General features: G+C 36.5%; 6 protein-coding genes and 2 long non-coding RNA genes across 13 annotated transcripts; 3 read left to right on the top strand and 5 right to left on the bottom strand.

Annotated features, from left to right (window-relative positions):
• Positions 1-20,252: 20,252 nt before the first annotated feature.
• LOC147492803 (uncharacterized) lies at positions 20,253-21,722 on the bottom strand. Its single transcript, XM_086566878.1, has 2 exons — positions 21,131-21,722; positions 20,253-21,007 (listed from the first exon to the last, which is right to left on the bottom strand). The coding sequence occupies exons 1-2, from the start codon at positions 21,680-21,682 to the stop codon at positions 20,720-20,722; spliced, it is 840 nt and encodes a 279-aa protein (XP_086423004.1). The 5' UTR covers positions 21,683-21,722; the 3' UTR covers positions 20,253-20,719.
• Positions 21,723-25,325: 3,603 nt separating this feature from the next.
• Positions 25,326-26,477, top strand: LOC147492802 (zinc finger BED domain-containing protein RICESLEEPER 2-like). Its single transcript, XM_086567647.1, has one exon. The coding sequence runs from the start codon at positions 25,326-25,328 to the stop codon at positions 26,475-26,477; it is 1,152 nt and encodes a 383-aa protein (XP_086423773.1).
• A 37-nt stretch (positions 26,478-26,514) lies between these two features.
• On the top strand, positions 26,515-27,084 carry LOC147492801 (uncharacterized). Its single transcript, XR_015197476.1, has 3 exons — positions 26,515-26,590; positions 26,655-26,725; positions 26,886-27,084. It is a non-coding gene; the product is annotated as an uncharacterized LOC147492801 (long non-coding RNA).
• Positions 27,085-27,627: 543 nt separating this feature from the next.
• On the top strand, positions 27,628-39,084 carry LOC147492800 (serine/threonine protein phosphatase 2A 55 kDa regulatory subunit B beta isoform-like). Of its 6 annotated transcripts, XM_086564028.1 has the most exons (16): positions 27,630-28,200; positions 28,338-28,441; positions 28,523-28,618; positions 28,707-28,826; positions 30,560-30,706; positions 32,088-32,179; positions 33,927-34,045; positions 34,513-34,636; positions 34,770-34,893; positions 35,861-35,929; positions 36,018-36,109; positions 36,181-36,262; positions 36,351-36,418; positions 36,890-37,111; positions 38,781-38,856; positions 39,024-39,084. In XM_086564028.1, exons 1-12 carry the CDS (start codon positions 28,086-28,088, stop codon positions 36,224-36,226), a joined length of 1,248 nt encoding a protein of 415 aa, XP_086420154.1. In that variant the 5' UTR covers positions 27,630-28,085; the 3' UTR covers positions 36,227-36,262; positions 36,351-36,418; positions 36,890-37,111; positions 38,781-38,856; positions 39,024-39,084. The 6 variants fall into 6 exon arrangements, with proteins under 6 accessions (XP_086420149.1, XP_086420154.1, XP_086420150.1 ...); XM_086564023.1 differs by lacking the exons at positions 38,781-38,856; positions 39,024-39,084 and adding an exon at positions 37,495-37,936 and having other exon boundaries at positions 27,628-28,200; positions 36,197-36,262; XM_086564024.1 differs by having other exon boundaries at positions 36,197-36,262; positions 38,781-39,084.
• Positions 39,085-47,991: 8,907 nt separating this feature from the next.
• LOC147492799 (uncharacterized) lies at positions 47,992-49,419 on the bottom strand. The gene is made up of 2 exons (XM_086567646.1): positions 48,865-49,419; positions 47,992-48,771 (listed from the first exon to the last, which is right to left on the bottom strand). The coding sequence occupies exons 1-2, from the start codon at positions 49,417-49,419 to the stop codon at positions 47,992-47,994; spliced, it is 1,335 nt and encodes a 444-aa protein (XP_086423772.1).
• Positions 49,420-51,240: 1,821 nt separating this feature from the next.
• LOC147492798 (uncharacterized) lies at positions 51,241-52,530 on the bottom strand. Its single transcript, XM_086569147.1, has 3 exons — positions 52,413-52,530; positions 51,547-51,674; positions 51,241-51,411 (listed from the first exon to the last, which is right to left on the bottom strand). The coding sequence occupies exons 1-3, from the start codon at positions 52,474-52,476 to the stop codon at positions 51,355-51,357; spliced, it is 249 nt and encodes an 82-aa protein (XP_086425273.1). The 5' UTR covers positions 52,477-52,530; the 3' UTR covers positions 51,241-51,354.
• Positions 52,531-54,594: 2,064 nt separating this feature from the next.
• Positions 54,595-54,910, bottom strand: LOC147492797 (uncharacterized). Its single transcript, XR_015199272.1, has 3 exons — positions 54,872-54,910; positions 54,721-54,795; positions 54,595-54,653 (listed from the first exon to the last, which is right to left on the bottom strand). It is a non-coding gene; the product is annotated as an uncharacterized LOC147492797 (long non-coding RNA).
• A 985-nt stretch (positions 54,911-55,895) lies between these two features.
• Positions 55,896-58,557, bottom strand: LOC147492796 (F-box protein At5g49610-like). The gene is made up of 2 exons (XM_086568990.1): positions 58,373-58,557; positions 55,896-57,569 (listed from the first exon to the last, which is right to left on the bottom strand). The coding sequence occupies exon 2, from the start codon at positions 57,533-57,535 to the stop codon at positions 56,216-56,218; it is 1,320 nt and encodes a 439-aa protein (XP_086425116.1). The 5' UTR covers positions 57,536-57,569; positions 58,373-58,557; the 3' UTR covers positions 55,896-56,215.
• Positions 58,558-71,571: the final 13,014 nt, after the last annotated feature.

The raw sequence follows: 71,571 nt of genomic DNA, 5'->3' as shown, positions 1-71,571 counted from the left end.
TTTTGGTCTATATGCAATAAAAGCTTGACTAAGATTTTCAAATAAAACAAGCGGAATCTTTCAGGAGTGATGCATAAGCCAGTGCTAAGCTGGTGCCCACGAAAAAAAAAGTAACTCCATACTCAAGAAAACTATGATCTAGTTATAGTGCTATGGAAAAATCGGCGGTTTAACAATTACAACTAAAAAGAAAGAGAAAACTTTACCGAGCCCTCAGATATATCAATACCAACGTAATATCCAACCTTTGCCTTGTCCCATTTTATCAAGTCACCTCCCTGGAGAAATGGAAGTGGATATTGAACTTTTTTTTTAATCAAGAAAAGGTATATTTCATTTCAAAAAAGGAATAAATGATAGTATGATACAATCCATAGTTGATTAGAAGTTTCCTCAATAGGCCGCTAATGGATTTTTTTTAATAATCTTTAAAGAGATAAATTTGATTAGATCAAAGAAAGTAATTTGATAATGTACAATCCAAAGCAGAAAAAAAAAAAAAAATGTTGATAATGTACAGCTCAAAGCAATACTCCAAAACAAAACAAAACAAAACAACCAAAAAACAAACCACAAACACCCCTACTCCCCTAGACAAGAATCTCTATACATAATAGCCTCCCATCTAGGCATCTACCCACAGAGTACCCAAACTTGGGTCTACAAAGACTTCACTGCAATAACAAAGAAGCCCTTTTCTGGCTAATGGAAACTTCTACCAACCGAAACCGACAATACACTAATATCCACCATCTCTCCCATAAGAGCATCCCAATTGCATATGCAGTCTTGAAAGTTCATCCTACTAAATTTCAATAATCCCCTAGACGAATCAAATAACACCTCCTTAATCACAATGAAGATATTATTTATATCCTTTGACTTGTTCTCCTAAATACTCCAGTTGTGCTCCTTCAAAAGAACCCACACCATAGCCTTGCGTAGATGATCCGTCAACCACTTTGTCATCGTCGATAAAAGACCAACGATTATATCACTTCTTAAAACACTCTTAGCCAAAATGCAACTGATTAGTATTTGATCCTCATCCTCCCCCACATTGTTACACAATGAACACATTTTATAGTCCCATACAATTCTTCTTACTAGAAGCCAATACATTGTCTAAAAAGGGAATGAAAGACTACTTGAGATTAGAAACAACCACGTCGCAGTATTAAGAGGTTAAATATATATACCTTCCCACAAGCAAGCCTTCACTTGCAAAACGCTGAATCAAAACACTTTTTATCTGTTTAAAGTATAAATAAACAAATAAAATAAACTACAATGCATTACCTAGATGAAGGAGGACCAGCTCCAAATTTGTCAACGTGCCCTCGTTTCATTGTTACTTGGAAAGCGGTTTTGTCAAGGAAGAAAGATTCTGAAATATAAGGGCCCATCTCAATATAAATGGGCTTTGTTTACAAAATCAGCCTGCTGAATGGGCTTCGAGCGTCGCGCCGCAGAAGATTAACGTGAAAATTAAGCATACACGGGGTGACGGGGTACCAGCATGTGAGTTTTTTTTTTTTCGATAATGGGCTAGCCGCTAGAATGTGAGTTGTGAGACCAGGTTACTTTTTGATTAGCGAAAAAGAAATAGAGGCCATGTTTACTTTCAAAAGAAATTACCATGAACCAAACCATTCAACTTTTAGCCTTCTTATTGGTTGCTTCACAATATGACGGATTCTTTTTTATAGAATTTAATGAAGTTTGTAATTATGGTGGTGCTTGTTTAAAAGGAAAATTTGAAACAAAATATATTGAAAAATAATACATTTATTGTGTAATTTTTTTTTTATATCAATTAAATAAATATTTATGAGAAACAAAAAATCTAGAAAATGATGTGATGTATGTGTGTCGACGAGTTGGTAGGTATTTCTAAGATAAACATCCAATATATAAAAAACAAAATCAAGATATGGAGGTAGGCTGTAGCCTGTAGGTGTTTCTAACATAAAAAATCCTATATAGAAAAAAAATAAAAAAATAAATAAAAAATAGAGATGGTTTGTTGAGACTCTGGGTAGGTTGGCAAATTGGCTATGTGAATTGAAATTTATTCTCATTTCAGGCCGGCTATGAGGTTTGGTGGCCCTAGGCACTCTTGCCTCCTCAAAATTGGCCCTTTTTCTTAGAAAACATAAAAAAATGGCTTACCGTGACTTTGTTCTTTTGTTTCACTAAAGGACTTTCAGCAGTTGGGCTTATGAACTAAATGGGCCTAACCAGACTTAAAAAAATAATAATAACATGGACATGGGTAGTGGGTAGTGGGTTTCGATCAGGGTATGTAGCCCATTGGGGGCTCTACATATTAGCAATAAGTGGGGGTCCTATCTATGCTGCCTACCCCTCAAAGCCAGTCCTAGTTAGTTTTGGATATAGATTCCTTTATACTCGCGTAGTAATTTTGCACAAGAACTAGAGTTACGCTAAGAAATGATTCAAATTTATGTTATCGCTCAGTGTTTGATTAGACTCAATAGATTGATTTGTGAATCATTTTGAACACGGGTTAGCAAATTGCATCGATGGACTTGTTGTTAGTTGAATGGTCGTAGTTATGCCTAGCCAATTCAATCTCAAGGATAACAATTAATTTATATATTCACTTGCCAATTCGCTTTTCTTGGGTGGATGTATTGATCTTCTGATTTATTGATTTATATATATTTAGTATGTTTCAACTTTCCAAGTGTATTTGTCAAATAATCGTAGTATGTTTCTTGACTTTCTTCGTCAACCTTTCATGATTCCAAATTCAAAAGTTGTATGAAACATTTCCTAACAAATTATATGTAGTGTCTTTACTCTCTAGTACAAAAACCTTTATAAAACATCTGGAAATATTATATTATTTACAACACATTAAACAATACTATTGATAAGCACCAAAAACTATGTTATAAACCCCGTAGAGACACTACATAATGGTTGATTATATATTTAATAAATGTAAATTAATTGTATTTTTGTGTTTTCTCAAGTTTCATCAGTTAACGACAAAATTCTAGCAAAACTTGCGTTTTAGCATGAAAACGATATACGAAATAGTGTTTGAACCTGAAGTCTTATCTCTCATCCCATTTGAAGCTAAAAAAAAGGCTAGAGTAAACAAGTAAAGCATATGTACTCAACACATATAATTTTTAGGTCAAATCAAGACAACGGTGCAAAAAAGCCGTAAAACTTTTGACGATCATATTTTCTGATTCTGAACTCCGAAACTATCAAAATGATCAGTACAACGAGCTCTACACAAAGACGTGAAGTTATAAAATTACCTGAGCCCATATGGACCCACCATTGGTCAAAATATGTGGGCCCATCACTTATTTGGTTTCTTTATTATTTGAGCACTAGCTAAGAGAGACAAAGGCAAGTGGAGCACTAAATGTATTAAGTGGAGCATTAATTTGAGCACTAAGGGAATGGAGAGAGCACTCATTCTATTTATTGTATTGATATTTAGTTTTTAAAAAATGTAAAAATAATAATATAATGTTTTAGTTTTTAGAATAGCTTATAACTCATCAATGGAGTCCTCTCAAAAGGAATGAACTTCTTCTTCTCAACCTGTTCTTCACTAGTTGCTTTAGAATCTATTGTAATTAGTTCATAGATCTTAGGATCATGAGCTAAAACCTTCCATTTGTGGAAGGTTGATGAAGCTCATATGAGGAATCTGACTCTATTTCTACTTTTTGGTCATTTGCTCAGGGCATTCAAGTCTGATCTTACATCTTATCGCAAAATGGTAGCAACCACCCAAATTTGAGGACCTGGATTCCAAATCCAGTAGCGGGGCACGACTACTTTAGTAGCTCCCACGACTCTTTTGTAAGATCAGACTCCCATCTTTGAACAACATGTGTAAGGTTAAACTAGGAGTTTGAAGGTACTCTCGGAGATGAGGTATTTGTTCAACTCCTTATGATAACAGGATGTTCTCAGAGATTACTTCATCATGTTAGGGATCACGACTCGAAACTCACATTTGATTTGTCTATAAATCAAATGAGAGATTAGAGATGAAAGACAAGTTGTAAGCAATGTAGGAGTAACCTACATGAGTATATTTAACTCTCCACAATTCTCTTTCTCTCTCATTTGGATCTCAATATATATATAAGATCCAAATAGAGAGAGAAAGAGAATTGTGGAGAGTTAAATATACTCATGTAGGTTACTCCTACATTGCTTACAACTTGTCATCTTCTATGATATTTTAACTAGCATATTAATAATTAAGCTTGGTAATTTAGTCCAAACGAAATCCTTCTCTCATTTAAGTTCTCTCTTGAGTAATATAACAAAGGTGTGAACAAGTGCTCTAGTGTTTAGGCATGCATGGGACGATTCCCTTACTCGAACTAAATTTTAACATGAATCGAGAGTAAATTAAGAACTTGACTTAAGTGTGAGTTAGAGTAACACCAAATTTACACTTATCAACTATCACGGCTAGAATAATAATTAGTCTCAGTTTGCACACTGTAGTGATTTTGGAAGCTTCATTAACTATTATGTTATATACCAAGGAGATGTTCATAGGTTGTGAATCTACATAGTAAAATACAATAAAATAACCAAACCAAGAAAAATAATGAGATGATAATGCTTCGGCTAACATAAACTGATCCAAGCACATGAGACACACCTCTTGATCATAGGCCAATTCTGTCCTTGATACAACATAGGTGACGGGAAGATCGACACCCTCAATTAGCTTTCTAATTTTTCTGACCCAGTTCCGAAGTCTAGATCATAGATAGTCACAAATTTAGAATTCGGCATAAATTCGGTAAGAGTCAAAATGTGAAATTTGTACAAAATTGATAAAATATTATAGAAAAAATCGGGAAAGCCATAAATAATTCAAGTATAAAATATTATGAAATGTGTGATTGTGGATCATGTTACAATTATTTTGAGCATATATTGAATCCAATATTTGGAAATGTATTTGCAACGTCTTGTTATTTCTTACAATGTCCTATAAATATTTGCAAGTTTGAATATAAATTTTTTAAATACATGTATATAAAGCTATCCATCATCGTATAAATTGGGTAAAATCGTTAAAAATCGATAAACATCAATAATTTGGAGACTTTTAACGTTTTTACTATTTATTCGTTTTAAAAATCGATAACTAGTCGATTCGGAGACTTGCTCTTTACGTTTTATTGAAAAAATCGGATATTTTGTGACTATTCTTGAGAAACCTTTACCACGACGACATTCTGAGAGAACCTAAACCACAATCACTATTATGAGCAATGCAATGATTATCCACGATGTTTTCTAATGGGGGCTTTCTTCTGGAACAACTTCATAACGTAAATGAATTTTTTGAAATAGTTGAACTATTGATGAATTTCTCAGTCTATTATTTTAAAAACAAACTTCTTAGACAAACTAGATCTCCCCACTTAAATACATGTAAAAAGGTGAGTATAAATGAACATCAAACTTTGATATTCTCATACGTATCGTAAAGTAGAGGAAAACGGAAAACACGTAGATATTTACAGTAGAGGAAAACGGAAAACACGTAGATATTTACTGAAATTGAACTAGATTTTAAGGCGTCCAAACTTACAGGGTCATAGTCGGGCCAACCTACTTGTTTGTGAGCTAGGTCATAAACTATCCTACAGTCTTGTTTCTCAGTATAAGCTCTACAAAAGACATACATGTAACTTTAATTAACTTTGTTATCTTCAAAAAATAATAATAATAAACAAGTAAATCTACAATCTTAGTGTTGTAATAAATTTAATGTTCAGAATTGTATATTCAACCACATGAATCATGAAAAGGATTGAATATGATTTAGGAGGTGCAAACTATACTGAATGACTTGCATAGTGCGTGAATCAATGGCCAATGCAATCTTGAAATGAGAACAAGAAATTGACTAAGTTTCCATTCGTTTTTTTTATACAGGATTTTTATGTTAGAAACACCTACCAACTCCTTGACACACATACATTTCATAATTTTATAGATTTTTGTTTTGTTTTTTTTTTTTTTTTTTCAATAGATTTTTTAAAAAAAATTACGGTTCAAACAAGCACCGTACCACCGTATAATTAAATCTACAATCTTCTCTCCTTTATCATGAACATAATTGGATATCCGCTTCAGATTCGGGTTCGAATTCGGATAGAAATATTTGAAAATTTTGGATTTGGATTCGGATACTATCAAATAATTCGGATACGGATACGGATATAGCCATATCCGACCCAACCTGACCAGTCGCCTGCCCTAGTTGAGACAGTACCATAAAGGTCCAACCATTCTTGACACTATATCCACTACAAGAGAGGAGTCAGAGTTAACTTGAACTCTCTTGATATTGTGTTGTAAGCTAGCATCCTTCCAATCCAGCTTTAATGGCCTTCAATTATTGTACACGAATGGACATGCTTTTGTCATATCCACTATAAGCAAAAATTACTTTCCCTTCAGAATCCCTAGCATTTCCACCAAAACCATTGTTATGAGCACTCACTGACCCATCAATATTTACTTTAACAATACCCAGTTCTGGCTTGAGCCATTGACATGTAATAGAGGTCTTGATCTTGAAATTGGCATCAATCCCCAATCTGTGTAGCAAAACTCTTAAACTGATGCAGTCAGGGACTTCTTTAGCCATTATAAGCATATAGTTTTTCGTATCATCAAGAATCCTCACCATAACAAGTTGATGAGGTATGTTCTTACCCTTGAAAATTCTGGAATTTCTCTTTTGCCATATAGCACTGATAGTTGCACAAATATATATATATACTCTCTTTACCTCAGATTTAAAAGAGTTACTACTACAAGTTCGAAGTGTATGAAGCCACTCGTTATTAGAGTTAGCAATGTGGATGCCCATTCCCAGCTATGATTTCACTCCTTTCCATACTGAACTTGTGTACGGACAGAAGGAAAAATCAAAATGCATTAAGTGCATGTTTTCATTTTAATGTTTTTTAATAGTGAAAAAAGTCAAAGTTTTTTCCAATTTGTGTAGTTTACAAAAGCAACAAGTTGAGTTATTAAAACCTTGATTGGTGGAGAATGCCCTTGCTCACAAGTTTAATCATGTTATTCTTTTAGTTCGATCACCAACTGATTTGATAGTAATTGTCAAGTTTTCTTGGTTCATAAAAAAATAAATGAGCGAGTGCTTAGGAATAACCATCTTACCCCAAACTAGCTTAGACCATACAAAACCTTACGTTTGATTTGCTTAAGAGAAGTGTAAGCAGACCTAGCAATGAAATTCCCACTCTGAGTAAGAGTCCAAACAACTTTATCTTTTGCAAGCAAATTGTGGACATTGGTTTTCAAAATATTTGCTTTGAGTTCACACTCATAGATCATGAACATTGAACAAGGTTGTTCCATGTGCCATTAATGAGTAACTCATGACTCTAGCTTCTTCATGTAAAGGCAACATATTTCTTACTTCAGTATAAAAAAAGAGGGTGGTGTTTGAACGCCATGGATCGTGCCAAATAAATGTATCTCGATCTACCATTAGCAATTAGATGTCTAGTATACTTCATAACAATCTCCCTCTGCTTCATATATTATTCCCCTCCAAACTCATGAGCAATCCCTTGGTTGCTTCGTTGTCCAAAATGCCTATCTTTTATGCTATGAGTCCAAACCCATTTGGACCACAAAGTATCCTCCTTTGAGGCCACCTCGAATACTAATCCACAGTAGGTAACACTATTCCACACTTTGATATCAGTAATATTAAGCCCTCCCTTCTCATTTGTGTATCTAAGAACTTCATGGCTTGTTTTGTAAACTTTTCTTTGTAGTGAAGGACCAGACCACAAGAATCTACTGCACAATTTACTAGTAGACTCCAACACAATATTTGGAAGCACAAACACTCTAGACCAATATGTATGAAATAAGTTTAAAACTGATTAGATAAGTTGTAGTTTTCCCGCATGAGATAAACATTTGTTCTTCCAGTTAGAGATTCTACCTGCTATTTTTTCAATGAGTGGAAAACAGTCTTTAATCCTCAGTCGAGATGCAAATAGAGGCAACCCCACATATCTGATAGGTGGTTGAACAACTGAAACCTCAGGTATGTTGGTTAATCTTCGAGTCTCATCTATACACAGTCTACCAAAGAGCATAATAGACTTGTTAGAATTGATGCATAGTCCAGTTGCTTGAGATCGAGAAGAGATCTAGAGCCTCCTTGATAGTCAGAATAGAAGCATCATCTCTTTCAACAAAGATAAACATGTCATCAGCAAAGCTTAGATGAGTGATACCCATCTTCTTACATTTTGGGTGTGGCATAATCGAACGATTGCTGAGACCATGTTGTAAGAGACCTCCTAGTATCTCCATGACGAGAACAAAGAGATAAAAAAAAAGGGATTACCCTATTTAAGTCATCTGCTTCCTTTGAAGTGACCTTGAGGGCTTCCATTGATAAGAATAGAAAATTATGGGGAGTTGAAGCACATAACACACCAATCAATGAATATTTGAGGGAATTGAAACCTTTGTAGCACCATTGTGACAGCCTCCCAACTCATAGTGTAATAAGCCTCCTTAATATAGCACCTCAGAGAAACAAAGGCTCTAGAGTAACTCCTTAAAAGCTCATTAGTCATGAGTAGATTGTCTTGGATGTCTCTTGCTTCCAGGTATAAAGGCAAATTGGTTGTCACCAACCAGTTTTGAGATATTAGGCAACCTGTTGGTTAGTACTTTTGGAATGCACTTATATGCCACATTACAACAAGCTATAGGCCTAAACTCCTCAACTTTTGTAAGATTAGAGATTTTAGGAACTAGACATAAAAACATAGAATTAATGCTTCTATGGATTTGTGAGGTAGAAAAAGCATATCTAACTGCATATGTAAAGTCCACACTTACAGTGTTCCAATTATGCTTGAAGAAAAAAAACATTGTAGTCATCAAGGCCTGGAGTTATGTTGAGTTAAGATAGAATCACCTGTAACTGTATGAAAATCAGCACAAAGAAGTACTTAAATGTTCAATCGAACAATCTTCTTTTCTGTTATACTTTGGTAAGATGGGATACCTGTTAAAAAAATACAAAGATATGCAAAACTTCATTTGTTAATAATGAGTCACCTAAAATGAAAAAGTAAAAGGGAAAACAAATTATACTTGCCACAGTTTGACTTCGTTTCTCCGTATATCTTGAGTAATGTTTGTGTTCACCTAAGTACACTAAAAAGTTTGTTTAAAAAACCATCGCAATGGTTTCTAGTCTGCATAATACTCATCGCAATCGTTTTAATATCAAGTATCAATCGTGATTAGTACTATACCTTCAGATTTGAGTGTTTACTTTGACCATTAATTTTAATTTTTCAAATCTCATTAATAAGTGTAGCATATGCCAAAAAATGTAGCTCATCTCCTAAAGGTGCAAGTAAACTATCTATTTTTTCCTTTTTGAGATGTCGGGCTGAGTTTCCTAATCTCACCAAATCTTCCAATTTATCGGGCGTACATATCATCGACTTCAACAACCTTTTCAAACAAACTTTACTAAATGATTTAACAAATCTCAAACCAAATGAGATCATCATTTTAATGATTTGATTAATTTCTCAGCTTTAATGGAAATTTTAAAGGAGCAATGAGCATGAGAGAGGAGTCTACTAGCTAGCAAGATATATGTACGGAGATAATGATAAGTTGTTAAGTCGGTAAAATACTATCTTTAGAAAAAAAAAAATATAATTTGTTTGTACGTCATTAAAATATTTTTTCACAAAAAAGGAAAAATAAAACTAAATAAACAACTTGAAAACATACTTATCCATAATTTCTCTAACAAGGTAGTGTTAAAATTGAAATTGATATGATAATGCCCAATTTGTTACAAATCGAAAGTCGTGTGCTTCAGGCAGACAAACAATGTAGGAAGGGGTTTAAGATGCTTGCCTACAATCTTGAATCAGGTTTCTATCATTATCTTGATTGAGGTTGTCAATAGTACTGTGTTGTTGGTTCTTCTACACTTAGCACCTTCTCACATTCATTTGTTATATATTATTTAAACCATAGGCTTATAGGAAAATTGGGCATCTAATTCAAAACCAAATGGCTATGAGTGGAGATCCTCATCTTACTTTTTTAAAGAAAACGGGGGGCTCTACAGTAAAATTCATCACGTCATTAATTTTTCTTTCCTATTTTGCCCCTTGCCAAATGCTAGTATTACAGTTCATGTCATTTTTGTTTTATTTTTATTCGTCTTTTTTGAAGTGGTCAAATTGTACTTTCACGTCCATAAATTATGGGTAATCTTAAATACACTCTCCATTTCTAAGAGGGCACTCTCCAACCCAAAATTTGTTATTACATTTGTGTCACAACTTAAAACCCATGTTTTCTAAGAGGGCACTCCCCATAAAAAATAGTGGTAACCTCCTATTGCCCTTAACTAACTAATTTGCACTATGCAACTCTATACACTATCAAAATACACCCTCCTTCTCCAATTATCTACATCCAATTCAATTTTCTTTGACTCAACTCAACTCAATTTTTCTCTACTTTTCAACTCTCAATACCTCTATATTTTAACTCTCAAATGGAGTATATATCATTATCCAACTCTCAAATGAATGATTTATCACAATACAAATACCCACATCTCAATGTCAAATAAATTGAAGATTATATGATGTTAGAAGAATCAATTGAACATGAAAAAATAAATAAATTGGAGATTAATGTAATTGAAACTAAATGAATTACGATAGTTTGAATCTTAGATTTCAAAATAAATTTTGTGTAATCTTGATGTATGTGCTATTTTGATGAACGGTAACACATTGTCGTAAAATACCATAAACCACGGTAACGGGTTGCTGAAATATAACCATAAATTACAGTGTCGAGTTACCATTTACCAAGTAAAGAAATAACAAATAGACACCGAAAATTCTTAAACCATTTTAGTATATTTTAATTTATTTGTAGTTGTTTTAGGTGATAACTTAGTTCCAACAAGTAGAAAATATTTAGGTTATAATTTTTTATTTTCGAATTGTTAGCAATTGTACATGTCTATAGGGTTTAGGGTTTGAATAAATATAGTTCTAACTAGACTTTGAATCTAACATCTAAATTTTTACCAACAAATTAAAATTGGATTATATAATATAATTTAAACCCATTCTCCAATCTATAATAAAATGTTTAGGTTATAATTTTTTATTTCAGAATTGATAGCAACTATACTTATGTCTAGGGTTTAGGGTTTGAATTAGTACAGTTCTAACTAGGAGTGCAAGTGGATATCCAAATATTTGAATCTGATTCGAATTCGTATTCGAAAAATTTGATATTATCTGAAAATTTCGGATATCGGATTCGGATTCGGATAATTTTCTATGTCCGAATTGGTTTCAGCTATGGATTCGGATACTGCCATATCTGCATCCAAAAATATCCGATCCGATTTAAAAAATTAGTAGTTATTATATATAATTTAATTTATTTATTTATTATTGTATAAAATATTATATAAAATCATAAACTAATAATATAAAAACTATAATAACAAAATAATAATAATAAATGACAAATATATATATTTACAATAGTTTTTATAGTGGTAAAATGAATTATTCAAAACAAATAAAATTTTAATTAATATTAATTTTCGGATCGGATATTATCCGATATCCTATTCAGATATCCAAAATTGGATTCGAATAATTTTTTTAATATCCATCGGATTCGGATACAGACATATTCGAATCCGAACCTATCCGTTTACACCCCTAGTTCTAACTACACTTTGAATCTAATATCTAAATTTTTACCAACATATTAAAATTAGATTAGACGATATAATTATTTAAATTAGCCTGTTTTCCAATCTATAATAAAACGTTTGGGTTGTAATTTTTTATTTCAGAATTAGTAGCAACTTTACTTATGTTTAGGATTTAAGGTTTGAAACAGTACTGTTCTAACTAGACTTTATTTGAACTGATTTAACATCTAAATTTTTATCAACAAATTAAAGTTTGATTAAATGATATAATTCAAACCCATTTTAAAAAAAAAACCAATACAGTTCTAACTATATTTTGAATCTAGTATCTAACATCTAGTACATTTGGAAGTTAATATTCATTATCTAATCTAACACCTATTTTATTTTATATATATATATATATATATATATATATATATATATATATTATATATATATATATATATATATATATATATATATATATATTATTTTTTTAATTTGTAATGATATTAAAATTTGAGATTCCTCGATATTCCCAATTTAGGGTTTAAGTTTAGGGAGTTAGACATTCGATATTTCAATATTTCAATATCTCGACATCCGAAATTGAGTTTTCATTTCGACCAATTATTTCAATATTTCAAAACAATTTTGATATTTCAACCAGTTATTCAATAATTCAATACTATTTCAATATTTTGCTCAATTGTTTTTATGAAATTTCGAAATCAATTTATTCTCTTTTTAGGTTGATTTGAATTTCCCTCTCAAAATCAAACTCAAAACTCATTTTCAACTTTTTGGCTTCCCCCTCAAATTTAAACCCAAATTTTAACCCTTTTTTCTACTCTCTTTCTTTCCCCACCCTCAAACCTACTTCTCTTTAAACACTTCTTCTCCATTTCTAATATATAAACATACAAAAACTCAAAACTATGGAAGGTGGTGAGCATGAAAACTCACCCAATCCACACACTTGCAAGGTAATTTGTTTGACTTATCTTCTCCACTTCAATTATTTTCTTTAAGTTGGGTATATGTCTAACTATTTTCTTTTTGTTGAATTTAAGTCTAATTTAAGCACATTGAATGCTTATATTGGAATTGGAAGTGGAAGTTAACAACATATGTCATGGGATTGGGACAAAAGTTATTGTGAAAGGGAAGGGGAAAAAAAAGGAATCGTAGAATGTAGAATGTTGTAATCTTCTCAATCTTATGTTAATTTTGGTAACTGGTTACTACTTTATAAATACAATTTTTAACAACTGAACACCAAAAGTTTGAGCAATTTGCAGCAACTAGATACCATTTATCAAATTAGTAACTAGATACAGAAATTGAGTTTTAATTTCGGTAATTAGTTACAGCTTTATAAATACAATTTTCAGCAACTAAACACCAACATTGTGAGCAAGTTTCAGCAACTAGATACCATTTATCAAATTAGGATACCGAAATTGAGTTTTACAAATACAATTTTCAGCCACTAAACACCAAAATTTTGAGCAACTAGATACCATTTATCAATATTTCAATTTAGGGTTAGACATCTCGATATTTCAATATTTCAATTATTTTGATATCTCGACATCCGAAATTGAGTTTTCATTTCGATCAATTATTACAATATTTCAAAACAATTTTGATATTTCGACCAATTATTCAATAATTCAATACTATTTCAATATTTTTTCCTATTGTTTTTATGAAATTTCGAAATCAATTTATTCTCTTTTTAGGTTGATTTGAATTTCACTCTCAAAATCAAACTCAAAACTCATTTTCAACTATTTTGCTTCTCTCTCAAATTCAAACTGAAATTCAAACCCAAATTTTAGCCATTTTTCTACTCTCTTTCTTTTCCCACCCTCAAATCTACTTCTCTTTAAACACTTCTTCTCCATTCATAATATAGAAACTTACAAAAACTCAAAACTATGGGAGGTGGTGAGCATGAAAACTCACCCAATCCACACACTTGCAAGGTAATTTGTTTGACTTATCTTCTCCACTTCAATTGTTTTCTTTAAGTTGGGTATATGTCTAACTATTTTCTTTTTGTTGAATTTAAGTCTAATTTCAGCACATTGAAAGCTTACATTGGAATTGGAAGTGGAAGTTGACAACATATGTCATGGATTTGGGACAAAAGTTATTGTGAAAGAGAAGGGGAAAAAAGAGGAATCGTAGAATGTAGAATGTTGTAATCTTCTCAATCTTATGTTAATTTTGGTAACTCGTTACTACTTTATAAATACAATTTTAAGCAACTGAACACCAAAAGTTTGAGCAATTTTCAACAACTAGATACCATTTATTAAATTAGTAACTGGATACCGAAATTGAGTTTTAATTTCGGTAACTGGTTACCGCTTTATAAATACAATTTTTAGCAACTGAACACCAACATTTTGAGCAAGTTTCAGCAACTAGATATCATTTATTAAATTAAGGATACAAAAATTGAGTTTTACAAATACAATTTTCAGCCACTAAACCCCAAAATTTTGAGCAATTTTCAGCAACTAAATACCATTTATCAATATTTCAATTTAGGGTTTAGGGTTAAACATCTCGATATTTCAATATTTCACCCAATTATTTCAACATAAATTCAATATTCTACCCAATTATTTCAATAAAAATTCAATATTTCGCCATATTGTTCTTAACTAATATACACTATCAAAATACACAACCTTAAAATACAACTACACACCATCAAAATACACACCCTAATTAAATACAACTATACTCTCCTCCTTCTCCAATCATTTACATCCATACTCTTAACTCAAATCAACTTTCATTTACTTCTCAACTCTCAATATCTTCACCTCTTACCTCATCTCAAATGGAAGATCCATCATTACCCAACTCTCATATGGGTGATTCATCACAATATAACAACACATATCTTAATGTTGAAGAAATTGATGACTATATATATAGTATTAGAAAAACCATTTGAACATGTAGAAAATGGTATTGAAGATGTAATTGAAATGGATGATGAATATGACACAATGAGTGGAGTAGAAATTCCAACGAGTGCTCGACGTTCTCAACCAACAAGACCTTCAAACCCTAAGGTAATAACAATGTAATCTTTTAACATTTGTTTTTTTATTTTTGTCACGGTATCTTAGTACCGAAGTTTATAATTTGAATGTTGGCGGGAAATTTGTATGCAATTAAAAAAAAAAGTAGGTGGGGCATTGAAGAAAGGCATTGAACAAACTCATTATACGGCAATGAGATACCGTTTGTCAAAACCATTTTCGGTATCGCGTTGCTACATATTGTAGCATTATTCGGTATCACGTTGCTATGTTTCTGATTGTTTCCTGATGTTCCTTTGTCGTTTGTATAGATTCACTTTGTAGCATTTATAATAAACAAGTTCATTTAATATTAACATTTTTTTTTTCATTATAGGATATTTCACAACTTGTGGTGGATGTGACATGCAAATTTACTACAGAAGAGGTATGAGTTTACGGTTGGCTTAAACTTTGAATTTTGACGAAGAAGTATTGATTGGATTTAATGACCTATTTACATGTGTCACAGATCTTCAGTAGTTGAAAAGATATGATAAGTTGGGCACAATGTAGAGGAAAAGAAATAGGAAATGTTGTGATTATTAAAAGTTCACATCAAGCAACCAGAAATAGAGTACCAAGGGTGATCTTAGTTTGCGAGTGTGGTGGAAGCTATCGGTCCCATAAGAAGGCAGAAGAAGCAAAGAAGACTCTAAGAAAGACCGGAACAAAAAAAATGGATGCCCTTTTGTATTAAAAGGAGAATTTCAACGAAGAACTTCCGATAGTTGGAAAATCATTGTTGTTTGTGGTATTCACAATCATACCTTGTCGAAGACTCTAGTGGGCCATTCTTATGCTAGTCGACTTACCAAGGAAGAATTCAATTATTTGTCTGAGCTTAGTAAAAATGGTGTAAAGCCTAAGGAGGTAATAACTTCCATCCAGTATAAGTTTCCAAACAACTACTCACATGTGCAACAAATCTACAATGCAAGATTGATTGATATGAGGGGCAGAACACAAATTCAAAAGTTGTTTGAGGTACTACAAGAAGAAAAATACTTGAGAGAGGTAAGATATGACAAAAACACTAACGAGATAAAGAAATTGTTCTGGGCTCATCCGGACACAACTCGATTAGCTATGTTGTTTCTAAGAGTGTTTATGATGGATGCTACATATAAAACCAACATGTATCATTGGCCGTTTCTACAAATTGTGGGAGTGACTTCTACATGGAAGTCATTTACGGTGTGTCAAGTGTTGATGCAAGCTGAAAAGGAGGTAGATTTTACATGGGCAGAAGTTTCGCGACTTACTTGGTGGCGAGACCCCGTCAATGATAGTGACAGATAGAGATTTAGCAATGATGAAAGCAGCTGACATAGTGTTTCCAAACTCATATAAGCATTTGTGTAGATGACACATTTCCACCTGTGTGTTTGCAAAATGCAACGATTTGATTCCAGATCAGAAGACGATAAATCAGGTCGAAATCAAGTGGGCTTGGCCGGTAGCATCACACACGAAGGAAGATTTTGTCAATAGATATGCCTCATTAGAGAAATATTTGAGGGCTCGGTCATTCCACTCTCTAGTTTCTTATTTCCGTGACACTTGGTTGCATTATAAAAACGATTTGTAGGCTATTGTATAGACCAACACCTGCATTTTGGTAGTACGACTACCAGTAGAGTTAAAGGCTCTCATGCTCAACTAAAGAGGTCTCTGGGAAAGTCATGCACCCATGATTTTCTAGGTATGTGGTCCTTGATCCACCCACAGCTAAATATCCAAATGACAGAAATCAGAGCTTCATTTGAGAGAAGTTTGATACAAACTAAGCACGAGCACTGGATTCCATTGTTTAGTGAGCCCAGAAACCTAGTTTCAATGAAGGCATTGGATTTGATTTTTAAAGAGATGGAGAACCACATGGAAGATGTTCGAATGGATGAGAGTAAGTGCCTACATCTATTACATACCACCCACGGATTGCCATGTGCACATGAACTCATTGCACTTGATAGAGAACAACGAAGTATTCCTTTGAGAGCAATTGATGGCTTCTGGAAAATTTTATCCGATTCTCCTAATACATCATTTGGTGTTGGTCCCGATTATAGACTTGTCGTGGATATTTTTAAAAAGGTTTAGAAAATCTTCAGAAGACCAGCAGAGGATTTTGGTTAGGAGTGTTATGGAGCTTGCAGTTCCCGAATCTACATGGATAGAGCCGCCGAATGAGGAAGCCATAACCAAAGGGCGTCCGAATGGTAGTAAGAATGTTAAGAGAAAGCTTAGCACCGATGATGAAAATTCCTCTAAACATGATCCATCTGGTTTCGAGTAGTCCCAACGTGAACACGAAGAGTTTGTCGAGTGTTTCTCTCCTAAAAAATCTAAAGCTCCAAAACCATCTACACCAATCGAAAAGCCTTCTCCAAGATCATCTACACTAATCAAAAATCCTCCTCCAAGACCATCCTACACCAATCGAAAAGCCTTCACCAAAACCATCTACTCCAATGAAAAAACCATCTCCGAAACCACCTACACCGCCGAGGAAGACTAAACCAACCACACGGCCATCTACACCAGCTTATACCGTACATGATCCTAAATATTATAATTTAGATATTCTGGAACAAATGTAGTACATTACAATGGTGAAAGACGTTGATGGTGATGGAAACTGTGGGTATAGAGTTTTATGTGTTGTGTTGGGACGACCACAAAGTGAATGGCCATGGATGAGACGTCAGTTTCTAGATGAGCTTCACAACCACCTCGCATTTTATACCTCTGTCTTCAGTTCATTTGTGGGACTCATGTTAGAAGAAATGTATCATGAAAGTGGTCCCGCCCCTCCAAATAAATGGATGAGTATGCTTTTTGTTGGATACATGTTCTCGTCAAGATTTGATGAGGTACTTGTGCATTTAGGGAATCCCTAGTGCTATTGTATCCTCCCACGCTACGATCCCCAGCGGATCCGGAGAAAATGAGGAGAGTTTTAGGCACAGCTCATGTGTAAATATTGAACTTGTAGAAGCATGTCCGGTTCCTCCACCAATGAAGCAATGGTGGCAACATCGTGAACCGTCAGCAACAAGTTAGGCTTTAAGGCTAATGCCAAGGGCAGCGGCATTTGGGTCACTAGGCATCCCCCAAGTTGTAACAGAAGATACCTACGATGGAACACCGATAAATATTGATTAATGAAGGGTCTTAATGAAATTGGGTTTTCACCAACTGAACACCAAATTTTTGAGCCATTTTCACCAACTAGATACCATTTATCAAATTAGGATACCGAAATTGGGTTTAGTAACTGGTTACCACTTGACAAATACAATTTTCAGCAATTAAACACCAACATTTTGAGCAATTTTCAGCAACTAGATACCATTTATTAAATTAGCAATTGGATACCGAAATTGAGTATTAATTTCGGTAACTGGTTACGACTTTACTATTACAATTTTCAGCAACTGAACACCAAACTTTTGAGCAATTTTCTCAAATTAGGGATACCGAAATTGAGTTTTAGTAACTGGTTACCACTTTACAAATACAATTTTCAGCAACTTAACACCAAATTTTTTAGCAATTTTCAGCAACTAGATACCATTTATCAAATTAGCAACTGGATACCGAAATTGAGTTTTAATTTCGGTAACTGGTTACCGCTTTACTATTACAATTTTCAGCAACTAGATACCAACATTTTTTGGCAACTAAACACCAACATTTTGAGCAATTGTCAACAACTAGATACCACTTTACTATGCACACCACTAAATGCTTGTATTTTATGGAAAGAGTGCATGAAATAAGTGTCGGGATTAACATCACAAGATCAAGACGTAGTAACTTACAAACTCATGTAAGACCAAATAAGCATAAACCATGGGACATAGCTTACTCCAAAACATCAATAGATGGTCCAAACTTTATGCAAAAAAGGTAAAACCCTCATCACACCAAGACCATTAAGTTCATATCCATTAAAAGTAAAGACGACGTTTTGAAAATGGGCTTGCACGGTATCACATGTTTCTTCTGACCGAGACTGGGATGTAAAATGACTTCTAGACTCGAGCACAGTCACACCTACTTTAGGAAAAAGTCTATCTTTTTCCTTCTCCACAAGATTTGTTAATAACTTCTGAAAATCTTCTCTCTGCACACATATATTCTCATATTTGAGTTCTAACCATTAAAACTATTAAAAACATAACAAAAATGGATACTCTATAACTAATATACATTGAATATTTGCTCATAAATGTCTCCAGTCTCTACTCGCTACCAATATAGAAACACTATTCTCACTGACAATGAAGACAATTTCAACAGTGATGACATGATTTCATAGTGATCAATATTTTAAGTACGTACCATCATCAATATTTTGACTGCGTCAGTGCTAAAGCCCTCTGAAAGTACTCCCGCTTCTTCGAAGGAATTTTCACCTTCTCCGAAGACATCCGACTTCTAATAGACGACCAATTTCATTGACAATAACATTCTGCAAAACATAAATCAAAGTCACTTCTAACCTTAAAATAATCTCAAACAAAAAATAAAATCAAAATTAGTTCAACTAAATTTTAACTTACCCAATCACAAGGAGGTGGTCTATATAGGGTAATGTAAGGAGGAAGATCACGAGGGTTAAAGTTCACAAGGTAAGGATGATGATCGCAAGTTGATGGTTGAGATATACCACCAATTGCAAATCCACACAATCCCATGGAGTTTGAGAAAAAGGTACTATATTCTGCACTGATATAATATAATGATCCCAACACTCCCAGTATTGGTTCACAATTCCCGCATTAATTTTTCCAGTTTTGTTTTTTGATGACAGAGATGGAGACGGTGCTGACGGTATACATTGTTGGATTCCAAACTGACGCAATACCCTTTCTCCAAAATACACCTCATTTATGTCAAAAAAACATATACCCCCATTGTAAAATGTAATATCCTCCAACAGGCAGACGTCTCGAACGTTTCCGTATGGATTCTAAATTACCTATCAAGTTCAAAATTAAAATTAACAAACAAGATTTCAAAAACTATGTGTATGTAAATAAACTAACATACTATGCTTACATCATGACGTGTCATCTTATCCATCATCAACCTAAAATGCTTCAATGCCCCCAACGGATCGAGATAGGTTGACATGCCATTTGCCCATCACATAACACGCGGCAATGTATTCACATAATTCATGTTCGGGGGAGGGCTAAACATTGGGAAATGCTCATATATCCATGCCTATAGTTATTGCAAAAAAATTATAGTTTCAATACACACTTGTGAATGCAAAAACAAATTAAAAAAGTAAAAATAAAATAAATATTAATTACCTACAGAAGAGTCATAAACATTGTACTCTGTTTTTTCTTAGCTTTTGTCGCGACCCCAAGGTTCTTGTATATATATGCCAAATAACACTGCAGCGCCCCAAGCAAAATCTTTGATATCCTTGAACTTCATAAGTGCTTTTAGATACACAACTGGAACGACAACTCCGGACTGGTCACAGAACACAGTACAACCAAAGAAGAACAAAAGGTATCCTCTAACGGCACGTTCAATCTCTTCCTCACTTGATCCTTCATCTGTCTTCTTCTTATTCTTCTTCCCTTTTCCCTTTCCTTTCTCATTGTCTTCTTTTCCATCGCCTTCTTCTTCTTTTGGGTCTTTCACCTTCTCTGCCAAATGTTAAACACTTCTATCTATATTTGTGTGGCGCTTCCTGACATTACTTTATCGATCAATGTTTTTTCTAACCCAAGACCTTCAAGGAGTAGGGTTTTCGCCTCAGCATTCGATATTTTCAACTCACCAGACACTGGTTTTCCATTGATAGGAGGGTTAAAAATTTGTTTGACGTCATCAAGGTGATGGTCATCTCCTCAAACGGAAGATGAAAAGAGTTGGTCTCCGAATGCCATCTTTCAAAAAAGGCACAAGCCAACACCGGATTCACGTGCCTATATACACCATACACCAAACCATGTAACTCGGTTTCTCTCAGCTTCTTGTGGAAACCTTTACATTCATTTTCCAATTTCCACTGATTCAATTTGGCCAAGTGTTGAATGCACCTTATAACACCACGCTCCTAAAATAAAGACAACGTGAATTATGAACTCATGAAAAGGAAACAACAAGCAACATGAATTCCAACTATTAGTTAGTGGTTTATAAATACCAAAAGACTTAATTATCAATGCATTTAAATTACCTTTCCAATCCATACATCGCGAGCCACGTAACATTTATAACCATACAAAATGGAGGAGTCCGTAGGACCACCACAAAACTTGCCTTCGTTAGCTTCCAAGTCTTTAGTTTGAGCTTTACCTTTTCTTTTTTTATTCGCTCCGACCTCCTCCATTTCTTTAGACTGATCACCATCACTTTCATTTTCACCATCATTGTCGACATCTTCTTCCATACCCTCACCATCGATATCTTTTTCCATACCCTCACCATCAACATCTTCTTCCATATCCTCACCATCATTATCGTCACCACTACCATCTCTAGCCACAAGATGAGAACTATTACCACCATCTACATTCTCAGTCTCATTGACATCCATACGAATTTCACTATTTTCCGCTTCGACCTCGTCACAATGGGTTTTTTCATAATCCATTGCTACTTTTTTTTTCTTCTTTCGGTTTGAAGCAGTCGGGGGCTTTCTTTTATTTTTTAAAAGTTCTTCATTACTAGCCAATTTTAATTTCATCTGATCATTATCTTGTCTGCTGGTTATCTTTGTCCTTGCCATTGCTACCAATTCTATAAAATAGCACTAAAAATTAGTAGCGTTAAACAATACCCAGCCAATACAAGGGGTATGCAGATAAAACAAGCAAAGATATATACAAGGGGCATCACCAATCACAAGTACATCATCACTTAAAAACATACATGTGACCTTCAATCCAACAAGAAAACTCTCATAAAAGAGAACCAACAATGAATCTAAGAAATTAATTACTAAATTCCACCATTTTTGAACAACTGAAAAGTAGAAAAACTTCAAAATTTTGAACAAGATTCTAATTTATATCAAACTATTTACATTGTCCATAAAATATCAAGAGCTCCCAAAGTATGTTCTCAAATTTTACTCAGTCTATCGCCAACTCAAATTCCACTCATTCTATAACCAACATATAGCTCAAGTTCTACATTTCTCTTATGTTGCAGCATCTAGAACATTCATAACAAACCAGGCTATGCAAACCAACCCGGGTGCTTTGTAATGTTGGGTACTGCTCATAAACTCATCTCTTCAAAACTATAATACACATTTACATGCTTCCTCCATCAGTAAAAAGCAACTATAGTATATCAAGCTGAACTATGTATCAACTTTTCTCTTCCAGAAGCAATACCAGCAGATAATATCAAATAAAAAAAGGCGACAATGACAAAAATAATTAAAACACACCTAATTTGCGAGAACAATAAATGGATTAGCTCCAAAGATCAACACACAAATCAAAACTCAATGTTGGATAACTCCTTCATTGCTCCTTCATGAGAATACACAAGCAATTAATTGTGCAAAGTTAGGATTCACTCAGAAACAAGTTAAACAACTAAAACCCGAAATTCCAAACCATCAACAGTACATGGAGGTACTTAGATGGGTATTAATAACTCAAAATAACAAATAAAAAGAAAAACTTACATAAAAAAAAACCCCAAATTAGATGGAGGTAATTGGTTTTTTTATATCAAGTTCGAAATTTTAATGGGAATGAAGCTCGAACCATTAGCAGGTGATTGGTGATGTGAAAGAGAAGAAAGTAGCGCCTTTTTTTTAGAGAGAGATGCTACCTGATCAAGACAAGAGAAAAATATGGAAGAAGAGATACAGATACAAGTTTGTTTGGGCGAGTTACGACTGTTGGTAACCAAGAAAAACATTATAAAAAACCACTAGACCAAGTAACCCAGTTACAAGGAGCGTGCCCTCTAATTTTTTAGTGAACCGGATGTATTTTCTCTTAATTAGAACCGGTTTTGGGTCGGAGAGTGCCCTCTTAGAAATCAAAGCGTGTATTTAATAGGACTCTAAATTATTAAAGAAAAATAAACTAAATTTGGTAGGGTCCACCACATGAGTTTTTTTTTTTTGAGAATTATTGAGATTGATTACGTGGCAAAGATGCTAGGTGCAAAGAGGCCAGTGTATATAATTATGCAAGACCCTAATAGCTCATGTGAGACTGGACTAATTAAACAATATACTTTAACCATATGATATCAGACACGTGACACCAACACCAACAAGCCATACAAATTTAAAATTAGGGGTGCAGATGGATAGCCGAATATCCGAATCCAATTCGTATTCGTATTCGAAAAATAGGATATTATCCAAATTTTCGGATATCGGATTCGGATTCGGATAAATTTTCACATCCGAACAGATTTCGGATACGGATGCTGGTACTATCCGTCGGATAATATCCGAATCCGATTTAATTAATATAAATATATTATTATATTAAAATTATAAAATATAAATACAAATTAGGGTTTTTTTTCTTTCTCAAAATCTCAAATACACAAACCTAATCTCAAGTCGCAACCCGCAACCACCACTCCTCTTCTCAAATCTCAAATTCTCAACGCACCACCAGGCACCACCGCTCCTCTTCTTCTTCCTCAAAGCACCACCACCACTCAAAGGTATGTCAAATTCTCAACATTCGTCTGTGTCTAAAGTCTAAACCCAATTTCATCTGTATTTTTGGGATTTTTTTCAAAGTGGTGCATATATTAACCTACTGACCTCGCTGACTCGCTCTTGCTTGTTTGTTTGTATTGTTTAAATTTTAAAACGAGCGTAACTTTTTTTTTTTCAAAAAACTTAATATCGATTTTCACCAAAACACCATTAAGTACATCCTTGCACTATTTCATATGATTTCCTCAGGAAGAAGATTAATGTCATCTAGTGTCTACACTAGTGTTGTACTGTTGTCTAGTGTCTACTCATCTCAATGTTCTGTTTTACTTAGCTTGATGATTAAGAACGAACTTTCAAATGTTTTCATTTGTCAATGATGACAAGGTTCCCTTTTCGAACCTTGAGTTTGATAAGATTAATTAACCAAGAAGACCACCTTTAACCAAGGAAAGGTGACTCAACTTGATTGCAAATCTGCACTGCCACTGCCTTTAGCACTTAAGACCAAAAGAGCATATAAAAGAGACAAAATATACAGGGAGGAAGATTAATTTTAGTGATAAATGGGCAACGCCATTGTCATTAGCAATGTGAAAAGTTCAAAGATTGTAGAGACAAACTGTTTTAATCATGACTTTACAAACATTTCTTTTTTTATTTTTATTTTTTAGTTTCTCCTTACCCGTGAATCTTATATTTTTCATATGGAGTGGCTATACACTTCATAAGTAGTATTTGAGGTTTCTAGAGGGGCTAGAGGTTGCAGTTGGTGGCTGAACTTGTAGGTGTTCAGTGGAATGATATGGGGAATGGTTATGGTTTTAGAGTAGGAGGAGCAAGTTCCTTTATTGAGACATGAACAAACTGAATGGAGACAAGTAGTATAACTGAATTCCAGTTCTAAATATGTTTGTGGTGCTTTGCATATCTAGTTTCCCTACAATAATGATGTTTCTATTTATTGTATTATGTAGGTGGAAATGGCTACCCCAACCCCAAGCAATGCTGCATCAGCTCCTTCACCTAGTGGTAGTGTGAGTCATACGCCTATCAATGAGCCTACGCTTATTGATGCCGACATCGCCGCCGCTAGTATATCGTCGATGAAGAAACAACTCTGCTGAAAGTGCTGATCCATTGAAAGGTAAACGTTCAAAAGTGTGGCTAGAGTTTGAAATTAAAAAAAATTAGGAGATGGAACCTCTAAAGCTTATTGTAAACATTGCAAAAAGAGTTTTGATCCTAGTGTAAGTTGGGTACTACGCATTTGAGAAATCATTTGAAAGCTTGCAAGATAAATAAACGTTCTACTTCGGGTCAAAAGCTTTTGTGTAATTCATTTAGCACAAATGAAGCTCCAAAATTAGCAAGTTGGAAATATGACCCACATACAAGTAGACTTGACTTTGCACGCATGGTTGCTAAGCATGATTACCCTTTTCTTATGGCTGAGCATGAATACTTTAGAGTTTTCATAAATGGTATTTGTCCTATGTTCAAATGGGTCTCAAGAACCACTGTTCGAGAGGATGTCATGCAACTTTACAATGAGTCAAGAACTGAGTTAAAAGATTTTTTTGATAAGTTGCCATCAAAAGTTAGTTTTACAATTGATATGTGGACCCCTGACTATCAAAATATTGGTTATTGTTGTGTTACTTGTCATTATATTGATGATGAGTGGGTGTTGTGAAAAAAAATCATTGCTTATTTTACTGTCCCTATGCCACATAGTGGTGTTGTTCTTAGTGAGGTTATCAAGACTCAAGCGTTGGCATGGAATGTTGATAGAAAGTTATTTGCCATAACCGTTGATAATGCTTCTAACAATAATACTATGGTAGTGGAGCTCAATGATTGGCTTAAGAGGAAAGGGGTTTTATGTCTTGATGGTAGTTTGTTTCATATAAGATGTAGTGCCCATATTTTAAATCTTATTATGCAAGATGGATTGAATGTGATTGCTTCTTTTATTGTTAAGATTCGAGAGAGTGCTAGGTATGGCAAGAATTCTCAGAGTAGGCATGAAAAGTTTTTGAATGCGTTAGCTCAGACAAGGTTAACTGGGAAAGGGGTTTCTATGGATGTTCCTACAAGATGGAACTCTACTTATGACATGCTTTGTAGTGCCATCCGAGTGCGTAGAGCCTTTGAGCGCTTGGCAGAGTTAGCTTCCGACTATAAACATTTACCTTCTCCTGAAGAGTGGGAAATGGGAACTAAAATTTGTGAGTGTTTGAAAATTTTCAATGATGTTACACTTCATTTCTTTGGCGTCCAATGCCCAACTGCAAATTTGCATTTTAAATATGTTTGTGATATTCATCATGATATTCTTGAGTGGTTAGACTCCGATTTTTATTATATCCGTGATATGGCAAAGGCTATGAAAGAAAATTTTGATAAATATTGGAGCGAATGTAATTTATTGATGAGTTTTGGTGTCATACTTGATCTTTGTTATAAGATGGAGTTTATTGAGTATGCTTTCACTATGATTTATGGTAAGGAGTCTGAACAAGAAGAAAATGTGAAAAATTCTTTGAATGAGTTGTACACCATGTATGCAATGTCCGATTCTTCTACAGTTGATGTCGGATCATCTTCTAGTCTGTTGAATTCATTTTCTGGTGACCAAGGGAGTTCTAAGATGGATGAAGGTTTCCAAAATTTTACGAAACAACGTTCGAAAAGTTCAAAAATTCCGAAAACAGAGTTGGAGAAGTATCTAGAAGAAGATTTATTCCCATTTGATGCTAATGGGAAAGGTTGTGACATATTGGTTTGGTGGAAAAACAATGGTCCGAAGTTTCCTATATTAGCAAGGATGGCACGTGACATTCTAGCGGTTCTCGTGGTCGAAAGTGTTGCTTGAGACCTGCATTTAGTTCGGTGGTAGAGAATAATTCATCGACTCTCATTCATCATTGGGTGTTGATTCTGTGGAGGCGTTAGTATGTTTGAAAGATTGGTTGCCTAAACTTAATGGTAACTTCTTTCTCTTAAACTTTATGTCTAACTTTCTTTATATCTTAATTCATTTATGCATTAGTACCGATTGTTGTTGGCTTGGATGCTTGACTTGTGATAGAACAACTTTTAGTCTCGACACTATGAAACAAGGTAAGAATAAGACTAGTAAGGTTAATTTATATTTTGTCTACCTTTTTAAGTAATTAGTGATACATATGTTTCTTTATGTTTTCGTGAAGTATTTAATTATTTATTTTCAAATATAATATCTAAATGAGTTGGTTGTGATTTTATTTTTATCTCTATGCAGGTGTTAATGTGTTAATTGATTGGAACCGTTTTGGATGCGAAAAGTGTTGTATGGGCAGGGGCCAAATTTCTATGTTTATGTAATAGAGATGATCTCTAGTTTGTAATAGATTTCTATGTTTGTAATAGGTTATGAGTGTATTTTCTTAAGTTAAAAGTATTTTCTTAATTAAGAGGTTGAACTGTTGAAGTTTGTTTAACAGGTTGATTTTGTGAATGAACTCAATGAAGCATGAACTGATGAACTGTTATGTTAATGTTAATTCAATGTTTAACAGGTTGATTTTGATGAATAAGGTACTGCCGTAGCTTTTGACAGGTGGTTTGTTTAACAGGTTAATTTAGAACATGATTTGGACTGTACCAGGTGATAAGGTCCATGAAATCACGAAATCATGAAAGCCCATATTTTGTGATCGGATCGATATTATCCAATATCCAAATCGGATATCGGATTTCGGATGTGAGCGACAAATTTCGGATTCGGATTCGGATGTAGCCATATCCGAATCCAAAACTATCCGTCTGCAACCCTATTTAAAATTCATAAACAAATGCGGTAAAATATTAAAAAAAATGAGAGGCGTTGCACCATATATGAATCTACAATCTTCTCTCCTTACATTATCAACACGGTTTTGAATGAGAAGTCTAACTCGGTTACTAAAAAGTAAAAACAAATAAATAAACTCATGTCAGCACGTTTTGCCTCTTTAAATGATGACTTGGTTTTGATGGGAACTACATGTAATTTGGTTATATAGCAAAAAAATGTTTTTTTCGAAAAAAAAAAAAAACTTGAAAATATACTTATCCACAATTTGAATAAGAAGGGGGTAAGTGAACGACAGGATATAGGGTCAATCGCGAGTAGCTTTTGTTTGATGACTTGGTTTTGATGGGAACCGAAGTGTAGACACGATTACTTTTGTTTACTTAGAAATTAAGTTATTCTCTCTATTGAGTATTGACCCATAAACACCTCATGTCGACATCTTCTTATTGGCAACTTTGATGTTTTTATCATTTAGTTGATAAGTCCGCCCATATTGTTTCCGGACTTGACTTTGTAAATGAATTTTTATTTACCCATGCTTGATTCCAGATTCGCTAATAATATAAAAAGAAGCAGAAAAGTTGATGAGAAAGTTTAACACAAAAGAAAACAGAGAAAAAGGTAATGCATTGAGGGGTGTTAAAAATGAGCCCAGTAGTGAGTAATGGAAGTGGTGTTGGTATAATTACTCCACCTACACTTGACTGGAAATTCTCTCAAGTCTTTGGTGAACGGGCAGCTGGAGAAGAAGTTCAAGAAGGTATATTTATTGAAATTTAGACTCTGGGTTTCTTTCTTTTTATTATAAGTTTGAGGTGTAAATTAAACAAATGATCTCATCAGTGTTAACTTAAACAAAATCATAATCAACCTTTGTATTTTAACATTGATGTGCAGTTGATATTATATCTGCCATTGAATTTGACAAAAGTGGTGAGCATCTTGCAACTGGTGATCGAGGGGGCCGAGTTGTTCTTTTCGAAAGGACAGATGGGAATGATGTAAACTTGTTTTTGCTCCATGCTGATTTGTTTCATAGTCTCAGAGATATGGCTGTTCATCTTAAACTTTGATCCTTGCAGCGTGCCATCCGCAAGGATCTTGAGAAATTGGATTATCTTGGCAACAGGCATCCTGAATTCCGCTACAAAACAGAGTTCCAAAGTCATGAACCTGAGGTATATTGTGTACATTTTGCTATAGCTTGAGACCTTGAGTATGAAGAAGCTCTCACCTAACTCTGTTACCCTTTATCTTCTCTTACAGTTTGACTACCTCAAAAGCTTGGAAATAGAAGAGAAAATTAATAAAGTGCGGTGGTGTCAATCAGCCAATGGCGCACTTTTCCTTCTCTCAACCAATGATAAAACTGTTAAGTATTGGAAGGTACACCGCATATACATTTGTTTATTTCCTGGGAAAGTATAATTTTGTTTAGTGGATAGGGCAACCACAAAACAACGGTAAGTTACATCAATGGAAATCTAAGACTGTCCCATCCCACAAACATGAACATAACAAGCAGCATAAACATTTTTTGAGATAACCAAGATTTTTTTATAAGTAGTAACATGGACACTTCATATTCTTAAACAAATCTGTGTGGGACACACGGACACGTTGTGGATAGGAATTCAAACCAGGATACCATAAAAGACTAAGAAAATAATCCCATTGACTTAGTTACAACTCCATGACATGCTACTTTCATAGTTATTTATTTGTAAGGAGGTGCTTTGTAAGGTCTTGAGCCTAAGAATTAGTTGTGTGACTAAAGAATAGCAATAGTTTTCTTTTTAATTAACTGTGTCCCCGTGTCCTATTTCATATAAGTCGCTGTGTTGGACACCGCCACATGTATCTGTGTCAACGTGATTTACTTGTTTAAGTGATACTATATGCTCATGCTGGGATAACTTTTTCCAATGGGAGTGTGTAGGAAACCCAGTATTTAAATGCTGCAATAGAGTTCTTTTTTATGATTGACTTCTTAATTCAGCAAAATCATCACTGAAATAGGTTTCTTTTGCTGCATACGACTTCGAGATGGTTTTTTTTTTGTTTTTTTTTAATGGACATAAATTTGAACTTCGGTTCGAACGGCTGTTATTGAAATCCTAATGTAGGCCTTCAGCACCAGATGAGAGAGCATATATCTGGAATACAGGGAGAGACTCTACATTGTTTTTCCTCTCCTGTTTTCCCAAAAAGTTATTTGTAGAAACATGCTAAAGGTTCTTAGTTTCTTACATAAGTATGTGTCTAATACTCTAATATGATGAATTGAGATCATGTAATACATCTTCAGGAACAAATCAGTATTCAAGTAATAGGGGACAACTAGTTTTGTATAAGAAAAAAGAATTAGAGAAAATAACAAATGAGGGTGGACAAAAGATGGTTGGGAATGCACTCTTCATTTCGCCCTCTATCTAGATTAGTACGTGTCACTAGATGTGAGGCTAAGATTCAACGGCTTAGTTAAATTGTATCTATGTTAATGGAGAAGAAGTTGGAGAGATAGAGGATACGACCTTGTTAACTTTGGCCTTGTATCACTTCAATATATATATGAAAATCAGGGTTTACAATAATAGAAATTGCCTAAAATATTCTGGTAGGGGGCGCTGCCCCCGAACACCCAGGGGGCCTGGCCCACCCGCACACAACAAACCTAGCATCGAGATGGCATTTCTCACCACTCAGGAGATGTCCTCCTAGAACTCTAACAAATGGCATCCAGATAATTAGGTAGGAAGGTTTTGATGGCAGAAAAACACATCTTCAAAATGAGGTTGGTGTGGTGTGTGGGGGGTGGAGTGTGTGTGTGGAAGGATAGACTCCCAACCACTAGTTCTACGTCTAGTTTAGTTTGTTGGAAGTTTATTGTATTTTCTTTTGTAACTTATTGGTATAAAAGTGTAAAACCAAATTGAATCCCTCATGACTCAACGTGGTTGTGGTATCTGTTCCTTGAACAGTGTATGCAAATTTTACAGGCTTATTTGGGGCTTTGGGTTTCCATGTTCGAAATCTGTGCAAGTGTCTGCTAGTTTCTTTTGACAAATGTGACTGTATTTTTTTGGTACTCATTACTAATTTATTCTTGGATTGAAAAGGTCCAAGAGAAGAAGGTAAAGAAGATATGTGATATGAACATAGACTCTTCAGATACTGTAGCAAATGGAAGAATTGATAGCCAAAGTGGACCGGCATCTGACTTTGTATTTCACCCAGGGGGATACTCTTCTCTTCATTTACCATTGGTAATTGTACTTACCTCCAATTTCATATTTCCATTTGGTAATCATGATTATATTGCGTGGTTTTACCATTGCCCATTTTATTTCGTTTTTCATTTTTTAAGTTCTTTCCATACAACATGCCCCTTACATGCATAGATGCTAGTTGTTCGTGCTTAGAAAATTCTTGTTGCTGGTCGAGATTTATACCCCTGATTTTTCATCTGTGGTAGCATTTTGCCTTTTAAAATATTTAACATGCCGATGAAGGAGTGAGACATTGATGATATCTTCCTAGATTTCAGGGTTCAATATTCTGCCATGCCTTAAAATATTTCTTACCACATTTTAGAGTATAAAAATAGCTTAAAGGATCCTGACCCCGCATAAATGCAAGGGATAGGCGGGCATGCTATTTAGACTTATAAAATACTGTTCTAAATCTTCCAGTGCCGAAAAAAGACGTACATGATTAAGTATGAGTGAGTTGTGGTGAAGATGATTGCTCAAAAAAAAAAAAAAAAAAAAGACTCATTTGAATATTTCTAATGTTGTCCAAAGTGTGTGCAAAATGAATGGTCACAGTTTCTCAATTACTGCCATCCTCTAATGAAAGAGTAAATACATTATAATGCGGAAAGTCTCCACGATAGAGAGGATCACCTCAGCAAAATCAATCCTTAGTTCGTGTATGTGTACTTTTGGTACTGGAGGATTTAGGGGAGCCCTTTATTTGTGTGTTTAAAGTGTATATATGCTATACATCCACACTGTGTGCTTGCATGCGTGAAATGGGTTGAAAGAGAGAAGAAACAAGAAAAAGAACTGAAAGTTGGTTGTGGTTTGGTTATGGCTATCTCCATATATGAAAACCCAGACAAATCTTGGAGGCTTGTTTGTGACAGAGTTCAAATTTGTACTGAGATAGTCAATTTATATTCGTTTGGATGTATTCCGTTTTCATTGCAAACTTAAGGAATCATGAGTTTTGTGCCTACTTTACACTTGCTGGCCTCTACTTGCGTAACATACATGTATGCGTGACATATTGTTAATTCCAACTGTTTTTTGACTTTCTTTATATGACCACATTGGTCATTGTCCATTACAGTGGCATATCTTATGTGGAGTTTCATTATATAAACACACATTTTTTCCTGTTTTCTCTTTCATTTTTGTTTTAAGATGGATTTTTGTCTCTTTCATCTCTGCAACTTGTGTAGACATGAACAAGTTTGACCAAATTTTCTTGATCCGTACAAGTTTCTTTGCATAGTTACCTTTCCTGATTCTAGTTTGTGCCTGTTTAAAGGTTTAGAGGGGCCATACATGCTTATGTAGTTATCTTTATAGAAGAACAAACTTGAGGATGAAACATAATCGTGAATGGTTTTCTTTTGCACAGGTTATCGGCCATGAGACAAATCTTGTTCCTAGATGCAGAAGAGTTTACGCTCATGCTCATGACTACCATATTAATTCTATTTCAAACAACAGGTCAGTCAATGGTTTTCTCTTTATTATAGTTATTTTTCGAGCAAGCACTATGCGGAATCAGGCTCTTATTTCTAACTAATGTTAACATTTTGGTATTAGTTACCGTGTGCATATAGATTAATTAACTTATAAATAATTAAAAGTGATGTTCAATCTTCAATACTAGCGTAGAGTCAAATGAACCATGGTTACAGGATATATCCAATAGCCGTTTTCTGCTCCATATCAACTCCTTATGAGATAGAACTTCTAATACGATATTGTCGTTTTATGGCTCTAAATTTTTTTAGTTCTTAATACTTTAAATACTTGCATGGCACAAAAGAACTGACCAATTCAATTAAATATAGGATACATGCTCTCTTTTCCTGATCGGTAAAGATGGAGGCTTAGATTAATTAAAATGTGAGGGTAAAGTTGAGTGAACCTACAAATACAGGAGAAAGGAGAACATTCGAACTACAACCTAGCCAGTCATATCTAATCGCATGATGCCCGAGTTGAATTGTAAGATTTAGATCGAATCGAGGGGTGATAGAGTTGAATCGCATCACTGAATTGTAACTTTGAAGGTTTGTTGATAATTGCGAGTTAGATCGTAGATAGGTGGGAGCTTCTTCGTCTTCTTGTTGGGCCGGGCACTAAGTACAAGGGTCAGAAGTGTATCCTCTAAAACTTCTCCTCCTAAGGTTGTCTTTGGTTGATTGGTTAGAAATTAGGATTAGCCTATAGGGCTGCACACTACTCAAATCATTCTCCTTATTCTTAACCAATTACCAAAGACAATCTTAGGAAGAGAAGTTTAGAGGATAGACTTGTAATGCCTTGGATTGGGTTGAATCCCACATTGGATAGGATCATAGGTGGGGAAGGGAATCGGGTCGCGTTTGACCTGAATCCGACCCGACCAAATCCGAATAGTTCGGGTTCGGGTCGATTTTCATATCCGTTTATTTATTCGGGTCGGATTCGGGTATTTCGGGTTCGAATATATTTTTTTGGGTTTTTTTTTGAATTTTTAGTGTTATCCAATCGGGGCAGTCGGGTTTGGTTCGGGTTCAGGTCGGGTTCGGATAGAAGATTTCGGTTTGATTCGGATTCGGGTTTGGATATTGTCAAACTGGTTCGGATTCGGATATAGCCATATCCGACCCGAACCCGACCCGTTCCCTGCCCTAATCATAGGAAGGACACATCGGATAGAAAGCCTTCTTGGGTCTTGGCTATATTGGATTGCTTTCATTTTGTAAATATATTGTATTGACAGGTACTATTTGTCAACTGAGGAGAATTGGTTTTGCTATAGATGGAGAGCGACAGTTCATGTAAATTGGAATTTAAAGAGATTATGTGCGTGTGGACAAACTGTGTCTATGTGTTACATTGAATACACCATATTGAAAAATAATTTGTGTCGGATACGTGTCCGTGTCGGATAATTATTGGACACATATTGTATGTGATATACCTCAATTTTAATATTTCGCTCTCAGACATTTGGTACACCTATCTATCTCAATGTAAGTATAGTGTCTATTTATTGTCTAAGTAGCCATTCACTTTTTGACTAATTTAAACCAGATACAAAAATAACACTACTTCATCCAATTCTTGGTAATCCTACGTACGATAAGAAAAAAGTGCTAAGGTACAGATTGTTGTTTCCTAATAATCTGAGGCTCGTTGTTGTCATTGTGCATGCTTCATTTGAAGTTTGCTTATTCACCCCGATTCGAACTATCAACAGTGATGGGGAGACATTTATATCAGCAGATGATTTGCGAATAAATTTGTGGAACCTTGAGATCTGTAATCAAAGTTTTAACATTGTTGATGTGAAGCCTGTAAACATGGAGGACCTCACTGGTATGTGTTCTATTTTTACTAATCAATTTTGTCAAAATATTTGCTTAAGCACATTTATTATATATAACCATATTAACCAGTGGTGGCAACTCTTGCAAAACATTGTTAGTCAAAACATACAGAGAAACAATGAGACCTTTTCAATATCCCATAACCACGCACGTGATCAGTTTTCCTTAAATCCTTTACATTTTACCATTCAAAGTTTCTTTCCTTACTTACGTGACCAATCTTTTAGACTACTTGACATTTGTAAACTTCATGGCAAACTTCTTTGCATTTTATCTCTCCTTTAAGTCGCCGTGTTACCACTGGTCATTGGACAAGGTGTCAGTATCCATGTTATGGAGAATTAACATATACATGTTAACTCTTCTTGGCACAATATCCTTCTGTTTTTAGGTTTTGGAATTTGATACTTACGATTGCTGTTTATGTGAACAAATGATTTTTTTGCTGGTTTGCAGAGGTTATTACTTCTGCTGAATTCCATCCTACCCATTGCAATACATTAGCATACAGTAGCTCAAAGGGCACGGTACGTCTTATCGACATGAGGCAATCGGCTTTATGTGATTCACATGCTAAAATGTAAGAACACAGACAAACTTTGAAGCGAGACACAGATGATTGTCCCTCTGTGTCTCTTATCTTCACTCTCATGAGTTGGGACTCCTGTCAAATTTTTTATTTAGTTGAAGTGACAGTAACATTGCATTCCCAGATTCGAAGAGCACGACACATCTGGCTCCCGCTCATTTTTCACAGAGATAATTGCTTCAATATCAGATATAAAGTTTGGAAAAGATGGAAGGCACATATTAACTCGTGATTACATGATGCTCAAGGTTTGACTACTTCGAAATGACATTCTTTTTAAATTTGACATGCCGTTTGATTGCACTATCACTTGTTACCATGATTTATTAACGTCTATTTCATGCATGAGCTCAATGTTTATCATTTTTATGCATTATTGTCAAAATCTTTTGAGTTATGATATCAGTCGAACACAATATATTTGGATTGGTGAAAATAGTTTTGTGGATGAATCATACTGTTTTGTTTTAAATTGTAGTAATTGTAATATTCAACCAAATGAGAGGGGGGCGGGGGGACAAAATTTTGTTTTCTTTATCTTTTGTTCGCCTTTATACCAAAAGGTTTTCCAAGGCATTTCTGAGTGGGGTATATTAGATTTTATAAGGTTAAAGTTTTAAAACGCATTCTTTGCACTTTTTGGGTTTTGTATTATAATGGAAAAGATACACCCTGAAAAATTAATAATTCTAAAGTATATTCGGTGAAATAAACGGGGACCACGAGTATACTTCCAATATTCTGCGTAGACAATGAAATGATTTGTCTCAAACAAGAATTTCCCTTGTGTTTTTATTGGTAGCTTCCTATAAAAAAGTGTCCGTAGATATCATGAGAACAAATACTTCTTTATATGTAATTTACGCATACACACCTTCCAGGAGGATTTCTGGCACAGTTAGGTCCTCAGCACACACTGAAAACCATTCCAACATTCTATCTCCTTTAAATAATCTTATAGAACGATTTCGAGAGAGGATCAGTGATCCAATTGGAGTTCGATGTCAGGCATCTAGCACTCATCTCATGTTGGAAATGTTTATTTACCTTTTAATTTATACTCTTTTCCTAACTGAGTTTTGTAAATATATAATATTTTATGTGATGACTGTATCGTGATGTATCAGCTGGTCATTATGTCAGGCTCACACGTTGATTTTAAAAACTGTTTAACGATTACATAGCAGCTCTAACAGAGGTGTTTTGTCCATGTAGCTGTGGGATTTGAATATGGAATCTAGCCCAATTGCCACATTCCAAGTCCACGAGTATCTAAGACCCAAGGTGAACTCCGGGTACTTGCCAAGTCTTTTAACCTACAAGCTCCATTTTTTATTTAAACGAGTGTCATTTGTTTCTTGTGTTCTTGCAGCTATGTGACCTGTATGAAAACGATACCATCTTTGATAAATTTGAATGTTGTTTAAGTGGTGATGGTACTCGTGTTGCCACTGGTTCTTACAGGTGATTTTCCCTTGCTGTGTCACATTCTAAGCATTTTCAAATCTCTAATCCTCTGCTTGTTAACTAAAAAGCTGCACTCCACAACAGCAATCTTTTTCGCATTTTTGGAAGTACTGAGGCAATGACATTAGAAGCCAGTAAAAATCCCACAAGGTACTTGCAGCATTATGCATATATGTATGCTTTTCAAAGTTAATGTCTCAATGAAACAAAGTTTATTGTGCTTGTTTTCCTGTTCTAGACGTCAAACTCAGGCTCCATCGAAGCCTTCAAGGTCGTTTGCCAATCTAGCCCGCTCTCGTAGACGAGGTTCGTATGGGCTGATTTGATAAGTTTCATCTCAACTTCTTCATATTTTCAGACAGTCGAATTTCTTCCTAAATGAGCTAGGCTTCCTAGTAAAGTCAAAACACTAACATCGATAAGTTGATGTTTTCAACAGATAAAAATTTCTTAGAATTACAGTTAGATAACCACTCTCCCTATATGGATCCGAGTCTAAACGGATAAAAACAAATGTCGATATATGTATAAAAAGAAGCACGACCAAGCTTATGGTTTGGAATGTATGGACGTATGATTCCATGATTCTTAATCCCTCACTATGGATACTTCCAACCTTCCTTTGAAATCACCAAGGACTAAGGACGGATAGTAGATGCACATACATTTATGTACAGTATTAGCAATAGGGGAGATCATTGACCAAATTTTTATCTGAAAGCATTTAAAATTTGAATTTATTCTCTTCTCATCTGTGCATGTTCCATCCAACTTTAGGCGCTGAGACTGTTAATATGGAAGCAAATGGTGGAACACACGATTTTTCAACAAAGTTGCTCCACCTTGCATGGCATCCAACCTCCAATGTGATTGCCTGTGCAGCAGCCAATAGTCTCTATATGTACTATGCAGAGACTTGCCCCCAAAGTGAAAGTAAGTAGCAACATCATCAGTCGGAAGAAGCAAAAAGGAGTCCTGCAACCTGTATAATGATCCAAGGCAAGCTACCCACCTGTTTAATTCTTTTGTAGAAATCATGTCATTCCTTTCTTGTGATATTTATTTTGTACTTTTTGGGATTTGAGGAAAGAATTAAGGTACTGAGCAGAGAAAGTTGCACCCAATTGTGCCTTTCCCCTGTTTGTGTGCGAAACTGCGAAAATAAAATATGTGGTTCGAGAGCATAGAGTGGTACACATTATAAGCTCTTCAGTTTACACTTCAACTCTTCAAAATTTTAAATTGCAATCAAGGTGTTTAGGTTCAGTAAGATTTTTAACCAAGGTTGACCACTTCCACTTTCTTTATGCTGAATTTGTAAATTGATTTTGAGTCAGTTGATAGTATGTAAGCAGAGAAGCTGACATTGAACCATGTTGTAGTAGCGCAGGGTCCAGCTTTTTATGAAGACTACAACTTGTAAAAGGCAAAATACCACCATTAATCGTGAATGGCGGTAGGCCATGTGGCCAACTCCCATGCTTCGTATACACTTGACACTAAGTGCGTGTGGCACAAACCACCCGGGGCGACAGTTGCAGATTGTATCAGAGCACATGTTTTATACCTCATATGATATATTTATGGTGTATACACTTAGCGAGAGTAGTTGCAAACTCTACGAGCTCTATGAAAGAGTCACTGAATAACGAAGAATATGAGATTCTTCTTTAATTCCTTGCATGTATACACGGAGAGTCACTGTGGGCGTAGGCATAATGGCCAACCGCATTCTCTATTATTTTACTTTACTTTTATAAGCACATTTACCTTTGCCGAAGTGCTTCTACAGATATCGATGGCAGAAATTATGCTTTTACAGGACTCGCTAGACAGTTCGTCTATACTTGGTAGAAAGCCAAAAGATTGCATCAACGCACAACACATCTTCTGTATTTTTTTTTTTTTTTTTCCATTTATGTTATACATGGTCCGAGTGAAGGAGTTGCTCAATCTCAGTTGTAACTGGTTCGGTAGCTGTTAAAAACATGAAACTGGGAAGTAGCAATTTATAAATTTAGTCCCTACTGTTTTCCAGGTTTATAGTCGTTAGCTCTCACATTGCGTGCGGAGTTGACTGCAATACAGGTTGAGACTACAGTAAAACCACTAGTAAACGGGCAAGTGCGATGCACGTGCTAGGAAAGAAAATCGGGGTGGAGAAAATAAAAAGAATGAATACATGTATAGGGTTTAGATTAATATAGGTCGAGGTCTTACAAAAAACTTCAATAAAGAAAAAACACTTTAATATGTTAGTTGTATTCTTTTTAATATGTTAGTTGTATTCTTTGTAGGATTCGATATTTGATGCTCTTGTATGTTGTGAATAGATATATCTGAAGAGATATTTAACTGTTTGTAATTTAGTCAATATATAATTATTTGAAAAAATACATTGGATAATGTTAATATTTGTTTTATAGATCTATTAATTCAGATATAATTAGGTAGAGCTAGTGAATTGAATGTGTAAATAATAGATTTCCTGGAGATGGCTATGTGGCAAGATAACCATTTCAAAGCTATCCATATAATGTGTATCTTATTTTATGTGTAGTGTTGTTTTTTTCAAACCAAATGTATGGAGGTTGCATCGCTGAATTACATTTATTTCACTCTATTGTTAGTTGCACATTCTTTTGATGTACATGTATAACTTTGGCAGGTTTCGGGTTTCCATTTGAATAAGATAATGAAGAAGGTGCAAAGTGCATATTGAAGGAGTGTAGTTTGTCAAGCGGGTATGTTAAGGTGAACAATTGATGTAGAGTAAGCAAATAGAAAAGCCATCAGTAAAGAGCAAGAAGTGAATATCTGTGTGGATTTTGCCATTTTCTTTCTCAATTTTGAGCATTTCATGAATATCCATAGTCAACGGTTTTCATTTGTATATTGCTCACCAATGCAGGATCAATTCATGGAATCATGGATTGCCATGGATTGCTATGGATGTTGAACTTTAGCTTGAAGACTTTGCAATTGGGTTATTAGGTTATGTGCTGGAGTTTCGTTTGAAATTTGAAACATGGAATAGAATGCTTATTAAAAATCATTATAAAAAATAATAGGCAAGGCAAACAACAGCCTGTATAGCCTGTATAGCTCAGTGGCAGAGTGTCAGTCTTGTAAACTGAAGGCCTGTAGTTTGATCTTGCATGGAGGCATGTCAATACACTATATTTTTACAGTATTAAACACAATTAAAAAGCTGGTTGTTTTTTTGGGTAATCATAAGGCATAAGCATTTGCAAAATGTTTCAGAAAACCTAAAAGACATCCGAAAAAGGAGTTGGTTCTAGTGTCAGATTTTCTTCTATTAAAGTAAAATTTCAAAAATATAGGGTTAAGCTAGACCACCTTAGAGTCTACTCAACAGGTATATTTCTACATTCACTATCTTTTTCATTCATAAAAACTCATCGTTACTAATTAGTAGCTACTGTTGATAGTTTTTTTAACATTAAAGAGCTTATATCTTAATAAAAGTATAGATGTAGGAAGAATTGTGATTCTCTCCTAGTGGTGTGGACCAGAGGTTCATACAACAGCCAAGTCCCATAGTCCCCTATCTGAAACACAGACATTGGTTTTATAATATCTGGTGCAATATGAGAAGCACTGTTGGATAATTAGTCTAGTTAATAGCACATTGTACTCCTGAGTCCTGAAGGTTATTGAAATGATACAAAGTTTTATGGCATTGATATCAAAATACAAAATCTGGATTTACCCAAAACATATAAGATGTTAGAAATGTTTTAGTAGTTCTCATTCTCATCTAGCTAGCTAACACAAAGCTATATTTTCCATTCATATATATATTTACCAAAAATAATTGAGAGGGAAAAATTAAAATGAAAGGGCAAAAAGAAAGTGTGACATACTAGTCCAAATTTTAGCAACTTGCAAAGTCGCAAACTGAAAATTGGTTGTTCTTCGGGAGTTTTCTATTATGTTGAAGTCCTAGATTAAGTGACACATCACTGGCACTGATTCCAAATCTTTAAAGTGAGGACTCAATATTTGTATCAGCACCAGTGGTTCCAAAATCAACTTGAGCAAGATCGCCATCGCCGCTTTTTGTCATCGACTGCCATTTGGTGGTGACGCTGTGACTTGGTTGGTGACATGTCATTGTACTTGGTAGTGGTGGCTTGGTTTTCCGAGGAGCATTGTGTATTGATTGTGTAGTGACCCTAAATCTCTCTCCCACTCAATCTCACTTTTTCCTCTTTTTTTTTCTCTCTCTCACTATTATCTCCTTTTTTCTTACCCTAGCGCCCCCCTTTTTCTCATCCCACATCTTCTTTATATATACTTCTCCTCCCCTTCTAGGCCGTCCATCTGTCGCATCATCGCATGGCTCTCCTTAATACCGTACGTATGCCACGTCGCGGTCTAGGGTTCTGCGGTACTGATCTCGTACATCCCCTCTTTTCCATCTTATGTTGCGTCCTATCCGCTGCACCGCTGACCCAGTCTAACTTCCAACACTATGCCACTACAAATGCCCCTTCTCGACTCCGCGGTCCTGTTAATGGATCCGGGGTCGAGAACTTTCCTGGATACTCTCTTTTCACTATGCACGTTTCCCTTTTCTCGATTTGTGTGTGATGGGACTGCACTCATTACGCGTGTTTTCAGCCTCCCCTCGTACCTCACGCTTCCACGTGTCTCAATCTGGCTGGCGGTCTACCCGACTCCTTGAATTCCCCAATGTCCATAATTACCTCTTTGCCCTCCCTTTGTTTAAACTTCCTTCTTCTCCCTCTTTTTTCTTTATTCCTCCCCTTCATCTTCTCTTTTCCACTGCTCCTCCATTTTTGCTCTCTTTCTATCTGTTTCCGGCTTGCGTCCGCTCCTTCGGTCTTCCGGCGGTTCCTTCCCTTCACTGGCTCTCTACTCAAGCATAAACACTCTCTTTTTGGTTCTCGTTGGTATGTTTTCTAGGCCTTGCTTATTTTTGTTCAAGCTAAATAGTAAATTCTTTCCATTCTCTGCGTATGTCTCTCTATTTTTCCGATGTCGGGCTCTAATTCCGGCGATTCTTCCACTTCCCGTTCATCCCAAGTAGCGTCTCCGCCTCCCTCTGCCCCTACAGCGGCCCCCTCCACCTCCGGCCGCCCATCCTCGTTGCTTCCTTCACCCTCACGTTGCCGCTGCCCTAATTTAGACGCCATTAGGGCTGCTTATGGCATCCCAGCCAACATAACTCTAGAGCATGTGCCATCCATCACACACTACCCGCACTTAGTTCCCCGTCGCCCCGGTCACCTTGTGGTCACAGTGGGTCAAATTGTTGCCGATCTACGGCTGCCCCTCACTCTCTTAGATGTCGAGGTGTGCAATCACTTCAACACCCCCCCGCCAAGGCATATGAAACTTTTGGAGGACTATGTATGCCGCGAATGCATACAATAGAATAGTCCCACTCCATTTCCTTAAGAAAAGCTCTACTTCCTTAAGAAAAGCACTAAAGACGTCGACATGGGATACCAGTCTTTTTGTGTACGCCCTCAGAAGCTACCCCTCTTGCTCCGCATTACATCCTCAGACAAAGTGTGGCACCATTACCCTTTATATGTATCAAGACAATTTCTGTCCACGGACTTTCCTTCTGATTTACATCTTAACCACCTTGCCTTCATCCCCCGCGGTAAGTAACCTTGTCTTTCTCTTCTTTCTTATTGCACTGTTACCATTATGCTCTAACTTGATGCTTTTCCCTGTGTTGTAGGTTGGCGGTTGGACTCCAAATCCCAATTCTACTCCGGCATATCTTGTCCCATTTTCCAAAGACTCCGTGACCTCGGTCCCGCTCAAGCCAGTCACCTCGGCATCCACCCTACCACCGCCACCACACTGTTGCAAATTCCCTGTCTACAAACCTTCCATGGCTTCTCAGCTCTCTTTTACCGCCCGTTCCCTCCAAAAGAGCGAAAACCCATAGCTTCCCGCCTACCCGAAAAAGATCCCACCTTTCGTCCTCCCACCGCCGTCATCCTCGCACCTCCTCTCAATCCATAAGATCTCAGGACTCTCACGCCACCTCCGTGCCCGAAGACATCTCCTCCTACCGCTCCATTTCCAATTGGGACGACCAGTATACTTCTCACTCCCCCACTGACAACATGGACGTTCATAAACAAAAACTTTTTGACAGTGACTCTGAGGACGATAAGGTGACTGAGATTTCCCCAACCGAGGTGGTGGTTTCTACCGAAATGCCCCCGTCCAAGCTACAACGGACCTCAACCTCTGACGGGTCAGTCCCTGTAGTTCCACGGAACTCCGAATTTGAAGCACCTGCCCCCCTCACGTCGTCACTTCCACCCGCAGTCTCTTTTCCATGCACCCGCCGACCTGGCAAAGAACTGATTCCACCAGCAGCTCCGATTTCTGAATCGGCCCCTGCAGAAGACTTCCGCCCTATCTTCAACGTGCGCAACCACCGAGTATCCACAGCTGACTCCGCCTTAGACAATGCGACGGTAGCCTCCTCCCTGTTTTACAATGCCCATCTGCCTAGGGACATCGCCTACGCCGATGGGGGTTCGTTTGACACCCACCACACCTCTTTTTATACTAACTGGGCACGGGTAGCCCCCTCTCTCTCTCTCTCTCTCTCTCTCTCTCTCTCTCTCTTTTACCTCTCTAATTTTGTTTCTAGGTAAGCTTGGACATTTTCTTCATGATCCGTGGATCTTCTCATCACCAAGAACAAGTTGGCTGCCTTGGAGAAAGAGGTTAACGACCCTTCCGGTTTGAAGGCCGCATACGCAGGGCTTCAATCTGAGTTGGCCGCTGCTAACTTAGCCAAACTTAAGGCCAGGGATTTAACTGCAGTTCATGGAATCTTCACACCAAAGACTACATGGATCGCCAACGATCGCCCGAGTCGCCCGGAAATGCTCCTTGAACAACATCAGCTCACCCTATCTGCTTTAGCCCAGCAACACCAAGCTGCCCTCGACACCCTCTCTCAAGAACATAAAGATGCTACCGCCGCCCTACTTCAGCAACATCAGGATGACATGGCTATTCTTCGTGAACGCTTCAAGCTTCTTGCTGACAAAAAGGTAACCAAGAAAATCCAGGAAGAGCTTGCCCGCCTCACCCAAGAAGGGACGGCTCTCGCCGAAAAAGCCCTCGCGACCCAGCAGCCCCTCGAAGATGCCAGAAGAAGTGGCTACCACCGATAACCTTCCCCGCTCTCCAGTGTATGAAGAGATTTCCAACCTTACCGCGGCTACCGATGAGACCCTTGCCGAGACACTGGAGAACGTTGCTGCCGAACACATCACTGCACCTTCTGAAGAAGCCTCTGATGTCCTACCTGCCACTGACTCTCCCTCCGAGAAGCGCTAAAAATACTCTATGTCTTCCGCACCTTTTGTAATAAGTCATTTTATCCCATCTAGGCCACTGATGGCAGTACAATTGTTGTGTTTATGTTTGAATATTACTCTTTCATGTGTGATGTTTGATTTTGCTTGGCATATCTATCATCTCTCCCCCTGTGGTTTGGTCTCTTTACCTTACTCCAATGTAACTCTTGCCCTGCCTTTTTCTCGATGTTTGGCTACTCCACCAACTTAAAGCCAGCCTCCATGCTCCTCGACTAGCTCCTTGCATTAGTGATGGGCTCGTTCCTCTCGTTGTTTTTATGATGGTTGAGTATATCTGCAAATGACTCCAACTCCCCTCTAACTCTCTCCATGTTTGGGCCTCATGCCCCCACGTGGTGTTCGTATCCCTACTCCGCGAAGGGCTCGCCTCGCTCCGCAGGCTCTATCCTTTTATCAGCGAAGGGCTCCTCCCCTCTGCTGTCTCTCTCCGCACTAGGACTTCATGTCCCCTATGCGATTTGCACCACTCCCCCGCAGAGGGCTCATCCCACTCCGCGGTTCTGCAATCTCCGTAAGTCCTTTGAGGCAACTCATCTTGCCCCGGGCTCATCTCTAGCCTCATATCAGCGAAGGGCTCATCCCCTCAGCTGTTTCTCTCCATCCTTGGGCTCCATGCCCCACATGCTATTTGCGCCTTTATCTCGCTCTACGGGTTTCATAGTTTTTGAAAAACCATTGGGGACCCTCTGCGGTCTCGTTGGTATTTCACGTCTCGTAGTTATTTTGGACTCCTACCTCTATAAACGATGATTTCTTCTCAAAAGTGCTGTTGCATTATATATTTACATACAGCGCCAAATTCAGGCAATAGATTTCCATCACATTCAAGTGTGAATTTTTTTTAACATTCTCACATTCCACGGCTTCTCTATCAGTTTGCCTTCCTGTGTCCGCAACCTGTAGGTGCCCACCCCTCCAATATCCACCACCGTGTAAGGTCCCTCCCAGTTTGGACCCAGCTTTCCATCTTTCTCTTTTCTGGTGCTAGGCATCCCTCGGCGGAGTACCAGGTCGCCTATGTGGAACTGCCTTAGCTTGACCCTCCTGTTGTACTATTTTTGCAACCTCCGGTGGTACTCCTCCAGCCTTATACGGGCAATGTCTCTTCTCTCCTCTGCTAGATTTAGATCTGCTGCTAAGATTCTCCAGTTTGAACCCTCCTCCACGACCTTTGTTCACGTTGTAGCTGCCACCATCTCCGACAGGATCACGACCTCCACCCCATAAGCCAATGAAAATGGGGTCTCTTGGGTGGATGACCGAGGTGTGGTATGGTAGGCCCATAATACATGACTAAGCTCGTCGGCCCACACCCCCTTCTTATCCTCCAACTTCCTCTTTAGGTTGTTCATGATGGTCTTGTTGGAGGACTCTGCCTGTCCGTTGCTATCGGGGTTGTAAGGGGCCGAGAACCCCTGTCTTACTTTGTAGGTTTGCAAGAACCTGGCCACCTTTGCTCCCGTAAACTGAGTTCCATTGTCTGCTATGATGGCGTACGGCAACCCAAACCTGCATATAATATTCTCCCATAAAAACTTGATGACTTGCGCTTCCTTCACCTGCTGTAGGGGTACGACTTCAATCCATTTTGTGAAATAATTTGTGGCCGCGAGCATGAACCTCCTTTTACCACTGGCCATGGGCAGCGGTCCCACTATATCTATTGCCTACATAGCAAAAGGCCACGGACTTGAGACATTATGAAGGGGTTCAGTAGGGGCGAATATCAACTGTGCAAATCTCTGACATTTGTCACACCTCTTAGCAAATTCCACAGCATCCCTCTTCATGTGGGGCCAGAAATACCCCTGTGTCAATAGCCGATGTGTTGTCGTTCTCCCTGCTGAATGGCTCCCACAATCCCCCTCGTGTAGTTCTGCCAACACCTCCTGGGATAGTCGCGGACCTAAGCATTTTAGAAGTACGTGGTCCACTGAAGTTTTTCCGATAGAACTCTCCTTCCAGTAAAACGTATCTCCGAGAAGTCTGCTCCCATCTCCTTCTTTCCTTTTCATCCGTGACTTCCTTTCCTGCCAAAAAGTCCTTAATAGGCTCCATCCAACCCTCATTCTCTTCTGCGACCTAACAAATCTCCATCTTACCCTCGGTGCTCGGTTTCTCCAACCTTCCCACGTGTATTGTTCTTTCCTCCGACCCGGGAATTGCAGCTGCTACATATGCTAGGGCATCGGCATGTCTGTTCTCTCCCCAGCCCAAATGAAGGAAACAGAGTTTTGTGAATTTCTTGGCTTGTTTACGCACCACATCCAAATATCTTGCCATCCTTGGGCATCGAGCTGCGAACCCCCCATTAACTTGACACACCACTAAGTTTGAGTAAGAATAGACTGTCAGCTCCTTCACTCCCAAATCCTCGGCCATTCTCAATCCTGCGCGATTACAGCCGTTACTTTCGCCTCATTCTTTGGGCGCCGCGAACCCGAGTTTCATGGTTTGCTCTATTTTGCTATTATCAGGTGTAACCAACACGACTCCTATGTCGCTGCATGCGTCGGTAGCCGATCCATCCGTGAATACCCTCCACCTATTCCTCTTATCCCACGGGTCCAGAAGGTCTGGCTCACTCTCCTGTTCCGGTTCCATAACCATTTCCTCTCCCACGTGGGTCCTCTCAAGGGAAACTCGCCATAAACTCGGCCCACGCGCCTTCTCCACATTGTTCTTATCGATCATCAGTATCTCATAGGATCTCAGCATCACTGCCCACTTCAACATTCTACCAGATTTTTCTGTTCTCAGTGCTTGTCTCAGAGGCAAATTTGTTACCATCACCACCACATGTGCTTCAAAGTAGGGTTTCAGCTTCAGGGTTGAAAAAACTAATGCCAAGGCATACCTCTCGATCCTACTATATATCGGCGTCTGATCTAACAAAGTCTTGCTCTGAAAATATACCGAACTTCTCCGCCTTTTGTCAACCACCCGAACTAGAACCAAAATTTTGACCGCATACCGTGGGCCCCTAAGTACAAATACAACTTCTCCCCGGTCTGAACTCGCGGCGAAAAAAGGTGCTTTTGTCTAAAATATTTTTCAATTCCTGGAATGCCTCCTCACACTCCGCGGTCCATACAAAATCTGGTGTGCTCCTCAACAGTTGGTACAACAGTCTGCACTAATCAGACGACTTGGAAATGAATCTATTCAGAGCCGCGACCCTTCCTGCTAACCGCTGTACTTCCTTCACGCTCCGCGGAGATGGCATCTCTACCAGGGACCTTATCTGCTCGGGGTTAGCCTCGATTCCCTTATAAGTAACGATGTACCCCAAAAACTTTCCTGTAGTCACCCCGAAAGTACACTTCTCAGGGTTCAGTTTCAAGTTGTATTTACATAGTATCCTGAAGGTTTCTCGCAACCCCTCGATATGTTCCTCTTCTGACATACTTTTCTCCACCATGTCGTCTATATAAATCTCAATTCCCTTCCGAATCTTGCTTTCGAACATTTTCTCACCCAACCGTTGGAAGGTTGCCCCTGCATTTTTCAAACCAAACGGCATCCTCGAGTATAGCAGTAAGTTCCGCCCTCCACCACAAACGAGGTCTTCTCCTGATCAGGTCCATACATCGCGACCTGATTATACCCCATCGACGCGTCCATGAAGGAAAAAATCTTGAACCCGGCTGTCCTGTCCACCAACTCATCTACTCGCGGCATGGGATAGCTGTCTTTTGGACACTCTTGATTTACATCAGTAAAGTCTACGCACATACGCACTTTCCCATTCTTTTTTGGTACCGCGACTATATTAGATAACCAGTATGTGAACTCTACCTCTCGGATTATTCCCGCCCCTTTCAATCTTGCGACCTCTTCTCGGATCCCTTCAGCATATTTTGGTATAATACTGTGCATCTTTTGCCTCACGGGTTTGGCGTTCTCTTTCATATGCAAGTGATGACATGCGAACTTGGGGTCCAACCCAGTAACATCCTCTATTGTCCAAGCGAAGACATTTCTATTGTCTGACAAGAACTGTATCAGCTTACCCCTCCACTCCTTGGGCAAACTAGATCCTATTGATATGAACTTCTCCTCTTCCCCTATCCCAATATTCACCACCTCTATCTCGTCAAGTGTCTTTGGATCCGCCGTTGTCTCACCCTCCCCCTTGCCCGAGGTGCACTGTAATTGCTATGTCAGCCTCTTCCTAGGATTGGAAGTCTCTCCTTCTGATCCGCCGATCAACCGCTTCACGGTTCCCCGATGACTGTTTTTTACTGTAACCTGATCACCGTAGACCTCATACATGCCAGTAGGGGTGGGGAATCGTATTACCTGATAATACGTTGATGGGACTGCCTTCATCTCGTGAATCCACCGCCTTCCCAAGATTGTATTGTATTGCGAAACCGAATCCACCACCACCATAAACGGGCGAAACTGTCACCGCCCAAGAAGAGTTCCCCATGGGCTTTGTCATATTCATTAAATCCATACAAATTAGTTCGAAGGACGCAGAAGCCGCTTAGGATCAACTCCCATTTCCTCCAAGGCACCTCTGAACAACAGATCTACCGCACTTCCACAATCAATCAAAACCCTTTTCACCATGTAATTCCCCATTGCCACTATAATGACCAATGCGTCTTCATGTGGTGAGTCCACTGCTCGTAGGTCCGCATTGCTAAACACAATTCTATTTTTTTTTGCCGCTGCCACCGCTCGCTGCCGAGGCCTATCCGTTCTCTTGTTAATCTGCTGGATGCTCGCGGTTCGCCGTATCTTGTCTCTATGAGCGTTATGACTCATAACCTCCCCACTGTAAATCACGTTGATGGTTCCCATTATCCTTCCCTGCGGCGGCATGCGCTCCTCATTCCGACCATCTCTCACAAATTCTCCCATCCTCCCTTTTTCCACCATTCTTTGAACCAACCATTTTAGAGGGCAACAGTCATTCGTCTCATGATTCCTTATCTGATGATATACACAGAAGGGCTTCTCCGGTATCTCCATTGGCATGGTTCGCAGTCCCTCATACCCCGACAGATTCTTTATTAAGGGTAAGATCTCATTAAGCGGTTTGTTCAGTGGAGTCTGTTCCATCTCACGGTATGGCTTCCTCTCCCTGTACTCTCTTCGGATTCCTTCTCGGCTTCCCTCTGCTCGCGCTCTGTACCCGCGGTATCTCCCACTTTCTTTTTCCGACGTCCCCACTTTCTGGCGTTCTCGATCCTTCTCCAAAGACAACACGTCTTTCCCCGTCCTCTTGGAATCCTTCTACATAGAATCTTCATATCTTATATACTTCTCCACTCATGGATACAATTCATGTAGTGTCGCGATCTCATTCTTGGCCATAGATTGGTGTACCCCTGTCCCCGGGCGCAAGCCTCTCTCAAAGGCTATCACCATTGTCCTCTCATCCAAATTTTCAACTTTCAATGTCTCTGCCTTGAACCGACATAGAAACTCCCTAACTGATTCCACAGATCTTTGTCGCACATTGAATAGAGCCGCGATATCCACCACCCGCTTTTTCTGATGTATGAAGTGATCTATGAACGCCTGCTCTAACTCCTGGAAATTCTTGATGCTCCCCGCTAGCAGTCTGTAATACCAATCTGATGCCCCTCCTTTAAGACTAGCCGGGAACATCATACATCGCAGATCGTCATACCGAGCCTCCTGCCTGAGTGGCATATGCTGCCGAAAATAATGAATGTGGTCCGCTGGATCCCCTTTGCCGTCGTACCTCTCGAACCTTGGCTGGGCAAACCGCTTTGGAACCTCTGAATCCCATATGTCATCTGCTAGCGGGTTGCGATTCAACCCAGCCACCACCTGACTGGCCGCTCCCCCGCGTTCCTTCGTCTGTCGCCGGTTTGCCTCCCTATCATTGTCTATCATTTCTTGGACTTGCTCCATTGTCAACCCCGCTACCGGGTTTTCTACTAGATTCGGTCCGGGCTCCTCCTCATCTTCAGGTCCCTCATTTTCGGACCCCTCGCTTAACTCTTCTCCGACCTCCTCCTCCGTCTTCTCTCTCTCTCTCTTCGCAGCTCATCGTTCTCCTTTCTCAGCCTTTCAATCTCCTCTCGCATCAGGCATGTTTCTTCCGCTGCTCGCCCTTATTCTAGTTTTTCTCCCTCTTCAATCACCGCTTCCGGCATTGGCTCATGAACCCTAACTTTTTTTGGCCTACCAAATGCTCTTTTCGGTGCCATTTCTAAGTTGCTTTTCTCTAGTCCCCACAAATGGCGCCAAATGTAGTGACCCTAAATCTCTCTCCCACTCAATCTCACTTTTTTCTTCTCTCTCTCACTATTCTCTCCTTTTTTCTTACCCTAGCGGCCCCCCTTTTTCTCATCCCACCTCTTCTTTATATATACTTCTCCTCCCCTTCTAGGCCATCCATCTGTCGCATCATCGCATGGCTCTCCTTCATACCGTACGTATGCCACGTCGCGGTCTAGGGTTCCGCAGTACTGATCTCGTACATCCCCTCTTTTCCATCTTATGTTGTGTCCTATCCGCTGCACCGTTGACCCAGTCCAACTTCCAACACTATGCCACTGCATATTGCATTGGATGAATGGTCATTTTATGTAGCTTTGATTTCAGATCTTTTGCTTGCTGATTGCACTGAATGAATGGTGTTTGTGCAGAGTCTCTTGACATGGGCATACTGTAGCCACAATATTAATGTATGCTTGTAGAGCACAGTAGCATTTTGAACTCCTTCAGTAATCTCATAAATCATGACGTGAATGGTAAGATAAATTTCTCAGTCTTCTTCTTCTCTTTTTAAATCTAGAATTGCGACAACTAATCCCATAATATCACTATTTCCTATAGATGCCTTGAAGCAGACATGCAAGTCATAGTAGAGAAATGAAAATGAAGATAGACAGACATACATCAAGTGGTTCTAGTGGCTGCAAAGCGGCTGACAAAAACTCTCTAATAGTTCCAAGCTGCAAACTCTTAATTTGCAGGCAAAGAGAGTTCAATGGCGTTCTCAACAGCTTAGGTAGTTTGATATTCAGCAAAAGCCTCATACACACATCTAGGGTATAAGTGATAGCACTCTCTAGGTTGAACACGACCAGCTCTTATATAAATATTGACCCAAATGGTAGTCTCGTGGAACATTTTCGTCAAGAGAATGGTTGGCAAATATTAGATTTTTGAACGCTTCATCTTAGAACAGCCAGAAACTCACCTTAGATTGTTGAATACACCATATGACTTCCTCTTCACAAAAAAAATATTCCTAAACACGAAGATGGAAAACAATGGTGTGCGGATATTCCCTGTAAATGGTAGTAAAACAGCATTATTTCAGTGTCTTATCTAATAGATCTGATATTTGGTGGCCCAGAGTCAAGGTATTCATTGGATAATTTGGAGACCAGCTGGGAGATGTGCACTTTGGCATCCTACAGTCTCGCACAAACTCCTAGCTTTTGTTTTCCAAGTGTCTCCTAAGCTTTCTTAAGAACCGACTGTAGATATTTTCACTGGGCTTCTATCCATAGCTATAATTTTCACTGCACCTACATATAGAATAGGCGTTCCGTTGATTGTAAGTTCAGCACATATATCACATGCATTCACTCTCAACTATTTAACATTTTGTTGGTTGATGATGATGCTGATGATGGTTATGATAACTCATTAGACTATTACCTCAAGATGTTCGTTTAGCCTTCTTTGCACTTCGATTTGCATCTCTAATGATTCACTTATCTCCAAGCTTTTGATACATTTAAGTTCTTTTGTCAGTTCAGGTCAAAGGAAAGAATGTATATACAAAGATTTGTCGTTGTTCAAAGTGTTACTTGTTTGTTTGGGATCCTGTCATGAGTGCTCCACTTGCATCACACATCCTATCCCCTGCTTCCGTACCCGTAAAACCTGTCACAGTAAGTTAATGCCTTCTTAAAATTTGAAATTTGTAATGTGGTTATTCTGAATAATGAGGTAATATGTGTACTTTGTCTAAAGATGAAGTTGGAATACTCGAAAAGGATAGGGTAAGAGCATGCACACCTTCATCTTCTCAACAACATCTTCCTTTCCCGCATTTACGGTGTGAGTTGCTCCCAACATTTTTGCATTATGAAGTTTGTCGTCTTGAATATCAACAACAATAATCTGAGACGCACAAAACGCCCGAGCTATTTGCAAGCAATTGAGGTATTTGATTTAGTTAATATATTTTATATGAAAACTCGACCAAAATGGAAGTTGCATCTTACCTAGTTACCTACATTTGAGTATGAAAGAAATTTGACCAAATAGATATTCAAGCATATATCTCCTAGAGGACCAGACCATTACATTTCCATTCACATAAAAAGGTAAGTTAGGCAAACTCTATGCTTGAGCATAATGTGGCAAATTGTAAACATTCAGATATGATATTCATGCACATTCCAATAATCAAAACTCTAAAAATAGCCATTTGTAGACGGACTGTTGATTATTGGTAAAATACTATAGCGAACACTCTTTGCTAATTTCAGGAATGATTTGATAATATGTTATGTGCAACAAATCATATTCACATGTCTGCAGCTCATAAAGGTCTAGCTTGTGCAAGTGTGAGCCAACATACTTTTTAAAACTTTGTTTTTATCACCTTGACTACACTCTTTACTGCATTTTATATGTTTATATGCACTAATGCACCCCAAAAACTGCACAATAGGTTTCAAGTGTTAGATTAGATGATAAAGTTTGGGCTAGAAGTAAAAATAAAATTAATGATAGTAAAAGGTAGAAACCGGCGTGCCCTAGGAAGAACCAAATAATGGCAGATTTAACGTCTAGGCTAGAAGTCAAAACAAAATTAATGATAGTAAAAGGTAGAAACCGGTGTGCCCTAGGAAGAACAAATAATGGCAGATTTTCACCTTGATCCAACATCACTAATGCCAATAACTGCAACTGCAGCTCCAGCATGCATGTCAGCTGCATGTCTCATTGCACCATAGGCGGTAAAGATTGCACATCCCAAAATAGCTGATTATGTGTAGGGCAAATTATTAGTCATACGTAATCCTCGATGAAATATTTGGGAAGTTTTCTTCAATATACTTTACCTGCAAATGGCTCTGTAGATGGTATAGGGTAAGTTTTGGAATCCCAATGAGATTCATAACTGTCTTTGGTGTTGCCTCTGCGACAAACATATAGAAGGTTGAATTAGCAGAATAAGACGCGGGTGCATGTTCCTAAAATTAGCTTATATAGAAATGTTAAGAAAGAGATACTCACTGTCTGCTCCTCCAAGATGTTTGAGAGCTCTGATGAAACATTTCGTGCCAAAGGCCCATTTTAATCTAGGCTTAGCATCAAGAGAATTTAACCAATCCCGCGGTCACCGCAAGCATTTCCTCAGCCTTGTAAAAAGTTTAATTAACTAAAACTAATTGCCAATCAAAACCAAGTAGCTAAAATTGTAAAAAGTTGACACTATTTGCTCCGCACATGCTCTAATGCCTTTTGTTCATCTTTTCTATAACTAATTAAACATTGTATCTTTTCTATAACACGATATGTTAGTATGTGATGGATAAAAGACACATTTTCTCCTTACATGCTCCAGTGACTCTTCTGCATTGTAGCAAGTAAACTGCTTTCATACGATTTACTTTCTAACAACATGGACTTTGTTAGGTCCACAATATAAATAAGTCAAAACCATAACCAGAATGGTCATTGTTGTGTGATAAAAATGGCAAAGATAGTCCACAGACCAGAAGCCAAGTAAAAGGAAGCACATAATTCATTCAGATGAATAAGAACTATCACTTACCTTCTCTAGTGGATAAGCCGTTTTACGACACGTTGCACAATTCTCGTGTCCCAGAAAACATTTCAGCAGCCTTGGTAGGTAACCTTGTCTGAAACCTTGGTAGTGGATATCCTAAGCCTTGGTAGATGACAAAGCAATGTGTTGAAAGCGGCATAACTAGCACAGTATGTACCTTCCTTCAAAATGAATACACGTAACTAAAAAGACACATGGTAGTTCAATCAGTGACTACATAAATTGACTACGAATACCTTGAGTGGTTGGTACGTACTGCTCTTCTTGTTTGATACATGGAAGTGATTAAACCTAGTAAAACGTAGATAAAAGATGCATCACTTTCATTAGTTCTCAATTCACAAAAGTAAAATATATCCAGAAGAAGAAATAAAATAAATGTAAACTTTCTATTAATGATTTGGTCTAGCATGATATAGGATTGAGTAGGCAATGTTGCATGTGGATTATTCAAATAAGTTTGATCACAATAGTGGCAGTAAAAAAAAAATGAATAGATATTGAGTTTTCCCACATAATAGAAAAATAGAGGAGAAAACATACCAATGTGAGTAAAACTGTGTTTCGTGATATAATACACCGATCGATTAGAGATTGTGCATCTACAAACCAATTCCAAACTTCCGAAACAATATCTTCTAACTTTTCCTTTTCTTCTCAAAACAATTCCAAACCTCTTCAGCCAATCCTTTTTTTCTCTTTCTTTCTCATATCTTAGTTCCGGTCTAGTACTAATAAGTTTAGAGTCTAGAAGCTTACTAAGCTGTACGAGTCACTAACCAAATGAAATATACGTAATCAAACGGTGATGGCTAAACAAGCGCACCAGGGGGTGAAGGGATACTTAGATATATCAGAGGGTTGCTAAATGGTAAACATTAGATATATCAGGCGCAAGGCATAACTGCATAGCTTGCTCCTGGTGTGAGGCTCTGACCTGGCAAGAGAAAGCACCGAGGGATCTTTCTTTACATACCATAGTCGAGAAAATTTTAAACCGTCTCTCGTAATGAACATTTTGATAGAAATAATATAAAAGTATGCTGGATGAAATGAGGCCATAAAAGACCACAAATGACTATAAGAGAAACAATACAGTGATACACTACTACCAAGTAAGAGTGCAAGCAGAAATTATCTCCATTCTCCACAATATAAATATATATATTCCACTGTAGATATTTAGATCATTTTTGACTTATGGAGCTCCACAATGAAAATATTATTAAGAGAACAACTGTAAGAAAATGCAAGAAGTCTATACCAGAATTTTTGCGCTTCCAAAATCACAAAGCTTTACGTCATGGGTATGAGGATCAACCTGCTCCAAAAGAAGAGGATATCTCATAACACTTTAATTGAATATAAAACACTGAGAGAGTAATTACCAGAAGATTTTGTGGCTTCACATCCCGATGGCAAACTCCAAGTACAGTGTGAATATATGCTAGCCCTCTAAAGATCTGGAAAAAATTCATAGTGTCCTATCAAAGTACTATGATAATAAAAAAATATATGAAAAAGAAGGGAACTACATACTTGGTATGTATAGAGTTTCACATAGAGGAGTGGCATTCTCTGATTCATGTTCAAGTAGTGCTTAAGAACTCGGTAGTATAGACAGTTTCAAGGACATATTCCATTACCAAGTTGAGATAAAGTTCATTTCTAGTGGTGGTAGAAAAAAAACAGTGCTAAATTTTTTGCATTTGAAAATTCAGTTTTGCAATCCAAATAAATTAAGAAATTGAATTGGGTTCAGTTTTGCCTGAAATTAACTATGAAAGGAAAAGAAGAATTAAGAGGGGAAAAAACAAACAATCAAAGAAATACATACTAACCTTTTAACTGATTGGTAAATTTGATACTGAGATGGTGCAAGTTCAATAATCGAATGTTTGAAAGATAGAAAGTCTCATTTCAGAGAAGTAGGGCGAAATGTTGCGGTCTGTTTTTAGTATCGATTTTAAAAAGTTAATTTGGGTATTGGTCAGGTACGAAGAAGTTTTTTTTTTTTTTTTTTTGGAAACCGCGAAACGGTGTCTTGCTTTCTGTTTTATGTTGAGTTGTTTTCTGTTTTATATTGAGTTTTATAGTCTTGGGAATGTTTTAAATTACCAATTTACCCTTCGAAATTTAGTGGGTGAAACTTTTGGGTACTCTTTTAGACCAAAAGATTGGGTTAAAACCGAAAATACGGAAAATAATAAATTGCGACAAGTTTTCCCATTAAATATAAAATAAGATATACGAACTAAAACAACTTGAGGAAATAAATGCATTTTTACCCACAGTAACACAACGCTCTTTCGACCAATCGGATTAAGAATGAGTAGATATGGAAGCTAACATTTTTTTTAACAAAACTCATATTTCCCAAAAGCTTTGCTATCTATTGTCTACCAATAGCTAAAAAATAAAATTGTCACCCGCGTGCTTGTGTTTGGTTGTTTGTATCAAGCATTTGCTGTGCAGGTATACTGAGAAAATACAGAACGAAGAAGGTTGATAGGTGGCCCTTAGGCTTGTGGAGAAATAAACAGTAGTGTTGTGAGAATAAAACTACGAGAGTACTCCATCTTTGAACATATTTAAAACCGAACTGCCTTCCGGAGGGAGAAAAAAGAAAGAAAGTCTCGTATACTAAACTCGGGAAAAGAGTGGAGACTAGGCTTCTTAATAATGAAGATCCAACAAGAAAGTACTTGGACTGAAGAAAGAGAAAAAACACTAAATTTGAGCCATTTTTCCAACTTTTCTAACACCCCCACTTAACCAAAAGAAACTCCTTTCCCTTCTCCTTTCTATTTGCCGCCTTCTTCCTCTCCTTCTACACTGTGATAAGGACTCACACTATCCATACTCCAATAACTCCCATAAGAACTATAAAACAGGACTTGCATTGCGTCTTCTTCTGTACAAATCTATTCCCCTTCCCCTCATCGGTTCAGGAGAAAAATTGATTTCTCTTGTAGACACAAGGGTTGGAGTAAAAAATACCATACTAAAACTTCGTGGAATACGAATACGATGCATCTCAGAAATAAAAGGTTGATCATTCTCAGGAACATAAAGGGCCGATGAATCACTTGTGTCAACTTCCCGACTTTGTTGGTTCTCTTGAAGACAGTCTCTTGCACTATAACCACAACATCCACAGTAATCAGAGCGTTCATCGCTCGACCAATTTAGTACTCTAAGAAAATACTTCAACACATTTGTTTCAGACTGATGCTTGCAACAATATCTAGAAATACTCCAACCATTGCTCTCGGAAGCAACTATTTGCCATATTTGAGATAAGTTACCAAGGGTAGTGTAATCATTAGTAAGGGCGAGGTGCCCTGCAAATTCAATCAAGAACCAATAATTGTGTAGCTCGGTAGAAAGAGGGAAACTGATAGTATGAAACTTCTCACTACTAACATCAAGTGCAAGTATTCTCTCTGAAGCCTCCGAGCCACTAGTTGAATGTTCCCAGTCAATCATCCAATGGAAAGCGCCATCCAAGAAAATAGTCTCAGACACATACTCACAACATACCTGATATGGAAACTCTAGTTTTCTCCATGAACTTTCACCCTCAGTAATAATTGCGCCTGTAGTCACTGCAGCTTCAGTATCACTACCTTCATAATCAATATCCCCATAATATGAACGATATACACAAATCACTTTGTATTTCTTATGGATTCTATCAAAACCAAACCCAAAAAGGACTTCATCAGTACAGAAGTCAATATTAGGCAGCTCCTTGTATTCCCTCGTACTTGGATTATATATAAATGCAGGGTGGTCACTTTTGTAAATTGAAGCAATAAAAAGCAAGCCATTGCAAGAACCTGTAACTATGTAGTCAGTCAATTTTAGATGATTAATTGGAATCTCACTACATTTTTCTTCACCTATCAAGAACAGAGAGTTTCTATAATTTTCATAACAAGAATATAACAGCGGTGCAAGGATAACACGACTTGGCTGACATAGTGCTTTACTCATCTGGAAGCTGATGAAGTGCGACTCCCTCGTCAATTCGTACCACGTTTTGCAAACGCTTTTACATCGCAGGATATCCTCTATGGGAAGTCTCAACATAATCTGATAGATTATATCATAACTTAAATCCGCATTTTCTCTCTCAAAAGATAAATTTAGAGTCACTGTTCTTGCCAAGTCCATCCCTTGTTTTCCTTTTCGCTCCATACTTGAAATTACTATCTTCTACAAAAAGTTTATCCTGAAGACACATCCAAATGAAGGCAAATTTAGACTTTTTCAAAATTGATATCTCTGGACAACATTTCGGCATACAACAGAAATGTTTTATGCAAAATCTTCAGGAGCATTTCAATCACGCCGGAGATTCTCAGAAAACACATTAAATAAGAATAACAAAAAAAGAAAAAAAAAACAAGCATTGTCTGCCAACATTTCTAGGGATAGACACACTTTTGAACATCCCCCTATCAGCCATCCCTCTAAAAAACAAAAAAAAACTTCACGTGTGCTCTTGTGTGTGGAGAGTCTGATTTGGTTATGAATTAAGTCTTAGAGACTATATTAATCATAACTATGTAAAAAAATAGTCCGATTCATTTTTCTTGAAATGTATGGCGAAATCTGGATGAATCAAACACAACAACAAACCCAATTTTAACAATTAAACAAGGACATGAATTTGAAGTTTGATCAATACCAATACAAAATCTAAGTGTTTCTACACATACTATTAAAATTTAGAAAAAGTAATAATTCATTAAGAATTGGATGATTAATATACTGGTCTAGAAATTTTGATCGGTGCCTAACGAAATTAAATCAACTAAAATCGAATAATATCTTACTACATAAATCCTTACCATGACACTTGTACGATATCCTAGTTACATTTTTGGAAGACCATAATAAAATCTCACTTTGTTAAAAACAAATAATAACACAGAAGTTAAACTCTTAAACATGAAAACAAAAAAAGTGTTACATGAATGAATACTAAACTAATCAGATATGTACGTGCAGACTGGAGTACTGGAGTAGTACCTTTCGACTGAGAAGAGATGATGACAGACCCGGTTAGTTTTTGGACTTTGTTTTTAACAAGCAACGAGTTGAGTTTGATTGGCAAAAAAATATAAACACAAATTTCCTTTTGCCTGAGACGCAAGGCTCCTGCTGCTATTAATTCAGACCGATTGACTTGCGGCTGGCACATAATTTTGTTCTATGTCTAGATGTATAATAAGTAGTCCCAGTGTCATATAACTTGTATCCAGGCCCAAAATGGAGATCTGGCCAGGGCCTGAGGCCCATTCAATGCTCCAATCAATAGAGAACGGGCCCATAAGGCAGAATCAAGTTTTAATTTGGCTTCTAGTTTGGGTTAATTAATGCCTTGAACGACATAGCGGGTTGACCACTGTTTTTTTTTTTGGTAACTGACCACTTTTGAAAGACAATATTACTCTCATTTAAGTTTTTATTAGTTAAATCAAAATCAAAATGTTATGGCCAGTATGGTTCTAACTCCCACGTGACTTTTCAATTTTGCTTTTGACCACCTCAGCACACTCACATTTTATGTTAGAAATAACATAAGAAATTTAATTTATTTAAATATTATACACATGCATAGTGGCGTTTGCATGTTTGTTGGACACATGCATACTAGTGTGTTCATGTGTGACATACATATGAATAGTAGTAGTGTTTGTATATGTGTTATGCACATGTATAGTAGTGTTTGTATGTGAGTTATACACATGCATAATGATGTGTGCATGTTGGTATACACATGCAGTGCATATTATACATGCATAATGGTGTTTTTGCATGTATATCGGACTGCTACTCCCAAGTCCTAACTTAAAAATATCATCAACAACAACAATATAATATCGAAATTATATTGAGATAAATCAAACAATTGTTTAACACAAGATTTGGGGATTTGAAGAGAAAATTAATTGTTGTTCAATTGCTTGCTTGTTGAATAGGTGTCAAAATTGATCAAATTATTTTTCAATTAACAATAATATAGAATTGGAAAGTGAAAAAGTAGATTATAAAGTGAGAAAAATATTTGTCATGAGAGAATAAGATGTTTTCTCATATCTTAAATTATTAATCTCAAGTCTCAACACACAAATCATATAGCCCAAAGATGGAAATAACTAGATCTCAAATTTTACTAGTTGATTTTTTTTTGTTAGATGGAGAAAAAGGTCATAATTGGTATTAATAAAAAATAACTTGCTAACATCAGTCAAAAAATGTCCTTATAGTGAAATTATTAACAAAAAGTTAGGCCCAAACACTCAAATTAGAAATTAATTATGGCTGCAGTACCGGGTTAGATATATTTACGGTTCCAACTGGACAAATCAACTAGGTCAATGTAAGCAATTACGGATTCAAGACAATTTTTTTTTTTTTTTTTTTATTTTTTTATTTTTTTATTTTTTCTATTTTCGCTATATTTATTTCCAATAATAACATTATTTCCCCCAATACAAAAAGTAGGAGATTTGAAATTGTAAACCCAACGTTTCATACGCAACCTTCCTACTTTTTTTTATTCAAGTTGTATTCCAAATTGTGATTGTTCTTGTTTTCTCGACAACTCGTCTCTCATCTAAGTTTGATTTCGTTTTTATCTTTTTCTCTAATTCATCTTATCTAAGTTTTCTTTGAATTTTGAAAATTTCAAATCTAGGTTATATTTTTTCTATAATTTTAGACAGTGTGATATTACATATTAAGTTCTTCAATGTAATCAATATTTCCTTAGTGTTATTTTTTGTAGAGATATTCTTCTATTGAAATTATTTTTTTCGTAAATAGATCACTATTTGAAATTCCTTTTTTCATATTAATGGATCATAATAGTATAATAAATATTATATCGGAGTTGTTTAGTTCATTACCAGTCTCGTACCAATATGCAGTCTTAATTTTCAAGGTTGGAACTTTATTTTTACAGCTATATGGGGTACGACAAAGACCAAAATTTTGTACTAAACCTTCTTAGCTTCACATACATACACCAGTCTGTATGTGCTTTTCTTTCTACTTTGCACATGCGTAATTAATATCAATTCCCCACTCTCTTTATTCCAATTCAAATAGGTAATTCTTTGATTTTTTTTTTACACTTAGAACTCCAAAATTAATCTTCTTGGCTTCTAAGCATCACGCCGCAAGAATATACACGACAAATACCAAATTTTAATTTTGTTCCAAACCTTCACATGCATATAGATGCGACATGTGTATGCATGTGCTTTTCTTTTTACCATGCACTTACATAATAGTACGTAGTTCCTCACTCTGCTTATTCATTCCTAGTATGTAATTCTTTGACTTTTATTCTACCTAATTAAGACTCTAAAATCCTATTAGCTTCTGAGCTTCGCGTCGCCATATATATATATATATATATATATATAGGTCATTCTAAAAAAAGTAGCTACTTAAGTTAATTTAAAATAAGTACGTAGGTAAAATTTCACCTATAAAATGAATTCAAACATAATTTTTTTTTAATGGTGAAGGCCCGTGAGGAATTCATGGGCCCGTGATGTATATACTAAACATACACATGCAATGTATAGCACACATGCAAATACTACATTGTATGTGTATGTGTACAACATACATGCAAACACCATTATGCATGTGTATAACATGTAAAATTACATTTTAAATTATTGTATTTATTTTTTGAAATTTTAGTTGTTTCAAAAATTATGTTTAATTTTCAAAAATTTCAAATATGTGTTGATATTTAATATATTTGTTAAATATTAAATCAAAATTACAAAAAAAAAAAAAAAAAATCATTTTGTGATTTTTTTTTTGTATTTTTTGTATTTTTTTGTTTGCAAAATTTTAAATTTTTTTCTAGAAATAAGAGAGGTGAGAGGAGAGAGAGAGTGAGAATGAGAGGCCGTGAGGAGAGAGTGAGAAACACATGTCTGATTGGCTACAAGTTAGTTTTTTTTTTTTTTTTTTTTTTTTTTTAAGTGGAAATTTTATTCATAATGACAACGAGTTTTACAAATAATTAGGACAAGCGTGCAACTACGCCGCAAGTCTTTTCTGAATAGCAAATCCTATCCTTTTAAAAACAAACTCATTAGACCTAGCTGTCATAACGTTAATGTCCATAACTTTTTGAAGTCTCTTAAAGAGCTCAACGGACTGTTGTCCCAAGAACCCAAAAGTGTCCAAACTAAACAGAATAAAACAATGTTGGTTAGCCATACAAGCTTCCTCATGCTTCTTTATCTTCCCTGTTGCTGCTCTCTTAGCTGCTCCTCCCACCTCAAAGTCACCATTCCCCAACCCTACCAATGGAAAGACTCTAGTTACATCAACTCATGCATATTTCCCCACAGACCAATTATAAATCAAGACATCTGCAGGCCGAAGTGTCGATCTGCTCTCATTCGGATCAGTGAGAAAGTTAACAGGAGCTTCTTTCTTCACTTGTATCCCAGCCCTCCAAAATGCATCACATAGGATGTCTCTAACATGATCATGTCAGTATTTGAAACCGGGGAAATGACTACAATGTGCTGCATGGTCCCCAAAAGCATCTAGTCTACTCTTTTTGCATACAGGACAAATACCACCATAAGAGTATAGAGGAATCATAAGACGGTACCGACGAATGGAACGATACTCTATCTGTGACATACGCTGTCCAAGTCCTTCCATTGGAATAACACGTAGGAAATCTTTCGCATGTTCCGCCTGTAAGCACCCAATGACTGCTTTCTGATGAGCAGATAACTCAAACCCCCTATCAAGATCCGTAATAATCTTACCGTAGAAAGCTTCCGCCAAAACTTTTTGGGGTTTTAAGGGGACGACAACATTCACAGCTAGAGAATTAAGATCAACATCAAGTAGACGGAGACATAGTGTACTGCTAGCACCATCAAGAATCTCCCCCATAGGCACCGAGCCACACCTCCGAAGCTCTAAAGTCTAAAAACGGGATGAAACAAAAGCAAATATCGAGACATCAGTGACACAATAGATACCTAACCCACCAAGACGTAATGGAAGTGTCACTAAACGCCACTGTAGATCACCAAAGCCAGGACCACCAGAAACTACAATACCCTGAAGAACACTGCGGAGATGTCAATCAAAAGTATAAGCCGCCTCTCTAAAATGGGATGGTAGGCAAGTACGAATCATAAAGACCAACTTAGAGAGCCCAACACAAGCTCTTAAGACCGCTAACTCACACTGTGGATCGTCCAACACGGCTAAACGATCTACATAGCTAGATCTAAAATTACTAATTCTGACAATTTTACCTAGGGATAGAAAATTCAAATCAATGTCAAATTTCCAATATAAACAAAAAAATTTCATGTGTAAAATATTGACAGAACTTCAACAGAATGTATTTGTAAATCTAGCAAGATAAGGCTAATGATTCAGAAATTGAAATATTATTTTGACCAAGCAAATAATCCAGGACACCATGCCCTAGAGAAATGAGATATGTGTAGTAGTAGTACCTTATGATTGAGAGGAGATGGTGACGCTATGAAGTTAGTTTTTTCAAATGATCCAGAAAATCTAAAGAAAACAAACGTGTACCCTAGTTTTATACACAAAACCCTGTGCGTGAGGCACAAGGAATGCTGCAATATGCAACCGTTTCCCCTGCCATGTGCCCATATTATACGGGATTTTTTGGCTATATATTTACTGTGTCTAAGTGTTCAATACTTGGAGCCCAAGGTGAGGATAGCAATTGGATTTGGAGCTTTCTAATTACATCAACATCTAGATTTTAGGAGAATAATGGTGCCTTTTACTCACTAATTATGCTTTTACAGGACTCACTAGACATTTCGTCTCTACTTGGTAGAAAGCAAAAAGATTGCATAAACGAATCTTTTTCTTTTCCATTTATGTTATACATGGTCTGGGTGAAGTAGTCCAATCTCAACTGTAACTGGTTTGGTAGTTGTTAAAAACACGAAGCTGGATTGCCCCGACCAGGCATGTAACAACTTATTAGACTCATGGTGGGTCTGTTGCACTTAAGCTTGATATCACTCAGGCTTATGACACCATGAATCAGAGCTTCCTTTTTCAAGTAATGGAGAAACTCGGTTTTGATAAAACTTGGATCAAGTGGATGAAAACAATTGTGAATTCTGCATACATCTCAATTTTTCTAAATGGAGGCCCAATTGGATATTTTGCCATGAAAAGAGGGTTAAAGCAGGGCGATCCTTTGTCTCCACTTGTCTTGGAAATTGCAGAAGACACACTGAGGAGGGCCTTACATTACTTGAAGACTATGAAGCATCTGCGGCCTCTGACCTGTATACAAAAGGTTGAAGCTCCTAACCATCTTTTCTTTGCACATGACATCATCATTTTTGCAAATGGTGGGATTAGAGGAATCAGAAAGCTTAACTCTATTCTAGAAAGATATCAGTTGGCCTCGGGTCAGCACATAAACAAATCAAAGAGTAAGGTTTTTTTTGGTAGCTTCACAAATGAGAGAAAAGAGAATGTCCTACAGGAGTTGAACATGGTGGAAGGAGTCTTACCTGAGAGGTACCTTGGCATACCTTTACATCAGGGGAAGGTAACTAGGTCATGTGTAACTCCAGTTCTGGATAGAATGAAGAAAAAACTCACCGGTTGGAAGGGTAAAATGTTTTCTTTCCAAGGAAGGGTTATCTTAATCAAATCTGTTCTTTGCAGCATTCTTATTTACAACATGGCCATATGCAAATGGCCTAGGTCTGTAATCAAGGAAGCCGAAGTAGTTATGAGAAATTTTATTTGGTCTGGGGATCCTACTACTAGAAAAGGAGTAACTGTGAGTTGGGACAGAGTGTGTAAACCAATTGCCGAAGGAAACAAATCTCTCAACCAATAATTACTGAATATCAGCTCTCAAGAACTTAAAGGATGTCGAGCAAAAGTATGTGATCTTTTAGAAGAAAGCAGATGGAGTATTCCTAATATTCTACAAGAGCTGATCGATAGTGTTCATGTGGGAGTGAATCTGATCTTTGCGCAAACGATCAATTTTTATGACTATTTAGTTTGGTGCCCTGACATGAAAGGTAATTTTTCTACAGTCTACATATGATGAGATCAGAACGAAAAAACCCTCGGTTATACATGGAGCAAATTTCTTTGGAATTGCCGTATTCACCCGAGACCTGTTACTTTGGTATGGAAAATTTTGCAAAAAGGGGTGGCCACTGATGAAAGAGTACGAAAAGTTGGTGTGCATTTGGCATCTTGTTGTAGCTTGTGCAGAAATGAAACTGAGACAAATGACCACCTTTTTTGGCATTATTCCTTCTCCCAATTGCTATGGCAGTGGATCTCTACAGTTTTCAAGAAGAATCCAGTTATGAGTCTTGAAGATGCTATGAGTACGAACAGAGAATGGAGTCTTCGACTGAAGCAAATGTGGAATGCATGTATGGTGGCTGTTCTGGCTAGCATATAGAAGCAAAGAAATAAGGTTTTGTTTGAAGAAAATAGACCTAATATAGTAGAGTACAAGTACCATGTTAGAACTCAAGTAAAGATCACAGGAAATCAGTCTAGAAGCCATAGCTACAACTCTCGCTTTGAATGCTCAATTCTGCAGTTTTGGGATGTCAACCATAGAGCAAAGGGTGCACTAAATATCAAAACATGTATTTGGATCCCCCCAGAACCTGATGTAATCAAATTAAATATAGATGGTGCGGCGTCTAGCAATCCAGGCCTTGCGGATAATGATGTTTCTTATAGAGGAAATATGGGAGACTTCAAGCTGACAATGTGGAAAAGTATTGAGATTGCAACAAGCTTTTGGGCAGAGTGTTTAATTAGATATCTTTGAAGGTGTGGAAACTGCCGAATCTAGAGGATGGCTTGAAGAGGTAGAAAGTGTGGTATTTGGGTTTGGTGTTCATCTTATATCATTTGTTAGAAGGAAGGGGTTTGATGGTTGGAAAATCTCTTTCTAAACTTTCTACTATTTTCTTAACTTGTTCTTGATGTTTAAATGGTGGAAAACACTAGTTAAATGGATGGGGTTTAAAACATTAGAATGAAAACAAGATTTAAAATATGAATGAAAGGCAATGAACTAATGAGACTTTGTAGAGAACAAGTTGTACTCATTGATTGAATACAACTTGCTTGGGTTGATTGGATGAACAAAATGAAGAAAATAACTTGAAGAACATGAAGAACTTGATTAAAACTTGGAATGAAGAAGAACTTGTAGATAATGAGAACTTTGATTAGAGTTTGCAAAACATAAATAACTTGAATGAAACCTTGATTAAAGAACCTTGAAGAACAACAATGGAAAATAAAATAAAGCAAATAAAAAGACTTAAAATAAAAGACTTGAAATTAAAATAACTTGAAATTAAAATTTAGGCTTAAATACAGAAATATGCAACATACTTAGGTCCTATTAACATAGAATTTTTTTTCACGAACGTATCAATGTACTATGCCCGATTTAACAAAAATAGCAATCCGTTAAGTTCCGTCAGTTAAGTGATGATGTGTCATTATTTTTTCAATTTCGTTTTATTTGTATTTTCCACTTGGCATGCCACATAAGCATTTTCTACCAACTTAGCATTTCCACCTCAGCATTGCCAACTCAGCACTGCCAACTCAGCATTTTTTTTTATTTTTTTATTTTTTTAAGTGACTAAAAAATAAATTAATTTTTTTTGAATTAATAAATATATATAAAAAAATAAATTAATAATTATATAATAAAAAAATAATTATATAAAAAATAAAGAAATATATAAATAATATATTATTTTATTTATTATATATATTTGAAAATTATAAAAAAACTATAAATAATAAAAAAAATATTATAATATAAAATATATATTATTTTATTTATTATATATATTTGAAAATTACAAAAAACTATAAATTATAAAAAAGATTATAATATATAAAAAAGAAATAAAAAAAAATATAAATAAAGAAATATATAAATAATATTTTTATTATATAAATAAATAAATATATATATATATATATATATATATATATATATTTATTTATTTATTTATTTATCTTATAATCTTTTTTTTTATTTATTTTTTTTATAATTTTCAAATATATATAATAAATAAAATAATATATTATTTATATATTTTTTATTATAAAATAATATATATTTTATATTATAATTTTTTTTTATTATTTGTTTTTTTTTTTTATAATTTTCAAATATATATAATAAATAAAATAATATATTATTTATATATTTCTTTATTTTTTATATAATTATTTTATTATTATTATATAATTATTAATTAATTTATATATATATATATATATTTATTAATTAAAAAATTAATTTATTTTTCAGTCACTTTAAAAAAAAACAAAAATACTGAGTTGGGAGTGCTAAGTTGGTAATGCCGAGTTGGTAGAAAAATCTTGATGTGGCATGCCAAGTGGAAAATACAAATAAAGCGAAATTGAAAAAAAAAAAAATCATCATCACTTAACCCATTTAACTTAACGGTTATTTTTTGTTAAATCGGCATAGTACATTGATACATTTAAAAAAAAATTCTATGTTGATACAAGTGTTAATAGGACCTAAATGCGTTGATATTTATTCAGATTTAAGCCCCTAAAAATTTACTTTTTTATTTCTACTCTACAAACCAAATGGTTTGGACCCTAAAAACATTAGATTCTAATTCTTTACATCTCTTTGGTTTATATAGGGCACCAATTACATATTTGCCCCTTCTTCTAGAAACACCTTGAGGATAAGATTAAGCTTTGTGGGCTTTTGACTTAAGCCCATGTATTTGAATTCTTGATTTGGCTTTAAGTCCTTGAGTCCATAGTTTTTAGCTTTGAGTCCTAGAGTCTTCAGCTTTTAGCTTTGAGTCCTTAAGAGTTGACTTTGACAGTTGACTTGTACCGTTGACTTTGACTTTTTCTTGGACTTTTTCATAGCATCTTGAATCCTTATAAGAAGTGTAAAAAAAATTATATTTAGGTGCTAGAATGCATCTTTCATGATAAATGCCTTGTAACCTACAAAAGGCAGTAAAAGCCATAAGTTGTCTGTTCATTGAGCATAAGAATGGTATAATTTCAATAATGTAAAGGGAATAAAGCGCACATTTAGGGACTGACTGTGAATTTGTTTGATAAGAGATTATTAATTATAACGGAGTCAAAATAACATCTTTCATATACCTTATTATGAAGAGGGCAGATAACAAGGGTATTAACATCTTTTACAACATTTACACCATCAGTTGAACATGTTGGAGTTATTCCTCACATGAGGAGAGAAAAAGAAGTTCAGTTTGCATGAAGAAGGCTGGCGCAAGCAGTTCGGTTTTGTTCTTGCCAGCGCACCAGCGCCATGCGATGAACAACTTACAATTACTTTGAGGGTCTTGGCCTTCGACATTGGCCTTGGCCAGCATGGCGCCGCTACCATGTCTATTTTCGTAGTTTCTGGTTGCTACAGTAACCGCAAGATAGTGGGTTACTATATAAACTAAAAACACGATTTTGGAAAACATAGAACACAGAGAGAAAAACCCAATCTTGAAAGCAATCAAGATTGAGAGATAACCTTTACAGAGAAACAAGCATGTAAAGAGAGAGGAGTGATCTAATAAGGTGAGAGACTGAAAGAAGTGATTGTAATCTTTCTTCCCACTTTATAAAAGGATTAGCTCTTGTGGAAGTAGGCACCATTAGATGAACCACGATATATCTTTGTGTTGTGGTATGCTTGTTCTTCTCCTTACATTATTATTTGTTATTAATAGTTATTTAGAGAGTTAGGCATGTTAGCTAGGTTATAGTTGATATTTAGATTGTTGTCTGGTGATTGTTGTTGGTCATAGTACAAGTTATCTGTGTAGTGAGGATCGATTGGTATTGGTATTAACCCCAACAAGTGGTATCAGAGCCAGGTTAGATTAACCTTGGGTGTTATCTAAACCTAGCCCAGAAGGTGTTTGAACAAATTCCTGAAAGGAGGTTTGAGTTGAAAATAACTTGTATAAATGGACCATTCCATGAACACTCGCATGACGAGTTTAAATAGGAAGAACTACACCATTTGGAAATCAAAGATGGAAGACTTGCTCTACTGCAAGGACTTGGCACAACCCATTGAAAATGGAGGAGAAAAACCAAAATCGGTTGTTGCGGTTGAGTGGAGCAAGCTTGACAGAAAAGCAATTAGGGAAATTCGACAGTAGATTGACGACAATGTCTTTCACCATGTATTCCAAGAGATTACAACTTTTGGCTTATGGAAGAAACTCGAAGACCTCTATGAGAGGAAGTCGGGCGGAAACAAAGTGTTGCTCGTTAACAAGTTTGCCAACACGAAGTACTAAGAAGGTTCTTCAATGTCTAAGCATCTTAATGAAGTAGAAAATATCATCAATCAGTTGCATTTGATGAAGATTAATATGGGAGACGAAGTTGAGGCTTTGTTTCTATTAAACTTTCTACCCGAAAGTTGGGAGACGTTAGCAGTCTCTCTACACGGATCAGCTAAGGATGGAATCATTTCCATAGAGATGGCTACCGCGTCTTTGTTGAATGAGGAGACTAAAAGGAGTTCAAGAAGCAGCTCCTCTCACTCAGAGATCCTTGTCACAGAGAAACGAGGGAGAGGTAATAGCAGAAAGCCATCTCATTCTAGAGGTGATGACAGAAGCAAATCTAGGGGTGAAGCTAGAACTCCTAAGGCAGAGAGGCAATGTTACTACTGTGCCACCAAGGGTCACTTCAGGTATGAGTGCAGAACTCTGAAGAGGGATGAGAAAAATAACTATGTACATGAAGACATGGCAAAGAGGAATGGAAACTCAGGCAGAGATACTACCACACTAATCGATGATAGACTAGTGAGAATTGTGTCAGATTGTGGTGAGTGCTGTCTTAGTACCTCATGCCAAGATACATAGTGGGTGATAGATACAGGAGCATCCTATCACGTCAAAACGCACAGGGGATTCTTCACTACCTACAGATGTGGTGAATATGGTGAAGTGAAGATGGGCAACAGTGGAGTCTCGAAGATTACAGGTATTCGGGATGTTCATATAGAAACCAATGTCGGATACACCTTGACACTCAAGGATGTAAGACATGTCCCTGACATTCGGCTAAGCCTAATTTCTGCTGGGAAGTTAGATGATGATGACTTTCTAAACTCGTTAAGTAACGGGGTATGGAAACTGAGCAGAGATTCCATTGTAGCAGCCAAATGGAAGAAAACTTGCTCTCTTTACGAGACACATGCTAGTTTGTGTAAAACAGAAGTAAATGCGGCAGAAGAAGATGCTTCCTCCAAATTGTGGCACAAGAGACTGTGTCATATGGGCGAAAAAGGGATGGAAGTTCTTGCCAAGAAAAAGGTCGTGCTAGACATCAAAGGTACACATTTAAATAGATGTACTCATTGTTTGGTAGGAAAGCAACACAGGGTGTCTTTCCAAAGATTCTCGTCTCACAGAAAGAACAATGTCCTTGAGCTAGTGCACATAGATCTATGTGGTCCTATAAAAGTAAAGTCCCACGGGGAAGCTTTATACTTCGTGACCTTCATTGATGATGCGTTGAGGAAGGTATGTGCATATAGTCTGGAGGCTAAGGATGAAGTACTTGGCGTGTTTGAGAAATTCCATAGCATGGTGGAAAGAGAGACAGAGAAGCTTTTGAAATGTATTCACTCAGATAATGAGGGTGAGTACATTGGGTCGTTTGAAGAGTATTGTCAGAGTTATGGGATTCGTCATGAGCAGATCGTTCCCAAAACTCCGCAGCAAAATGGTATAGCCGGGAGGATGAATCGTACCATTATAGAGAGGATGAGATGCATGATGTCTCACTCTAAGCTACCTAGAAGCTACTAGGTAGAAGCAATGCGCACAGCCGTACATGTGATCAACCTATCGCCGTCAAAGCCTCTGAATAGTGATTATCCAGAGAGAGTATGGTCAGGCAGAGATGTTGATTATGGATACTTGAGGGTATTTGTATAACAATCCCAATTTTTAAACAACATAAATTATATTATTTGAATTGAAAATAACTATTATATTATGAAGTCTAGCTTGTTCTAGAATTTGTTTGGCTGTTGTTAATTTTTCAAAAGTGTTTTTAATTGAATTGTTTGTCAGAACTTATATGGGTATTTTAGAATAAATTTTTGGGCTTGAACACATTGTTAAAATGTACCCATTCATATAGGTATGGACCTTGGGTGTTTTTAGACCTATTTGAGGCCCATAGGTTAACTTAAACAGATTTAAAATAGTGAATAAACAATACCTGTGAATTTCCTTTGTAAAAAAATCTTATTATTCAAAAATAAAACCCTAGCCTCCATTAAAAAGAATATTTTTAATTGAAAGAAATAAAAAGAAGGGGAAGAAGAAGAAAAGGGATTGGAGAAAAGGAAGCATGGGTATTCTTTTGCAAATTCAATTTCAGGTGAGTAGACATTTTTTTATCAAAAAAATATATATAAATAATTTTTTTGTGATTTTTATCTTGTTTGCTTCATAAATGCTTCATTATCATTTTATAAAAGTTCTATATTTAATTATGAACGTTTGCTATTTGTTTTGAAATATTAATTGTCATTTGGAACGATGATATGTTTGCAGAATTCTACACAAGTACTGACTTGTAACTTGAATTCGACTAATTAGATGATGTAACTAATTTTTCAACAGAACTAAACAATTTTAGTTCTCTGAATCATCTTTCATTTCCAATTGGCCTTGACTGATTCCAGTTCATATTCTATTTGATGTGAATTTTACAAGAAAGTGCAACAGAAAATTAAATAGCATAATTTAAGTTGTTGGGTCTGTTCCATCACATAGTTTAGGGTACATAATAAACGAATTAGTGTTTAGGAATTTTTGTATTGAAATGGATTTTTTGTCTAATTTTCAGAATAGTATAATTGATTCAAAACTTTGATTATATGAATTCTCTAGAATTTTTAGAATGGACAAAGGTCAAACTGTCCTAACTTATTTCTCATGCATAGAACAATATACGTAACGTATTAGTGTAAGTTTTAGTTGTACAAGAAAAAATGTAATAATCATGCAATTTGTATCGTATTAATATTTCAAATAAACGTGTATTTATTGGAGGAGTAATTATTATTTTTGTCTAAAGAGTTCTATTAC

The sequence above is a fragment of the Coptis chinensis genome, chromosome 6 (assembly GCF_015680905.1).
Source record: "Coptis chinensis isolate HL-2020 chromosome 6, ASM1568090v1, whole genome shotgun sequence".
In the NCBI taxonomy this organism is placed as follows: domain Eukaryota; kingdom Viridiplantae; phylum Streptophyta; class Magnoliopsida; order Ranunculales; family Ranunculaceae; genus Coptis; species Coptis chinensis.
This window is presented reverse-complemented; position numbering and strand designations above follow the sequence as displayed.

Bases quoted from the DNA above. Each gene is read 5' to 3' on its own strand.
- LOC147492803 (XM_086566878.1), bottom strand. From the start codon at position 21,682: ATGGCAAGGACAAAGATAACCAGCAGACAAGATAATGATCAGATGAAA. The intron at 21,008-21,130 runs GTAATTTAAATG...TCTTTATTTTAG, and splicing joins GCGATGTATGGATTGGAAAG to GAGCGTGGTGTTATAAGGTG.
- LOC147492802 (XM_086567647.1), top strand. From the start codon at position 25,326: ATGCCACATAGTGGTGTTGTTCTTAGTGAGGTTATCAAGACTCAAGCG.
- LOC147492800 (XM_086564024.1), top strand. From the start codon at position 28,086: ATGAGCCCAGTAGTGAGTAATGGAAGTGGTGTTGGTATAATTACTCCA. The intron at 34,046-34,512 runs GTATGTGTTCTA...GCTGGTTTGCAG, and splicing joins AAACATGGAGGACCTCACTG to AGGTTATTACTTCTGCTGAA. The intron at 36,419-36,889 runs GTTCGTATGGGC...ATCCAACTTTAG, and splicing joins AGCCCGCTCTCGTAGACGAG to GCGCTGAGACTGTTAATATG.
- LOC147492799 (XM_086567646.1), bottom strand. From the start codon at position 49,419: ATGGAGCAAGTCCAAGAAATGATAGACAATGATAGGGAGGCAAACCGG. The intron at 48,772-48,864 runs GTACACCAATCT...GATTCTATGTAG, and splicing joins GCTTGCGCCCGGGGACAGGG to AAGGATTCCAAGAGGACGGG.
- LOC147492798 (XM_086569147.1), bottom strand. From the start codon at position 52,476: ATGCAGCTGACATGCATGCTGGAGCTGCAGTTGCAGTTATTGGCATTA. The intron at 51,675-52,412 runs GTGAAAATCTGC...GCTTGCAAATAG, and splicing joins ATTAGTGATGTTGGATCAAG to CTCGGGCGTTTTGTGCGTCT. The intron at 51,412-51,546 runs GTGTGCATGCTC...TTACTGTGACAG, and splicing joins ATGTTGTTGAGAAGATGAAG to GTTTTACGGGTACGGAAGCA.
- LOC147492796 (XM_086568990.1), bottom strand. From the start codon at position 57,535: ATGGAGCGAAAAGGAAAACAAGGGATGGACTTGGCAAGAACAGTGACT.